At 42.2% G+C, this 71097-nt stretch overlaps 3 protein-coding genes across 5 annotated transcripts; 2 read left to right on the forward strand and 1 right to left on the reverse strand.

Moving 5' to 3' along the window:
* Positions 1–16744: 16744 nt before the first annotated feature.
* Positions 16745–34200, forward strand: LOC116960208 (ras-related protein Rab-4A-like). 2 transcript variants are annotated; one of them, XM_042796139.1, is made up of 8 exons: positions 16745–17055; positions 17336–17416; positions 18607–18721; positions 20259–20321; positions 21439–21593; positions 22529–22624; positions 29582–29734; positions 31033–34200. In XM_042796139.1, exons 1-7 carry the CDS (start codon positions 16872–16874, stop codon positions 29695–29697), a joined length of 810 nt encoding a protein of 269 aa, XP_042652073.1. In that variant the 5' UTR covers positions 16745–16871; the 3' UTR covers positions 29698–29734; positions 31033–34200. The 2 variants fall into 2 exon arrangements, with proteins under 2 accessions (XP_042652073.1, XP_042652074.1); XM_042796140.1 differs by lacking the exon at positions 20259–20321 and having other exon boundaries at positions 16758–17055.
* Positions 34201–34607: 407 nt separating this feature from the next.
* Positions 34608–49860, reverse strand: LOC122153752 (dihydroxyacetone phosphate acyltransferase-like). Its single transcript, XM_042796144.1, has 4 exons — positions 49695–49860; positions 38037–38228; positions 36100–36276; positions 34608–35248 (listed from the first exon to the last, which is right to left on the reverse strand). Exons 2-4 carry the CDS (start codon positions 38214–38216, stop codon positions 35033–35035), a joined length of 573 nt encoding a protein of 190 aa, XP_042652078.1. The 5' UTR covers positions 38217–38228; positions 49695–49860; the 3' UTR covers positions 34608–35032.
* Positions 49861–49944: 84 nt separating this feature from the next.
* LOC122153751 (uncharacterized protein C1orf131 homolog) lies at positions 49945–58499 on the forward strand. 2 transcript variants are annotated; one of them, XM_042796141.1, is made up of 7 exons: positions 49945–50073; positions 50247–50542; positions 53071–53127; positions 54253–54348; positions 55053–55139; positions 56105–56157; positions 56816–58499. In XM_042796141.1, exons 1-7 carry the CDS (start codon positions 50013–50015, stop codon positions 56943–56945), a joined length of 780 nt encoding a protein of 259 aa, XP_042652075.1. In that variant the 5' UTR covers positions 49945–50012; the 3' UTR covers positions 56946–58499. The 2 variants fall into 2 exon arrangements, with proteins under 2 accessions (XP_042652075.1, XP_042652076.1); XM_042796142.1 differs by having other exon boundaries at positions 56108–56157.
* Positions 58500–71097: the final 12598 nt, after the last annotated feature.

Genomic DNA, 71097 nt, shown 5'->3' on the forward strand with positions numbered 1-71097 from the left:
GTAAACATAGACTGTTGCATGACTTAAGGGCCGTAAATGCACAAATGCAGCCAATGGGAGCGTTGCAGCCAGGTCTACCTAATCCATCAATGCTACCTGAACATTGGAAGCTTCTAATAATTGATTTAAAGTTCTGCTTCTTCACTATAAAACTACATCACCAAGATACACAGAGATTTGCTTTCACTTTGCCTGCCATAAACAAAGAGGCACCAGCACAACGCTTTGAATGGGTGGTGCTACCGCAAGGAATGAAAAATAGTCCAACGTTGTGCCAGCTATTTGTAGACAGCGCTCTGCGCCCCTTGCGGACTGCATGGCAACAGGTGTTCATTTATCACTATATGGATGACATTCTCTTGGCACAAGAGCAGGACTTTACTAATCAACAGGTTCAACAACTGCACGATCAGCTACAGAGCGCAGGACTTATTATAGCCACAGAAAAGGTACAACAGCGCAGCCCTTGGTCGTACCTGGGATGGAAGATAACAGATTCCGTGATTCGTCCACAGAAGCCACAGATAACAACTGAAATAAAAACTCTGAATGATGCTCAGAAATTGATGGGGGACATTCAATGGCTCCGACCAGTGACAGGAATAACCAATGAACAGCTTGATGTGCTGCGACCATTACTACGAGGAACAGATCCAGCATTGCCCGTCTATCCTACAGCAGAGCAGCAAGAAATGATTCAGACCATAGCAAACCAGATCACCTCTCGCTACTGTGATCGACGGGATCCTGACCTCCCCATTGATCTTTCTATATTTCTTACAGGAGAACATTTATTAGGAGCATTGACTCAATGTAAAAAGAAAAAGGGGGAGAAGAGGGACCTCAAAATACTAGAGTGGATCTTTCCCAAAATTCAGCCAAAGAAATCAATACAACCCAGAATAGACACGTTAGCAGAATTAATACGAAAAGGTCGAAAAAGGGTTTGGCAGGTCACAGGGCAAGAGCTAAGTCAGATATATGTCCCTATGCAGAAAAACACAATAGATTGGTACCTTATGAATAGTCAAGAACTGTGTGAATGTTTGCTTTCTACAGACGTTAATATCTCTGTACTGCCACACAAGGCACCAATAATACAGTGGATAAGTCACAATGAATGGATCCGGAGGCCTCTGTACAGTGAAGTACCCCTGAAAGAAGCCCAAACAGTTTTCACTGACGCAGGCAAAAAGTCCAAACGAGCTGCGATCACATGGACTGCCAATGACGAATGGCACCACCATTTGCTAGAGGCAGTTCCAGGTGACTCGTTGCAAACGTTGGAATTACCTGCGGTCGTATGGGCTTTCGGTACTTGGAACGAGGAACGGATCAATGTAGTGACTGATTCCCTGTATGTGGCAGGAGTAGTTCAATGCATCGAAGATGCCCAGATTAAAGATACCAGAAATCTTAGGTTAGGACAGCTGTTTAGACAGCTGAGGTCTTTACTGCAGATGAGGCAACACCCTTATGCAATCATTCACATCAGAAGTCATATGTGGAATCATGGTTTGGGAGAAGGAAATCAAAGAGCAGATGAATTGGTAATGATGTCAGCCCCAGGTCAGTGATTTTGTGAAGGCAAGGGAGTCTCACAGTAATTTTCATCAAAATGCTCGAGGGCTAAGAACACAATTTAACCTGACTGCAGAAGAAGCGAAACGGTATAGTGAGGGCATGCCCTCAGTGCAGCCATCATGGGCCAGGACTGGGTGCCGGGGTAAATCCCAGAGGTTTAAGTTCAAATGAAATATGGCAGATGGATGTTACACATGTTCCTGCCCTGGATGACCAAAATGGATACCAGCGAAATGGACACGCGCAGCCCTCGGAGAGTGATTCTGCTTCTTTTCGGACTCGTGTCGACCTGCTGCGCTAATCCTCACCATTTGATGAAAGACACCAACATATGGCTCACCTGGGCAAATCAAACCGGTCACACCGATTTCTGTTTAAGCCTTAGCATCCACTGCAGATCCATTCAAAACTTGCCTTGTTGGGATACCGTTGTCTGTACATGAAACGGTAGATAAGCTTGAAGGGTATTATAATGTTACTCAGTGGAAAAAATGTAACTGTTCTAATGTGTTTGAAGAGAAGAGAAGTAGTGGGGAACTGTATAGCTAACTTGCCATTTGCATTTGAATCTTGCCGGCTTCAATGTCTAATCATTGTTCTAAATGCTTCTGCTATTGCTCCGATTCAAGAGTTAGATCTAATGGCTTCTATGGGACCAGCTAGCATTGCAAACGTCACTCATATAACCAACTGTTCTAACATGTCTTCCGCATATCAAGCAGAGAATGGGACAGGTGCAGTCTCTTTTGGGGATGATGGACTATTACTTTAATATATCAAGCAAAGAAGCCTCTATGGCAGCAGTTCATGAATGTTACAGCAAAAATGAACTGGTGGAATCTGACCGCGACAGGCGGAGGGGTATGGCCAGTAAATGTCACAGGGGAAAAAAGCCTGCCGCCAGGTTTCTTTCTGATTTGCGGGGATCGCGCCTGGCCAGGAATCCCCTGGAGACCAGTGGGAGGGCCATGTTATATAGGTCAGCTAACCATCTTTGCACCAAGTAAAGAGCAGATGATCGGAAAGTTCAACCGAACAAGGCAAAAAAGAAGTATTTTAAATGAAAAATGTGATGATAATGTCCAGCTTCCTTCTAAAACAGAGGCTTTTTTCGCATCACTCCTTATACCTGGAGTCATGGCCGCATGGAATGCAGCCAATCTAAAGAAATTGGCATGCTGGGCAGCTAAGCAGTCTAATTTGACCTCAACCATTCTGTCAGAATTAACAACCGATGTTGATAGTATTCGCCATGCTGTTCTACAAAATCGTGCCGCGATCGATTTCCTGCTTTTAGCGCAGGGACATGGGTGTGATGAATTTGATGGTATGTGTTGCTTTAACCTTTCTGATCACAGCAATAGTGTCCACAAACAGCTTGAGCACTTGCGAGACAACCTTAACAAATTAAAAGTAGATAATGATCCTTTTGCAGAATGGTGGAAGTCCTTGGGATTCCCATCTTGGCTCTTAGGATTTATTAAGCCACTTCTGGTAGGATTTCTTTTTATAATAATATTGCTTGGCATTGTATTATGTTGCTTTTCATGTATTCAGCGCCTTTGTCTAAAAATTTTTGAAACTAGCATCAATAGGAGCATCATGTTGGCCCAAAAAGAAAAAGGGGGAATTGTTGGAGAATGGCTAAGGGAAAAGGGACATGGATCTAGAGATCCTCTTTGCGACGAGAGTCTCTTTTAAGTTAGCATGAGTAGGATGGAGAAATGAGCATTCTTTGTTTCTCTTAAACTAACTTATCTGGGTCTTTCCCAGGGCTTGGGCCAACAAGCCCTGGCACGGCTTGCTTGTATTTTATCCAATCAATGATTGACTAGTAGGCATAATTAAGCAGAAGGATTATAAAAGGCTGTAATGAAAATCAATAAACTGAAGCACGCTTTATCACTCATACTGAGTCGGCTGCGTTCTTCCTCCTTGGCCTGAGTCCTCGGCTCGCCCAGCCCAGCACAAGTCATCACTCAGTCCCCAAAGCGGAAGGCTGTGCCCCCTGGGCTGCTCAGAAACAGGTCCCTCGTACAGCAGAGCGAAAAATAACCCACTAGAAAAACACAGCCTTTTGTTTTACCAATTTACACTTCCCGATTTAGCTGCTCCAAGACAATTGCTGAGTTATTTGTGGGAGTTTTTTTCCCTCCTCCACTGTAGCAGCTGCTGCTGCGGTGCTTTTTCTGAGTCTGCTCTCTGGCTGCCAGTCGGCAGCTGGCCAGCCGGGGGGCAGGGGGACGCTGGAGTAGCAGGTTACACACGCTTTCCCACAGCCTCACTTCTGAGGAATTACTAACATTGACTAAACACAAACACTTCATGAATTTGACAGATATATATACTGTATACACTTTTAGAAAGGCTAGAAAAATTGTGACCCAGGAATTTTACAAATTTCTCTTAATTAGTAAAATTGCATGAAGTAAGAGGTAGATTCAATTTCAAGCTTTATCTCCATTTGCATATGAAGAAGTTATGTATTAGGTACAATCACAAACTGTGTTTACACTTGCTCAGTTTCTATCAACCTTTCAGAAAGCAAGAGCTAGCAGATTTGTGAAGGACATTCTGTTTAAGGCATTCATGTTTAATAAGACATAAATGTACCAGCATTTTTATTCTTAATAAATGTAATGTTATTAAAGGTTTTTCAGTTTAGTAGGATACTAATGAGTTTATTTGAATGTTGATATATTTATGATTTCTGTACTTGACTTGAAAATGAAGTGTTGGTTAGAAGAGATGTATAATTATGTGCATCCACATAGGGAGTTCCATATGTTTTATGCAGAGACGAGGCAAGCCTTGTCTTTAAAAACAGCTTCTGGCCCCAGCCAGGGCATTGTTGGAACCAAAGTTTGGGAGCATTTTTAGGAGCAATTGAGGAACTTTCTTTTAGGGGTGACACTGAGTATTCTTGATTCCAACCATAGTGGAAGCCTGGTTTAAATTAACTGTTTTCTCTCAGCCTTAGTTTTTTGGAAGGATGGATCAAATTAATCATATTATTAAAACAATGGTGAGGAAACCAATGACTGCAAGCACAGGGCATTGGTCCAGGGAGAATTAGATAATTAATTGCAGTTGCTATAGACCAACTTGGGCACACCTGCTAAACTGGGGAAGCCAAAGCAATATTTATTTTGACACATTTTTGTGGGAGAATGCTTGGAAAGCTAAGGATATTGTAACATTACTAGTTTATGTAGTTTTAAGTCTGAATTGTCCACAAATGATTGAATTTCACTGAGCTGTTAATACAGGAGACTTATGTGTATCCAATTAGGGCTATTAAAAGGAAGAATGTTGTGGGTAATGTTTCCAATCTTAATTAATTGAAATAGTATCAGTTGGAGAATGTCTCCCCAGAAGCTGCCTCAACCAGCCCCTACCAGCTATGATTTATAGCCACTTGGCTTGGCAGTGTGGAAATCTTAAAGACTGAATTGCTGTTGCAAGCTTATTCTTTAGCAGTTAAATTAGGCTATAATTCTATACAATTTGTTAGGAATGAAATAAAGAAATATTTTTCTTTTAGTAATTATGTTGTTTTAGAATGTTGGAAGACTTTGCAAGTTGAAGCCCAAAGGATTTCTGCGATGATTACTTGAAGCAAGCAGTGGGTAGCCTCTCTAACTTTAATTTCATAAAATCATAGAATATTTGGGGTTGTAGGGGACCTTTAAGGATCATCTAGTCCAACCCCCTTGTTCAATAGTTACTGTGAAAAAAAAGCCACCAAATGAAAAAAAAAAAAAAATCACAAATCTTGAATGTCCTTTTTTAGAATGAGCTGGGGCAGAGGTGGGGGTTCCTATGTTTTGCCAAATACAGAGAACATGTATTAACAGTCTATAAATTGGGAAATACTTGAAAAAGTGTGAAACAGGAAGAGATGCTCAATATAGGATGGTGTGATGAGGGGCAGGTTTCCTCTTAGCCCTATGAAAGGTTTGAGGCAAAACCCCCAAGACATCTAGTGGGTGTTCTCTGAATAAAATTCCCATTTTAGCTCAGTTTTGAGCTATAGGATTTGCTTATTTTTGAAGATTTTTAGATAGCAGAGCCTGTTGCATACATTTATGGTTAAAAAGAAATTTCCCTGAAAATGCAGATGAAAACTATTAGGCAAAATTTTGTGTGTAAAATGCATCAGTGACAAAAGACAAACATGTAATAGATTCAGTTTAGAATACGTCATCTGGCTAATGAAAGGGGATTAAAATAATTATTCAGCCAAATATAAATGGGTAGGGAAAGAAATAATTTACTTAGTTGATTCTAACTAAGATAACATGCTAAAGTTTTATGACCTAACAATGAAAGATCACTTTCTAATTTTATTCCTTATTTAAATAATTTAAAAATAATTATACTCATACAGTTTTATTACCTGCCATGGTATTGCAGCACATAATTTAAGAACTATTTGCATTTTGGCAACTCTTACACTTTATCCAAACACAGTTCTTGCTGTTGGGACAGGAATACCCTGTCTGTGTCATTCTGGAGTTTTTACCTGTACATGTGTGATTCATGAGATGCTAATATTTATGCACAATCATCCCTTTCTGGTCATTTTGAAACCAGCATCTATAAAACCAAGGATTAATTCAATGCCTCCTTTTTAAGCGTGTAGCAGGAAGATACAAACACTGTTATCCAGCTCCACTTTGTCCATAGGTGTGCTGGGTTTAGACTGACAACTAAAAGAAATGTAAGCAGTGCATGCTAAGAGAAAAACAAAGAAAAATTAATTAGAAAAATTCTGGTCAACTGTGTATGATGTAGCCCCAAAAAAAATGGCAAACACCCAAGTAAAACACCCAAGGAAAGATACAATTAGCACATGGGTATTTACTGGTTAAAATTCAACAAAGCTCAACAGAAAGTTTCAGCAACTACTGTAAGATTTTATTTAAAAATTTAGTAAGCCTTAAGTGTATTGTGGCTGCATAGGTTATGTTATAACTTGCAATATTAACAACTGATTGAATATAAATAATTTTAGTAACAGAACTTAATAGTGACATGCCACTAGCAAATCTGATTACTATTGTAGGACCTAAGATGTTACCCACAAGATTAAACACGAAAGATGGATTAAAATTTCCTTCCAAAGAAAGGCTGCCTATAAGAGTGTAATTGTGTTATCAGGCCAGCCAGGAAGGTCTCTCCCAACCCTGAGGGAATCTAATTTTGCAGAAATACAGGTTGGAAATATTTAGAGGTGAAATGTTCACCCAATGTCAGTGAATTTCATTGTAGGCATGCAAGTATGTTACCCAGAAAGGTTATAGAAAACCTTTTTCCTGGTTAAGAAGGAAAATTTAAATGTGCTGGTTTTACAAATTTACTAGAATTCTTTTGTTTTAGTCATGAAGACAAGATAATATGAATATATAATTATGATGTATATTTTGTGGAAGCCATTTGTAGAGCAACAAGATATTAATTGCCTTGAATAAAAGTTAATTATAAAGGGAGAACATAAAATAGAGAAAGCAAGGCCTAAACAGCATGTTTAGGAGGGTGGCTCTTTTAAACCCTCCTAAGGGTGACACCTCTAGACTGCCCACCACAACAGTGCTGCCTGGCTGTGCTGGGGTAGCTCAGGTGAACAACTGTTTTGCTGATAGCAGTAAAGAAAATTACATCTATATTTCAGTTTTAATTAATCCCTGAGGTTTCTCTAATAGTTTTTAAATTATGGGTCAGAAATTAAGGTGGCAGGGCAAGAGGTGTTAATTGGATGATTTTTAATCTGAGGATTATCCAGTGCTATCTTTGCTAATGTCTCCAACAGAGAAAGTTTCAATCTCCTGCCTCTGAACTTCTGTGTGATTTGGGTCTGGAATTTTTAAAGTATCTACAAATTGTATACTCAGACCCAGGGACTTCTCCCATCAGTATGGACCATAAGCATCATCTGAGTTAACCTATTAGATCACGACTGGAAGCCCAGGCCCAAGACCTGAAATCTTGTTGTAAGTCTTTTACTATAATTTTAGTGTTGACAGGCTGTAGGGAAATCTCCCAAAATCTCTTTTTACAGTATCATATGGAGTGACATTTTTGTTACTACTAACAAAAATATTCTGAGCCATTGTGCAGAGGAAATGTACCCAAACAAGCATAAGGTGCAGAAGCTGAAAAAAGAACACAGTGTAAAGCATCCTGGGCTATGGAGTTTTCTCCCATGAGAAACAAGAGCGGGCTTGCACTGTGCACCCTCAGAACATGATGCAGACTATCTTTTTGAATGCATGAAGCAGAAACCACCTAGAAGATCATCTAAAACAACCTTGCATGAGTCCCCAAAGGACGGAGTAGAATCAGTCCTTTTCAGTCTTAATTAGTGTCAATCTCCTTGACGTACAAGGTGCCTAAACACTACTGTAAAAGATGCATTACACAATACAGAGTTATGTATGCTGGATGAATTGTAGCTTCTGCACAGCCAACTCTCACTAGTGCTTCAGGAAGTAAATACACTGGATTTATACTTTTATAGGATTGCCATTAAGTCCTGCACTGTTTACATTGGCTTTATATTTAAGGACCTTATGCAGACCTAAATCTGATTTCTAGAACTTAGAGAGGGATTGTGTGTCTCAGCTGTAGTAAAATTTAATCCTGAGCCAAAAGTTTGGGCACATGCAATGATCTGCAGAGTATGGGCATCACCCCATCAGTTAAATGATGTCAGAAAAATAACTTCTTCAGTCTACCAGAAGAAGTTGACCTACAGTGTTTCTGTTACATTGAATTGCTTTAATTGACTTTGCCCATCTAGACAACGTTGAAATCAACACACAAGCAGGGCTTTCATGGCTTGGTTGACAGAAGCCTGCAAATACATATTTCTATAACTTTAAAGGATCATGAGTTGTTCCTGTAGAGAATCGAATTTATCTGATATTTTCAGCTGTGACTAGGATTTTACTCCATTCCATTTCTTTTTCACTTTACTTTCCAGCACAGAAAACCTCCTCCGTTCTTTTGTTTGTACAGAAGAGCATCCTATATTCTCAGGCAACACTTCATCCACTCAGCAAGCGAAGTGATCAATTTATGCTTTTAGCTCAGCAGGATTTTGTCTTTGTTTTTTTAGACTCATTTTTTTCCTATTTCCACAGACTGACATTGGCATAACCTTCCATGAAACAGTCCAAGAACTTTGCTGGCATACGTTCCCCACCCCTTAAAAGGAGAAGCGGTGTGAGAGCTTCCATGCTGCCTACTGCAAGACAACCCACATATCTGGCAAACGGCCCCTGAGCCCTCATTCCTCCTTTGTTGAAGGGGAGGTCAACAAGTATGGTCAATAGTGAAAAAACATTGCTCAGATACATATGTGCTAGCTGTCTGAGGAGGCCACCATGCCATTAGGAGGTCACCTGCCAGGTTATGGAGGTCAGGTACCAAACACCATGTCTGGCACAGCACCAGTGGCTATGAAGAGGACCCAACTGGCTTGGGCCCCGTGCCATCCTGACAGATGGGCACGCATGTGAGCGTCCAAGTATATGTAAGGCAGGGTACCTGTTTTGGGATGCCTTAACGGGCATCTGCTCTGAATTTCTGTGCCCATGACTGGAGGGAGGCACTGCCCTCAATCCCAGTCAGCACGCAGCAGCAGAAAAGCTACAGGCTGAATTCTGGACTCTGAGTCCCTCATCTGTACCTGCTTCAAGGGCATTTACATTGCCAGAGTGATCCAAAAGGACTTTAATATGTGAGAATCAGGCTTAAACATGTGCTTTTAACCAGAAGGAATTGCTGCTGAGTGTACCTGCCCTCACAGCTGTGAAAGGGAATTTGCCTTTCTGGGGCACTTAAAACAGGCAGCAAGGTGCGTTGTGAAGAGCTGGTGTCTCTGATGTACCCAGTTGTAGGCATTGCTGTGGGTAAAATGTGCCTGAAAGACTAAAAGGAACAAAAACATTCAGCTGGCTTTGAAAGAGAAACATAGTGAGGGTCGAGTCTTCTGAAAAGACTTAAAAATTCGGTAACATCTGCTGAAAAACCTATCTGCCTCATTTGTCTTCAACTTCTCTTCTAACTAGTGATAACAGATCTGTGTGGGTTTTGTGTGACAGCAACAGCTAGGAAGCCAGATAAGATCATCAAATACATTTTATATAAGCCATCAATAACAATATTCAGTCACTAGCACCATAGTCTGGGTGGAAATCCATGCCCATTAATTTCAATCAACATGTCAGTTTGATAATGTAATTTAAAAAAAAAAAATAGGAAGAAAGGAAGGAAGCTTCTTCATAGACCACAAGTATTTTCAAATTTTTTTATTTTCCAAAAAATACTTTGGAAAGTAATAGCTACCAGGCAAAACTACTACAAGGTTATCTACAAGTGAAGGTGAACCAAGGAGGAACACAGCCAAGAAAAATGATGTGCGTGGCCAGAGACAGAATTGCATTTTGGGAACTAAGACTCACTTGCTGCACAGATATTGTTATATTTAGGCACATATTCTTCCTTCAGACATGCTTGAACATGTCTAGTATTACACTCTGTAGCACCATGGAGCCTGCACACCTCATCCACATGGGGCAGCTCAGACATCTCTATCCCAGCAAATGCAAGGTGAATTCCTTGGCTTTTATAACAAAAATATTGTGTATAAAAAAGTGAATATAGACCTTAGATGTTCTGAATGTTATGTGTGTCTAAAAAAAAAATAATCTGAACTCTGATCCATTAATAGGTGATTGGTTACTAAGAGATTTTCTTTTGTGGAATGCCTCACGAGTATATGATAGCAAGTTGAAAAATGTTAATCTTGCAGCTTTTAAGACAGAAATATTCTGTGGCTTCAGAGAAATTCAGCACATATTTAGCAGTGAAATGCTTAACACTGCACTACAGACCCGCCTTCTCAAGCCATCTCGGCACAGATCACACCTCCAGGCTCATGCAAAGCCACAGCAAGATTTTAGCCCTAGAGACATCCCCTCATGCATGGCTGCCTTCTCTTCTCCCAGGCCTCTTCCAGCTGCTGAGCCCTCCTTGCAGCCATGACAGATGTGTAATGAGCCCTTCTTTGGCCTCTTTGCATTAAAGCAGGCCTGTCATAGCTTTCACGGCTGCATAATATCCCACGTTCAGGAGGAAGAGTAATATTGGGAAAGAGTTCCATATGGTTGCAGCTTATTTTAACAACACTGCAGCTGAAAACCACAGCATCATGACCAGAGGACTCTGTTGCCAGCCAGGGAGCTCTCTCAACTAAGCACAGTTTAGCACTGCCAGCCTGTGTCACACCAGGTTTCCCTCTACTCACATCTGTTCGCACAACAAAACAAATATATTTCAGGAGCTCCACAGTCTGTTTAGATTATTTAACAGAAGCAGCTTTTGGAGGCAAGGATGTCACTATAGACTGATGTTTAAAGGTGTGTAACAGTTCAGAGAGGAAGATAAGCATATTAAAATCTGGCTTTACTCACCAAACCTGAACAAAAGGTTGGCCATTATAATTCAAATGGCATGATGAAGTGCCAGTAGCAGGCCTAGAAGCTGCAAAATAATACACCATCAGCTGACTGCACGCACCTCCTGGCTGCTTCCAAAAGCAGCTGCCAGCAGAGCCTGCTGTGAGTATGCTGGCAGCAACGGGTCACCGGGGAGGCAGAAAGGCAGGGAGGGGACAGCTGATGGGCGCAGGCCCAGGCAATTCAGTGGTTTTCCCCACCAGCCTGGTGCCTCGTCACTGGCCCTCCTCCATCTGCACAAGCAAGGTCTGGAGAAAGGAAGATGAAGACAGACCCTGTGGGGCAGGGTTTGACAGTTCCTACTTTTAAGTATCTGTAAATTAGTTTTTCGAGGCCTACATCAGACTCCCTGTATAACAGAGCCAGTGGAGAGAAGGTGATCCGTTCTGTACTCAGACAGATGAAGACAATCCCTGGGCTCCTCCAGAGGTGTCTCTCATTCTGCACTGACACAGACGGTGCCCAGACAATCAGTGTGTGTTTAGGCTACACCTGAACAAGGGAGTACTTCCATGGGCCAGGGCCCAGCTGCAGCGCTACTTGCAGCTCCCACCACAGCAAGGCACATTTTGGGCAGGTCCCTGATTCAGCTGGCTGAGAGACGAGGTCCCTGAGAGCATGAGATCACGCATCCACCACCCGGTTATCCATAACAGGGGACATGACAAGACAAATTCCTCCTTGAGCATGCAGCTCCCACGCTGACCCAGACAGAGGCACTACTTGCTGAACCATCCAGGTGAACCATGCAAGCTCACACCCGTGTCCAAAGCCAGCCTCAATTGCTTCCTGGTGCTGCATTCAGAGCAACTGGAGAGGCAGAATTGAATTAAGACTGCTATATTGCATCTTCGAGGATATTTACTTGTGAAACAGGACTCAAACTGAACAACCTTTTCATTTTATGTGAGTTCTCCTGAGCAGTGAAAACCGCTTTGAGCTTGAAAGGAGGAACACTCACGTGGCCTTGAGCATCACTCGGTAATCTATCAACAGATCTTCTAGTTCAATTATGTGTTATTAAAAATATAACCCCCCTCAGCCATTCCCTATTGTTAAAAAAGAACAAATGCAGCCAATTACATCCCATTATCGCCATTTCACCAACAGAGCAGTTAATCGGTGACACCATGAGTCTAACTTCATAAAACACAGGTGTCACAAACCTGTCTGTGTCCTAGGCACTATGAGTCATTACTTTTATAACATGTCCCAGATTTTTGTTGTCTTCATTTTCCTGTGTCCCTCTTGACACTCTGAAATAAGTCCTTAGTCCCCTTCACTCTATTTACATGATTCTTGCAAAATTAAACCACTGTTTTTGAAAGATATGGCCTGTAGTCTGATTTCCTTTAAAATATTTTTTCTCTATTCTGTGCATTTTTTTTTTTTTTTAATATAGGGCTTCTATATACCCTTATTCTAGTAAAAGTACATTAGTATGTTTCCCTGGACAAAACACCTGAAAATATTATATAAGGTTCTTCAATACAAAAAGAGATGGTACTCAATCCCATATCAGGGCAAATTTGTACTTCTGCATTATAGCATAAAGCTATCCTAAAATGAGCTTATCCCAATTTTGGGTGATTCTTCATGCATACCAGGTTGCATAGTGTCTGCCTTCTTCCTACTACTGGTGAAGAGGGCATGATAAAAATAAAAGCAGTTAGCTAGCACAGAGCACTCCAGACTCTAGCCATCACCGGCTGCCCAGTACAGTAGCATAGCCTGGAGGCTTCATATTTATTCTTGGAAGACTTCACCTTGGTGTAACCCACACAAATGTTTCCTCATCAAATACAAGGACACATAGGCCATACAAATGTTTCTCATCAAATACAAGGATAGATAGAATGCTATTCTGTTCGTTAAACCATTAACAATGATTAGTAAGGAACTTATAAAAAGGAGCTACTGTCCTTGAAGAAGAGAAACATCCTGAAACATAGAAGTTCGTTAAAATTGTTTACCATAAATCAGATTAATTAGATATTAGAGTGTCCTTTGTAGGAACTATTCTAATAGTAAAAATCACACCCACCGCTTCAAAGATCCCTGCCTGAGTAAAGACCCTCACCCTTTGAGCTTGTGCAGAAAAATTAAAACCCACTATAACTTTAAATGAAGACGAGGCACGTTACTAACCAATGAGGCATAGAAGTGATAAGCAACTAATAGTCATTATAGTAAACATGTAATCCTGTAGTCTGAAGTGTATAAATACCTTGAAGTTCTTTTGTGTGGTGTGCTAGCTTTGTGGCATAACCCCCTAGCACTCATCTTTGCACAAATATAGAATAAACTGATATCTCGGATCTGTGTGCAAGACTGGCTTCTGCACACCAGGTAACAAACCCTGTTTGAGGCACAACAATGGGGCAAGGTAAAGGAGTTCAATTACAGCACCAGCATACCTTTGCAGTCACCTTCTTCACCAGCTCCCATCACTCTGGGCTAACAGATGAGGGATAAGCCCATGATTTTATAATTATCTGACCCATAAATTTACATGTATAACTGCAACTATATTAATGGACAACCATGTTCATGTGTTGAGGGCAGCTTCTGTGGAAGCTGAAGATGACAGTGTTCAAATGATGTCATCTGTTTTCAAATGAAGTCAGCTGGCCAATGTCACTGCATACAAGGATGTAATGGAAATCTCAGAGGTTTCTCAGAGCATCAACCACCTATCTTCATATTTCATTTGGGCTGCTGGAGCCAAATTCATTGCTGGGTTACCTTGGGTTGCCTTCCATATTCAGCACACAAGGAATGGGAAAGTGTGGCAGAATACATTATTCCCGATTCTACCTGAGTCTCAGACTGGACTGTGTGCCACACAGCCATAACTAATAGAGAAAACACACAGTGTCAGGCTGCTGTAGAGCCTTTCACACACGGCCTTGTATTGCCACCTTCAGACCAAACCAAGACATGCCCTGTCACTCTCTCTAGTATTAAGCAGCCCATCGCACCTTTAGCGGCACTCCAGCCCCAGCCAGAAGCACTCAGCCCCACAGTGAAGGTGAATCCCAACCACAGCTCAACTTCAGACCCAGACTGAACTTTGCTTCCCTACAGTAACGGCAAAGGAAAGCAGAAGGCCACTTGCGATGCTAGGTCATTAAAAGACGTGTCCAAATTTGCAAAGTCCTAAATCAGGTTATTTTATTTTGGAAGGAAGAGCTGTCATGGAATACCCCATCCTGAGTCTGGCTCTGTGGAGATCTTGTGAGTCCTCTTCCACTCCTAAGGTGTCAGGCACTAATATTATGGTACACTGGTTAGTGCAAACTAGTGAAAAATGAGATTAGCATTTTTAGAGGAACCTTAACATGACCTTTTGAGCAGCAATTTTACAACCACAATTATAGACATAATAATTGTGGTGAAACTAATTTGAAGAACAAATGATAGCATTTAAATGCATGATCTACAGATACAATTTGACATAATATACGTTTTTATATGAGCCAGAAGTTTCTAGCAGATGTAAACAACAGAAACCATAAATTAGAGGACAAATTAAACACCTTTTGGTTTTTATCACCCTCATACTCAAGATGAACACTGATGAGGTCAATTCTAGCTATTTATATTTTTGATAAAAAAATAATTATTTTATTAGCATATAGGACCCTATATTCTCGAATTATTGAGGTATCAGCTATATATTTTCTAACCTAGTGCAATCTTTATTAATTATTTCTGAATTTTACTCTGTTCTAAATTCCTCTTCAAAGCAGAAATACTGAAACACCAAATCCTATTAATCTCTCATGCTCTACTGTCTTTGCTCTACCATTTATTCAACCTCCAGCCTCCAATTCAGTATTACTAACATCTTTTATAGAAAGCTTTATAGTTTTAATGTATTTGATTGGCATATGCATGTAAACTAACTGGGATTGGTTGGAGGCAGAGGACCATGGCATTAGCACAATGACGTATTTATCAAATATAACCTCCATATAGTCAAGCTCATCTCGCAAGATACACGTAACAAAAAATAAGATCTGACAAGACTAATTTGACTCTTAGCATAAAGTACTGTTTATACAGTGCAAGACGGCTAAACGTCCATGCTCTCTTATTGCTATAACATGATATATTTTTAGTAATCCAGTAAAATCTGTCTACTTCTGTGTTAACCAGTCTCTGGGGATTTTTTGTTAACACTTTTGGTTTGGTTTGTTGGGGGTCTTTAGAGCAAAAATAACCAACAGCCTATCACGGGTTCAGTGACGTTAGACCAGATTTCTTTAAGGCCCAACCTAAGCCTCAAAACGTACTGTTTTGGTGGACAGCTTTCAGCCACAAAGCTCTCGTTTGCGACATACTGTGATCCGTGCAGCTCATGGGAAGACCCCTCAGCTTCCTCCAGTGTTCTGGAGAGCCGATCCTCCAGAGAAATGATCATGTGTGACATTTTAGACCTCAATATCCTCTGTGCATCAGGGTTACGGTAACTTTGGGAACCTGTGTACATAACCTCTAACTACTGCTACTAGTATGAACTTATTAAGTAGTTGGTTCTTTGAAAACTGTAGCAAGTTCCTGTGTCTATATGTATCCACAGCGTCAAGAATAATCAGCAGATTCTCTGAGGGGTTCTTAGTGCTGTCTCAACACGTATTTTTTCACTGATTAGAGACAGGAATTTAAAAGCTGACCTTTGACCAGCAAAAGACTCAGTAAGGAGGTGGCTGGGACGCGCAGTGTCTCCTAGAGCTTGGGACGTGATGGAGAAGTGGAAAGAATGGGAAGTTGTGAGCAACAAGATTAAAAAGCCAGAAATAACAGAAGAGGAATTTTTAAAGGGACTGGCAGAAAGGAGAACATGGAGGACACTCAGGAAGCCCTGTCTGGGGAGGGAAAAGGTGGACAGGCTGTTGTGGTGGAGTCTTAGTGCCCTCCAACTTTCCTTGGCGTTTATCCTGGAGGTATGAAAAGCAATGGTGAAGTGTAGAGCACTGGAAAAAAAAAAAAAAAAAATCCCTGTTAGCTTATATATACCATATCCCTCAGAGAGATTTGCAGCAAAAAGGCTCAAATGCTTTGGCTGAAATGCTGGCTGTTGTGGGGCAAGGCAACGGATGGTATTTCAAAAAATCTGGGGTAGATATTTTAGGACTACAGCTGGACAGCAGGATACAGTTTTCAGGGGGAACTGTCACAGGGGGGTTCTGCACCAGAGAAAAAAATGCTTGAAATCGCTGAGAAATTTGAAAAACAGTATGAAAAAGCTGGAATCGGCTCAGATTTGCGACAAATAGAATGTACCAGAAGGGACTCAGGGACTATTCCTCCCTAGGGGCAGCCAGACAGGAGCGCTCCGCTCCCCGCCGCAGCCTGCCCAGCTGCTACATTTTCCAGGAGGAGCGGAGGGGAACTTCTAAATCATACGAACACCATCCGCTTCCAAACGCAGGCACCGCAACAGCACTGAGCGCGCCCCGAAGAGGGAGATGTTTTTTGTGAACACGGACGCGACCCGTAGGGCCGCCCCTGCCCCTCACGGGGAAGTGGGGGGGGTGTCAGGCAGGCGGCGCTCGCGGCCCCCCCCCCCCCCCCCCCCCACATACATACACTCTCTCTCTTCCTGCCGCCGCCGCCGCCGCCGCCGGGCGAGGCGGGCTGGGCGCGCGTGCGCAGCCGCGGCAGTTGCTGGCGGCAGTGGCAGTTGCTGGCGGCAGTGGCAGTTGCTGGCGGCAGTTGCTGGCGGCGCTGAGGCGGGCCGGGGCGCTGGAGGCTCCGATGGATTCTCCGCTTCCCTCCCAGCCTGCCCGCCCGGCTTCGCCGGGTAGCACCGACCCCGGGCAGGAGAGGCGGCAGGAGAGGCGGGGGCGGCGGCGGTGGCGGCGGCGGCGGCGACATAATGTTTTGCGTGTGTGCTTCCCCGCTCCCGAAATACCGCAGACTGCCATGTCCGAGACCTACGGTAGGAACTGGGGGCGGGCGGGGTGGGGGGACCCTCCTCTTCCTCCTCCCCTCCTGGGGAGCGGGCCCGGGGCCGAGCAGTCGCCTCTTGAGGAGCGGGGCGGCGGGCGGTCCGCTGTGGAGGAAGGCGGCGGCGGCGTGAGGAAGATTTTGTCATCTAGTCCCTTCTTTTTGATGTAACAGCTACTAGAGAATAGCGGCTTGTGTACTTGGTCTTGTGACAAAAATGTGAGTGCATACTAAAATCTAGCTTTTTTTTTTTTCCGTCTTGCAATATTCAGATTTCCTGTTTAAGTTTTTGGTCATAGGAAACGCGGGAACTGGAAAAACCTGTTTGCTACACCAATTTATTGAAAAGGAATGTAAGTATATGAGCACAGTGAGATTTCTTCATTGCTTTGTGCTACAGATGAAGGCTCTGCCTACATGAACATCTATTCTTTGTATGGAAGTTCCTGTAATTCTCCTACTTGTCTATATGAGGATTTTGACTGAGAATTATGTTCAGAACCATGCTATAAGTCTTTATTGCTCACTGTGTTTGCCTCTAAGCACAAGCATGATATTGAGCAGTATTCTCCATTGCTCTCAAATATAGCAGGATATTGATGAAAATAGACTATTTTTTTGTGAGAATTACATCTTGCAGCTACAAGCTTCCCTAGACATACAGTAGAGACTCAGATCTTTTAGAAAAAAATACTGAGCAGATGAAAGAAACGTTGAATTGTTTGAGTAGATTTAGAAACCCTGTAGTCTTTCAACATAGACAATCCATGTTCTTTGTTAAGGACTGTGTTCTATAATAAACACTGGTAGAGACTCCATTGTAGATATTATTTGGAGATTAATAGATGATATAAAAGAAGATTTCCTATTGGGTGGTGCATTTAGCATCATGATTAAACAAAAATAATATGCATTTAGAAACCTTTGTAAAACTAAGATAACTACTATTTTTCTCAACCAAATGGTAATTTGCGTTATCTCCTAAGGATAATAGTGTGTAATCACTGAGGAACATGGCATGATCCTGTGATTGAACTTGAACTGTGGCCTTGCTTCCCATATGGGCAGTTGTATATTGCTGAGAATCTGTGATATCAACAGTGTACATAGAGCAAATATCTTAACTTCAACCTTTAAAGAAGAAGTAGCTCTTGCTTATTTATGGGCAGGACTGTGTCTTTTTGTGTTCTGCTTTTCTGTGAATTTTAATTTTAAATTGCATCAAAGTATTAGAAAACACAGTTGGGAAAAAAAGTGTACAAAAGTTATCTCGCCATTTATTAATGTGAACAGGGAATGATTAGATTAAGGCAGGCCTTTCTAGCAGTAATTTTGAATTGAATAACCTGTTCAAAAATTGTAAGAATGTTTATTTCTGCACAGTGGCAATAGACTTCTGAGTGTCACTGAATTTGATGGTTCAGGAAGTAGTTTGTAATTTGAACACTGATGTGTTTTGATTATACCTAAATTGGTTTATGTAAAAAATAATTATTCACTCTATTTTCTAAATAAGTCTGGGTTTTTTTTCTTTTTTTTGTAGTCAAAGACGTCTCAAATGTTACTATAGGAGTGGAATTTGGTTCAAAGATCATAAATGTTGGTGGTAAATATGTAAAATTGCAGATATGGGATACAGCAGGACAAGAAAGATTCAGGTACTGTTTTCAGTCATTTTACTGTTTGTTATTAAATTGTTGGTGTGGGTGTTGGGTATTATTTCTCTCTGCTTGTAAATTTCTTGGTCAGCAGAAGTGTTTGTCTGCCTTCATGTTATTAACTGGGCCAGATCTTCCGACTTGGACATAACAACATAGATCCATTGATTCCAGTAAAGCAGTGCTGCCTTGCAGGACCTGAGGTTCTGCCCTTTCATTAGGTATTTTCTGTGATAGTTAATGTACACGAGTAGAATATGTATGTGGTTAAAATTTTGTTCACTAGGCAAACTCAGAATAGTTTTTTAACTAACCACGTGTGCTTAACTTTGTCTTTAGAAGATCTTCTGTTGATTGGAATAAATTGTAAATTGCTCAATCTGCATGAGAACAATTTCATAGTATTTTATTAGAGGGAAAGAAATCAGTTGTCAGGTTCACTTGGCTAAATACGCTTCCAGAAAGACTGAAATCTCTTAAGTTTCTTAAGGAAAAAGCAATGCACTTGTCAGATTAAAACCACTTTTAATGTTGTCTTTTAATTGTGTCATATCAGAGGCATAGGTGAAACTCAGTAAAGATCTCATGTATTCCTGAGTACATTCACCATCACACGGGACATCAGTTTTTCATATCTTTGGGAGGTGGAGTTTGTGTGGGAAGTTTCTCTGGTTTTAGAGGCAGGGACAGTGGTTAACAAAGGTGAGTGTGGTGGTAGAACCTGAGTAATAGGCAGCAATCCAAGTAATCTGTAGATTTGCCTAGTCACAGATGTATCCAAAGGACTTGTCTAATAGAAGAGTAGGCAAAGCTGGGCAGTGCTGTGTAGTCTCTATTAATGAGATCTCTTCAGTGTGTTGGCCAGATATCCTGGGATTCTGAGGAGTTTGGAAATTGTACTTTCAGAGACTTGTGCAAATTCTGCTCTTTCAAGTTCAGAGTATTCACAGATTTGCAGGTTGTTCTTGTTCTTGTTTTTGTTTTTGTTTTTTTTTCTTCATATTGATTTTTATAATCTATCCAATTCTTTTGTTCTTAAGGCTTGTCACACCTCTGTGTGCTGATCAGGTTTCTTCTTCTCCCTCTACCTTTTGAAGGATGCTTTGCTTTGCTTTCATTGCCTCCTTCTCTTCAACTTAAGGAGTGTTAAATTGTTCAATTAAAACAACTTTGCTCAATCTTTCCTCAATGCTGAGAGTTCAAACATAAGTTAATTATGCTTTTTTTGTGCCAGAGATACCACCATCAGCTTCTAGTTCTATATCAGGCCATACAGTATGATGCTGTGTAGCTTCAGCAGCACACAGGTCATAATGGACTTTGAGAATCCTTGGACAGCTATATTTAGTGAAAGTGCTTTGTCAAAAGTCTAGTTGTAAATAGTCTGCTGCTGCACAGCTGATAATGTCTAAAATATAAATTTTATTTTAAATACGTAAAGTAGAATTCTGTCTCATAACAGAGATTGCATTATATTAGCCATTATATTGAAACAATGAAGATGATATAGAAATGTGCATCTGTAATTTTATTTCAGTTCTGTAACAAAAAATTACTGTAGAGGAGCTGCAGGTGCTTTGCTTGTCTATGATATAACCAGGTAAGAAAGCTAGCAACTCTTTTCCTTATAGACAGTTGGGGTTTTTTGCTTATAGACAATCAGATACAATTAATGCATAATGATTCCTCCCCAAGTACCTAATCCTCTAATGGAGAATGGGCAGGAAGAAAGGAAAATAAGTGTAAAAAGTACTTCTGGTTTTGTGCATATTTAAGTTTTAGAACTTGCTTACATGAGATACTGTGAGTGTCATAAATGTAAACAGTCTCAAAAGGGTTAGACACAAGGGAATTGGCCTACCAGTAGCTGTTTTGATCGTGGTGGGCTACATGCAACCACTGGCCCAGGAAGCCGTGCAATAGCAACTAAAAGCAGACTTAGCCACTTTTAATCAAGGTGGTTCACCCCTATTTGTGGAAACTATGTATTAGTATGCTGATATAACAGGTCATCTTCTGGAGAAGCTAGCTCTACCTACACATTCCATAACTGTAGCCCAAAATTCTGTTCATCTCTGCATCTTTTAACATTTGAGTATTATAGGCAGCCAAGAGAATACCTTACCGTACACATTTCCACACTTTTCCTGGCCGCCACTGACTGATAATTGTCAGATAAGTTTTATGTTGGTTAATGATGTTTGCTAGATTTGTTGCCTTTTTTTTTTTGTCCTGAGTGGACTGTTCTCCTCTGAGCAGTCTTGAAAGTCTTTTTTGGTCTTGGCACAAGTGTAGAATTGAGTGCCTGAACTTTCACAGAAGTAGTAAGTTCTTAAAATCTTACCTGAACTCAAGTATCAGTTGAATTCCATGTTAAACAATAACTCATTGTGTCATTTCAAAATTTCATGTATAAAAGGCTGAAACTAGTGCTTAGAATTTTAGCTTTTCACATTAACAAGGTATTTTATAATTGTGTGTATTTGTATATTGTGGTTGATTTAATTTTGCTTTTTAAAAACTTTTCAATAGTTTCATGAAAGAACTCGATACTCTTCCCAGTTCATAGCTGGTATATTGAGATGTATAGGTGACTTGCCTGGCTAGCAGGAATTTGTTGTGTGTTACAAATACAGATTTGCCTTCTGGGTTTTAGTTCAATGATCTGTTCACAAGAAATCAGTATAGTCTAATGAAGGATGTCATTTTCTACATAGCCGGGAAACCTACAATGCGCTTACGAATTGGTTGACGGATGCTAGAATGTTAGCAAGTCAAAATATTGTGATAATACTGTGTGGAAACAAAAAGGATCTTGATGCAGATCGTGAAGTTACTTTTTTAGAAGCGTCCCAGTTTGCACAAGAAAATGGTAAGTAGTACAAAATCTTCATGTAGCATTCAAGGATGCTTAATACTTAAAACAATTTTTTTTTTGTGCAGTTAGGGAGTACTTTGCCCAGTGTACCTTAAAATATCTACAGAAGAGAGAGTTCTGTCAGTACATGGGCCATAGAGAGAGGACAGTGCCTGCAGTGAAAACTGCATGTACTATTTAAGTCGTCTTACCAGTGATTCTTCCAGTCACAGCTGCTACTCAAAGAATAGCTGCTATGAGGAGATATGTTCCCAAAGGAATGTAATACAACTTCAGGTCTTGCCTTACCTCCAAAGGGCTGAGAAGGAAATGGAGAGCATGATTTCCTGTTTTTTAGCATCTTACAGATTCTATAGATCATAGACAAGGTTGGATGGGGTGCGCCGCAGATGGAAGCAATGAGTTTTACTCATAGGAAACAGAGTTTAGTGTGTGGCATGGATCCCAGAGGACCTTTACCTGGTCTGTAGTGTTCAGAATTTCCAGTGTGAGGACACATTTCTGTGGCAGCTAAAGCCAGTCTCAGTCTGAGCTTCTGTGCTGCAGTCCTGCCATCAGTAAAATCTGGGTTTTTTTTTATAAATCAATTGCTAGTAGTGTTTTATACCAACTGTGGCTACTGGCTGTCCTTTTGCATATAACTTTCTACTAATGTGAAACCATATCAAGTTCTTTGGTTTCATGTGCTATTTCGTATGCACAGCCCAGGTTATTATCTTTGGATTCCAACTTCTTAGAATTAATATATAAATTTCAGAGGAAGTTTTTTGTGATTTTTCCTGTCAAAAGCTACTTTTCTAGACCATACTATTTGACAATAGTTCTCCTTAAGAAAATTTAAATCTATTGTTCCCAGCTGTCATGCTTTGAATTACTATATCAGATATTCCTGACTTGTTTTGAGATTTTTTTTCTGGTCTCAAATGCAGAGCTGATGTTCTTGGAAACAAGTGCACTAACGGGGGAAAATGTTGAAGAGGCCTTTGTACAGTGTGCAAGAGAAATACTCTATAAAATTGAATTAGGTAAACTGAGATTTATATTCTTTTAATGTGTTTTTTTCCCCTGAAAATTAAGAGTACGTGTGTAACTATCATCATTCAAAGTTCCGTAATAAAATTACCCCAGAGAATCAGAATTTCATCGTGCTAAAATAACCCATTTAGTTTATAGCTGCTTCCCATATGTTTTAATAGGAAAGGACATCCAAGTCAGATCTGTGTATCTAAAAGGGGTGGTGGTGTGAATTATGGATGTTTTTACATGGTGTTTACCTTAAGTATCAGCTCTGAGTGTAGGCTGTGCATTCTGTGGGTTGCTATGTCCCTACAAACATCAAGCCTGACATCAGTTTTAGCAATGCAGACTAAAAACCTAGTATTCAGGGCAGACGTAACTTTTCTGCTTCTCATGCAGCAGGAAATACAGTCAAGAGAATTTAAACAGTAATACTGAAAATTTCAGGGATGTTTCCTAGCAACTGTGTTTCTCAGAAATGACCTTCCTGCCTCTTGGTTGAAACCATTTTTACTTTTGCAGATTTAGAAATATACCAGAAGCTTCTCAGTACAAGTGGGCAGATTTCTATCAGAGACAGGCTCCTAAGTGTTAGGTGGCATTACAGCTAATTTGCATTCCAGTTTTCCTCTCTTACATTCTAGCTGTTCGATCTCTTCAAAGTTTTAAGTATTGGCCAGATCGAAAAGTCTGTTCCAGACACTTATTTTTCAGTGCCAAACACAAATTTTTAGATGAAAAAATGTTTTCTCATGTTTTCTTTGTGCCGACACACATGCATTGAATCATGGAAAAGTTGAGACTGGAAAGAGCCTATGGAGGTCTCTAGTCCAGCCTCCTGTTTAAAGCATGTTCAGGTTCAAAAGGAGAGCAAGTTGCCCAGGGCTTGTCGAGGCACATCCTGAGGTGTTCCAGGAGCGGAGATTCCACAGCCCCTCTGGACACTGTGTCCCAGTGCTAACCCATAGCTGCTATCTACCTAGTTGCTCCCCAGCTTGCACCAGTGCTTGGGCTTGTTCCATTGCTGGTGCAGAGCTCTGCATGTGTAGTTGAGGAATTTCATGAGGTTCCTGCTGGCCTGTTCCTCTAGCTTGGCCAGTGATGCTTTTCTGAAAGGAAGCCCTACCCTTGAGCTATCAACTGGACCCCTCAAGTGGTGTCAACTGCAATGAATCTGAAGAAGTGAACTAAATTATTCAGAGGGATTCTTTGGTTTGTTTCTGTTCTTTCTTTTTTTTTTTTTTTAGACTAAATGTTTCTAATCTTAGACAGTCCACGATACAGCCATAAGAACGTTTTTCTGAAGGCACAGAATATGGAGTAGGCAGAAACTGATACCAAAAGTAGGGAAGCTTGAGATAATTTCCTCTGGGGGCAGTGCTTTATGGAACCCTACTGTCAGATTGATCTATTTTTGTTTGGCTTGGTGTCTACAGTACTACTTTCTTTGTATGCCAGTCTCTGAAAGCAGCAGTTTTTAACAGTGTTTGCAGAAAACATTTTGGATGTTTCATTTGTTAGAAGTAGTTAGTGCCAATACATTTCTTGTTGCAGCCTAACTTAGAGACAAACCGCTTTGTCATTATCATAGAATGCCAGGTTGGTAGGGACCTCACGGACCACTTGGTCCAATCTTTCTTGGCAAAACATGCTCTAGACAAGATGCCCCAGCACCGTGTACAGCTGAATCTTAAAGGTGTCCTGATACAGGGCCAAGATAGGAACAGGGGATGTAAGGGTTAACATGAGAATAGCAAGAAGGGGATAATAGCAAGAAGGGGATAACAAAAGAAAATAGTTCAAGGGAAATAGTTTAGATAACGGTTAACAGTTCTGCTTAGTGAACAGACAGTTTGTAAAACACGGTGAGCTCTCTAGGCTTTATCAGTATTGAGCCGGTTGGAACTAGACCCGCGGTTTGGACAACAGCCAGTAAGAGACTGAGTCTGCGCAAAACCTGGGGTCACAGAGCGGACAGGAGGAAGAGGAGCTTGACTTCATCCCCAAAGACCCCCACGACCACCACCAGAAGACACTGCGCAGACTCAACTAGGAGGAGATTATGGAAATGCTAATTATAATACGAAGCGGGGATAGGTGTTGCATATGTATAGGCGTATTGCGAAATATTATGAATATGTAATCATTTGCTCTATAAATCTTAGGTAACAGCACCATACGTGGGGTACACAATAGGAGGAGTTATCCCCTGTGTACCTCAGCGCTGAATAAACATACCTACTTTACAATCTATCATATTGTGGAGTCTATTTCTGCACGTCAGTTTTGGCGAGCCAGGCAGGAGACTCTCTGCTCGACTACGGGATCGACTGCGGGGCGGACTCTCCCAGGCGCGCCCCGAGCACTTTCCTCGGAGGAGCCTCCGCTACCAGCCGCTCACCGTGGGGGGCAGACAAGGACTTCCTGAAGCCGCGGACCAAACGGTATGTTTAAGGATAGGAGCCTGTAAGTCGTACGCGTGGCTGGGGCAGCTGGTAAATCGCACAGAGACGTCTGGCGTGCAGCTAAGCCGGGTAGGTGCACCGAAAAGGCGCGAATTCGTGCGGGTTAGGGGAGTCTAGGGGGCAATTATACCTTGCCACAGACCGATAGAGCGGTCGCTGGCTCCAATCGGGGACCTGTTGGCCGAGAGGGCGGCCACAGGCAAGAGTGATTGAAAAGGCCTTTGTTCTGTTGTGTTTTTTGTTTTTGTTTTTTTTTTTTTTTACTCCTGATGAAAGTGTTGTAAGTGTGTGGACGTCCGTGAGATTGTGAGATCGTGAGTGAATGCTGTGTGGTGATTGTGTTAAGTGTGAGCGTTTGGAGTGAGTGTTTTACAAAAACAAGATGGGTAATACTCAGGGAGGGATATTAAAAAAAGAGCCCTCTCGGCTGTATACTCGCCCATTGGCGGGATATTGCAGGGAGCGGAGGTACGGAAAGCAGAAAGACTCTTGTAAAATATTGCAATCAGTGGTGGCCGCTGTATAAGCTGGAGGATGGTGCTAAATGGCCGCTTAATGGAACACTGGACTATAACACTTTGTTACAACTTATGTTGTTTTTTAAGGAGAGAAGGAAAATGGGATGAGGTATCATATGCAGATATGTTTTTCACTTTGCGAAACCACCCAGAGTGGCAAAGGGACTGTGGGTTAGTACCCCCACAGGACCCTATGGTGCTCGCACTTGAACGAGAAAGTAAGGAAAGTAGGGGTAAGCTAAAGAGGTGTTGCTCATCATGTAGTATTGGACAGAGATGTACAAAGGTGGATAAGGTGGAAAACTTCAGAAGCTGCGCCCTACGGAAAGTGGGAAGGCTTCAATGAATGTAAAAATAGCAAATGTAACAGAGGACTGACGGGGACCTGGGGGATCTACCCTGGTGGATCCACTGGTTAAACTTAAGCTGGGGAGAGAACAAGAAGAAGTAGAACTTTTGGTAGACACAGGAGCAACGTACTCTGTTTTGAATCAAGCTTTAATACCACTGGGGGACGACTCTGTTATGGTAAAGGGAGCGACCGGCCAATCTGAAAAGGCGTATTTTTGTAAACCTTTAGAGTATAAATTGGGAAAGCAATGGGGAATTCATAAATTCCTTTATATGCCTAACTCCCCAAAAGCTCTCCTGGGGAGGGACTTGCTGGAACAACTGGAAGCAAAAACTGTCTTTGAAAAAAGGGGAAGTCACCTTGGAGGTAAAAGATCAGCAGTACATTCAAGTGCTGAGTCTCACTCTAACTAGTTCTTCGTCAGGAGGAGAAATTAGTGAGGAAATTTTAGACCAAGTATATCCGGGAGTTTGGGCTACCAATGTACCTGGAAGGGCGAAAAACGCTCTACCGATTGAGATCAAGATTAAGGAAGGTCAATGACCGGTGAGAATTAAACAGTATCCTTTAAAAAGGGAGGATAGGGAAGGAATCCGACCGGTAATAGAAAAATTTTTGCAATTAGGGTTACTAGAAGAGTGTGAGTCTGAGTTCAATACCCCTATACTGCCCGTTCGGAAACCTGATGGGTCGTATAGGGTGGTTCAGGACTTACGGGCTGTGAATAAAATAGTTGAAGATCTCCACCCAGTGGTAGCAAACCCATATACCCTGTTAACTGTATTAACACCAGAGTTGATTTGGTTTACTGTCTTAGATTTGAAGGACGCCTTCTTTTGCCTTCCTCTCCATAAAGCCAGCCAAAAGTTGTTTGCATTTGAGTGGGAAAATCCTAAAACTGGTCGAAAGACCCAACTCACCTGGACGGTGTTGCCACAAGGGTTCAAGAATAGCCCTACTCTTTTTGGCAACCAGCTTGCAAAGGACTTGGAATCCTGGGAAGCCCCATCCGAGAAAGGAAAATTATTGCAGTACGTGGACGACATTTTGATCGCTACTGAGACAGAAGAGGACTGTGCAACGTGGACGGTGAGCTTGTTAAATTTTTTGGGACTACGGGGGTATCGAGTCTCTAAGAAGAAAGCCCAGGTGATACAACGTAAAGTAAACTACCTGGGCTATGAGATCACTGCAGGGCAAAGAACTTTGGGACAGTCCCGTAAGGAGGCCATATGTCAAACCCCAAAACCTCAGACAGTAAAAGAATTAAGAACCTTCTTGGGAATGACGGGGTGGTGCAGGCTATGGATCTATAATTATGGACTGCTTGTTAAGCCCCTGTATGCGCTAACAAACACCGAACAGACGCACCTCGAATGGGATGAGGAGGCTGAGCGAGCCTTCGATTCACTGAAGAAGGTTTTGATGTCGGCCCCAGCTCTAGGACTTCCAGATGTGAGTAAACCGTTTTTTCTCATGAGAAGCAGGGCATTGCCCTGGGAATACTGGCACAAGACCTAGGTCCATATCGACGAGCTGTCGCCTACCTCTCTAAACAACTAGATGCGACTGCAAAAGGGTGGCCTGGGTGTCTGCGAGCGGTGGCTGCCCTGATACTGAACATACAGGAAGCTCGGAAGTTCACTCTGGGCCAGAAAATGAGTGTCTATGTGTCCCATACAGTGTCGGCAGTCCTGGAAGCAAAGGGAGGGCATTGGCTCTCCCCACAAAGATTTCTGAGATACCAAGCTGCACTAGTAGAACAAGATGATGTACAGATAATAGTCACTAATATTATCAACCCAGCTTCTTTCCTCAGTGGTAACATGGGAGAACCAGTGCACCATGACTGCTTGGAAACAATTGAGGCGACATACTCAAGTCGCCCTGACCTAAAAGAAAGCCCCATGAAGGATGAAGAGAGCTGGTTCACGGATGGAAGCAGTTACGTCCTGAACGGTAATCGACATGCGGGGTATGCCGTTACCACCAGTCAAAAGGTAATAGAATCAGGACCTCTGCCTGCAAATACGTCTGCGCAAAAGGCAGAAATAATTGCTTTAACCCGAGCCCTGGAACTAGCTAAGGGTAAGATCATAAACATATACACGGACTCCCAAGTATGCTTTTGGAGTTGTGCATGCACATGGAGCAATCTGGAAAGAAAGGGGACTATTGAACTCCCAAGGGAAAAACATTAAACATGCGGAAGAAATTTTGAAGCTATTGGAAGCTGTTCAATTTCCTGAGAAGGTGGCAATTATGCATATTAAAGCACACCAAAAGGTGAGCTCTGAATTGGAAAAAGGAAACGAGCTGGCGGATAGGGAGGCAAAACGGGCTGCCAAAATAGAGATAAAGACTGAAGGAGCACTTATTCCCGATAGGCAAATTTCCTTAGAAAGTAAACCAGAATATACCAGGGAGGATCAGAAACTTATTGCAGATCTGGAAGGTACATATAACAAGGAAGGGTGGGCTTATACCCCACAGGGGAAGTTAATTATCCCCTCTCATTTACTATGGCATTTTACACGAGAGGAGCATAGAAAGAGACACTGGGGAGCAGAAGCTTTGTATAGTCATTTGATAAAAGAGATTGTAGCCAGGAATTTGTATACCACGGTAAGGCAGGTGACTCGACAATGCGACATCTGCCTCCGGACTAATCCCAAAAACGCCCCCAAACTAGAAATGGGTCAGATTGGGAAGGGCTGAGCCCCTTTGAAATTTTATATGGACAACCATACGGGGTACAAAAAGGAATATCCACACAAATTGGAGATGAAATCATGAGCTCCTACATGGTGGCGTTAGGGAAGCAACTCAATAAGATCAGAAAACATGTAATTGGTATTCGAGGTAGAGGGTTGGATGGACCCGTACATGATATACAACCTGGGGACTATGTATATGTTAAGTCTCTTACAGAAAAAACCTTGGAGCCACGGTGGGAAGGGCCATTCCAGGTGCTGCTCACGACGTTCACAGCCATCAAGATTAAGGAATACTCGGCCTGGATACATCATACCCGAGTGAAGAAAGCCCCTAAATCTCCATGGAAAGTTACCCAAGTTCAACCAGGAAGATTACGCTTCTCACGATAAGTCTGATAATCATTTTTCCTTTAATGTATAGTCAAAGGTTCAGTGAATGGCCATGGTCCCAGGCCCACATTGGGTATACTGGAAGTATGGGGATAGGCAGCACACACACAACTCTAAATTTGGCTACTACAGTTATACAGGGGATAAATGTGAGCTCAAAAGAAGAATGGAATCACACCTATCAAGGAGTACAACAATTGCAGGGAACATTGGGACAAGAAATTAAAATAGGATGCAGAGCAATTAATGAGTCTACTCACTGGGCAGCAAAACAGTCCCATGTTTGGGAATCCACCTCTTCCCCAGGGAGATTATTCCAATTATGATTAGGGGCACATGGTTGAAATTAGAGAAGAAAATGTTACAGGTTTGCAATTGCCTAAAAGTAAACAGAACTGCAATAGATCTCTCTGTAACTAGAGCAGAATATCGTTATGCATTTTTTATCTAGTGTTGTCAGTTAGATTGGAATGTATAATTTGCATGTGATCTATCTTCTTGTGACCATTTTGTTTCTCATCAGGAGAACTGGATCCAGAAGGAATGGGTTCAGGTATTCAGTATGGAGATGTTGCTTTGAGACAGCTGAGATCACTACATAGAGCACAAGCACAAAGTGCTCAACAATGTGGGTGTTAAACAAAACACAAAATCCCAAATACTTTAGACACAGAAGGTAAGGTTACAAAAATCTCAGGTTGTTGGGTAAATTACCATATTTCATAAATGTGCTGTGTCAAGTGCTTGGCTTTTTCACAGTTAGCCTGTAAAGTAACATAGAATCTAGTGAAATAATGCACAGTAGAATGGATTATTGTTTTATACTTTGATTTTTCTTCTGCCACCTGCCCACTAAAGCAAGACTAGTGCTCTTACTGAACTATTTCTAGATCTTTGCTTACTCAGAGTAACGCTGTGGAAAACACTTTAGAATTCTGTATTCCTGGAATGCATTATAGCCCTAATAGTTATCTAATGCACTATAGAGAAGGTGAATTACTTCTGTTGTATTGTGGACAAATATTACTAGAATTGAGAATTCACAAAATATATGGTGCAATATCTTGTCCAAAGCTATTATATAGTCTTTTCTGAAAATACCAAGTTTAAAGACTGAGACTTGAAATTAAAGGTAATACTGGATTTCAAACTTCAACTGTTTACTTTTTTTCCTACATAAAAGCAGCTTAACGTTGTTCTGATTCCTGTCTGCTATGAGCAGAAATGTAAACAAGAGAATAGTAGTATTTGTTGTTTAAGCAGACCTAAAGTAGCTCTTCTAGGGCTGTTGCAGCCCATCGAACGATGCAGTCTCCTAAAAGTCTTCCAAAGACACTCTTCAGAGCAAGTGAGGAACAGATCTTTCCCTCTAGTAAAGTGGTAAGGGAAGAGACATAAGTCACGTGACCTAATCTGAAGAACAGCTTGGTGGTTAGTCTTTCTCAAACAGTTGTCCTTAAGACACCTCTCCATGGATTTTACTTAACTCTTTGTAGTATGTAAGTGGTTCATGGGGACAGCCCTTTCCCCCTGTGTAGTTAATTATTTTGTTATAATTAATCCTTATTTCTCTATTATGAGGACGGTGATATCAAATTAAACAAGTACTGCAGGCATAGTTACTGCATCACTTTTACTGTATTCATTTTTTTATCAATTTGAGCAGAAGCTTTACAGGATGTTAAATAAGGCAGCATACAAGTCTGCATTCTCATATATTGTTCTGTATCTGTATAGCTCCCAGTTAAAGCTCAGAATTTTAAATAATGGATAGGAATCCTCGAACTGCTTTCCTCCCTTACTTTCATCCTATAAAATATCATCCTTCAATAAGAGACTGCTGGAAAGGGCATTAATTTAGTTCGGCTTTGGTACAGCGTTACAGGAGTGAATATTTACTGATCTGATTTCAGGAATTGAGTTTTCACATTGATCAGATGTAGATAATTGATGGAGTTCTTGTGTATTTTACAGCTGTCCTTACAAATGGTGTTTGAAGAAATGGAAAAGCTTGAAGGCTATGCAGTTTTTAAAAATGTCTTTCCACTATCTACAAACAGAGCAAACCACTGCTGTCAGAAAGGTGGCCCGTGTGGTGTGGGGCAGGAGTGTCCACATGACACACAAGCCTGCAAAGTGAACTTGATGATTTGGTGGACAATGTTAAGACTCATACCTGTATGTAAACATTTTCCATTACCTGTTTTTGTTCTTTCGCCTCTAGTTTAAAGCATTGCTATATACTGTAAATAATGTAACAGTAAATTTACAAAGCATGGTATACTTACGTATGCTGATAGAATGTTGCACTACAAGCAGTTTAATATTTTATTTTTTTATCATATAAACAAATTTAACGGAGGTAGGCTTTGTCATGTTTGTTTGCTGCACAATAGTTTATGACCTGAATTATAAAACCACTGGCACTGTCAGTGAAGGGTGGTTGGTTTATTTTTTTCCTACTTAGTTTGCCACATTCTAACAAGCTGTTGACATGACTGATTCTCAACATATGGTTAGGACCCATACTTACGTTTATTAATATGTCAAGCTGAAAAGGTAATTTTTATTGATGTTCACATATCCTGTTTTATCACAGTTCTTAAATAGCTTTTGAAGTTCTTTTATTAAACTTTATTAAGTCTGTCAAATGGCTGTTGACTTTTTTTTTTTTCCCCTTGGTCCTGATGTTTTGTGTAGCACTGGCATCATGAAGGTAGATTGTATATGTGAACAGAACTGTGCATTTTTGCGTATGTTGTAATTCTAGGGCAGGGGCACGGGCTTATGGAGAATTACCACAGTAGGAGCTCTCCTAACCTCCTACCACACCGAGCAATCAGCTGTGGAAATATTATCTCTGTTGAAGCCTACATAGTGAGGTACAAACTGAACCCAAAGGGTGATTCTAAAGTATCCTGAATGTATGAAATTTAAAATACTCATTTCTTTCTCTTAAAACTTTCATGAAGTACAATTAAGAACTTGAATTTTAAAATTAGACTTTAAAATTAGGAACTTAATAGGCTGTCTTGCTGGAGCTCTACCCTTGAATTTCATGGAAGTGCCCTATGTGTAATGCTGGCCACAGTGCTCCCAGGAGACTGATGTCATGGAAGGGAAAAAACAAGTGTACTACTTCAGTAGTTTGTTCTTCCTGTGAAACTCATCAAGGGAAGTTTTGGCCTTGGTACTGAGTTTTTTTTTTTTTCCCTGTGTTAAAACACACAATTCAGACTTTCTTTCCTGACCTCTTTTTTTATTGTGGGGAGGAGGCATGGGGCAAGAGATTAGGAAACCTGTTCTCATTCCTCAGCTGGAGACAGAAGAGGAGAAGACTTGCAGAGGGTCCAAGAGGGAGGACAGAACCGCAAGTATTGTGTATCATTTTTAGTGTGACATGACAACTGATCAGGTAAGAGACCCGTGGCTTTTCCTTTGTCAGGTAAGGAGCTGCAGCACTAAGCTCGTGTTTCTGGAAGTAGCTGAATTCAACCAGTTCAGGGGGGGCAATTTCATGTGCACTGATAGAAATCAGTAGTGACATTTTTACTTAGTTACTTGTATAACTAGAAATGGGATGTGTCCTTGAAAGTGCAAAATAATTAATTTGATCAGAATTCAGTATTGAAATTCCAAGGTTAAACATGCTTTATTATTTTCTGTATATGAGTCTTTTCTATTTAGGTGTTTCTTGTCAAATGAATGTTTAAAAACTAAACCAGAAAACTTAACTGATACTGTAATTTAGAGGGCAATTAAAGCACAAGAGTGAAGCAAGAATGCTACACAGAGGTATGCCACCTTTCATGGAGTTAGAATTGTGTTTAAAACTATTCCCTTTGTCCTGACATTTTTGGCTCAAATGGATGCTTACCTGAAAACTATATGCCTTAGATCATCTCTGAATTGAAAGGAATTAAGTTTGCTTTATACTTGAAAAGCCTAGGTTTAGTTCTAGAAAGGCTGTTGGGTCCAAAGACCTTTATGTTATGAGTCTCTCAAGTATCCTGTTATATTTAGGGTTGGATTTGTTACATAACTGATAACAATTACGCCCAAGGAGTATTCACTTGTATGGTAAGAGCGTAAGTATTTTTGAAGCAGCTTAACTGTGCATTTACAATAATGTCAAAGAACTCCAAAGAAACTTACCTGTCTTAATCCTTACTCAACTTGCTTTGGCTTCTAGTACTCAGAACATTACCAAAAGCAAGTACTCTGCAGTAGATGGTGGATGTAGTTGTTCTCCACCAGTCCAAAGGGCATATTATTAACTGGGATGTGTTGTGTTTCTGCCAGGGTTGGGGAGGCTTTTGGTTCTGAAACCCCAGATTGTGGAATGCTGTGAAAAGATGAGGTAGTGGGTAGGCTGTCCCTGCCCTTACCACAGTCATTAGACTGTGTTTCTTGGTACACAGACAAAAGTGAAAGCTGAGGATGTACTTACCAGCTGGGACATAGCACAAGTAAAGCTAAAGGTGTCCCCTGTCACTTAAAATGGTTGAAATGGTGTTGGCTGTTGGATCAAAACTTCTTTCCATAAGTATAGTGACAGTTGAAAGGAGCTGGGGGACTGTTACTTAACTCGGTTGCTTTTAAATAAAAATTTTAGGGGATTGGTAGGGATTCATGTACTTCTTCCTGTCCTTTTCCCTTTATGTACAAGACTGGCCTCTTTTGTATACTCTGTTCTTATGTTCATTTTGGTCAACTGTCTGTGGTTAAGAAGCTGTAAGCACAGTTTTATTCTTTCTGTAACCATATTAAGCTATCCCCTTCCTACCTGGAACGAAAGAATAGCGTTGCTGTAATGTGTTTGGACATGTTTTTACCTTTTTTTTTTTTTTTATTGTATACTCTTACTGTATACACATTAACCAGGTTAATGTGCTTGTTTTGTAGAATCACAACCTTTTATGCTGCATATCTTACATTTAAAAACAAAAAACTTTCTAAAATGGCAACTCCTGAGGAGAATATTGTTGGAAGCAATAGCTCTCACCAGTGCAAACTATATTGTTTACTTTCTTCTCTGAGGGTTTTTTATTTCTAAAAATACCATGCCAATAGCAGCCCTGGAGTAGATTTTAAGCTTTAGCATTAGAGTTCACACAGCAAACCAAATCTAGCTCACCTAAACAGTAAATAAGTGATAAATAGGTTAAATTATGTATGTTTTCAGTGTAAAGTTCTTACTTTACCAAAGCAAGATGGCTTAGAGTTTTACATGAAATAATACCAGGTACCTATATCCTAGTGTAAGAAACTATGAACTAGGGTATTGTTTATTGAAATGTATGTTAAGCTCAATGTAAAGGTTAGGCGGCAAAAGACAGAAAACCGCTTATGCAAACAGCTGCCAGACACCTCTTGTGTGAGACAAGATAACCGCAATTGCTTACACAAACCAGATAGATACCGCTTGTGCAAGCAGAAGGGGTACTGATCAAAGACAACCACGGATGTAAAAATGTATAAAAAGGAACTGTTTGAACTGATCAGTGCGGCAGTTGGCGGAGCGCAGACTCCCCTGCCGTCCAGCGCTGTCTTTGCTCATATTCTACTTGCTATAATTAATAAAATTATAATTGGATTATGATCCATTGTGGTCTCAATTTATAACACAATCATCCAAGGGAATCAGTTGCATCAGCAACAAGCACGAGGTGGCTGGCACTTTGTATCTGGCTACGACTGCACTTAAAACAGTATGAAGTATCACAAAAGGTTCCGCATACACAGTAGCTTCTGGGCACATTTTTGCCTGTTCCCAGGCCAAAAACAGCAATATAGAAATCTTCTTCACAACAGCTATCTTTGCCCCAGCCTTGGGTCTACAGATGGGGTACTTGTGGGCAAACTTGCTATGAAAAAATTCACCTTTGATTGGACTCAGCACCGATGAGAAGCTTTCAGATGCTGTAAGCATCTCACCCCGGGAGGTATTAACAGGACATATTTGGAACAGAAGTTAAACACAACTGCTTATAGTAGCAGCTCCTTGACTCCTTGCTGATTCTCTGAATCCTGGAAACATTGTTAAAAGAACATACTTGCCTATTCCTGCAGCAATGACAGGCAACACCAAGTCATACGTATATAGCAAATAAGACAGCATCAAAAAGTCTACATAGCTTCGGTGACTGGGCAGTAGAACAACTGGATGCTCCTGAATGGCGTGTTGCAACTGAAAAAACAAAAAACAAACAGCAAGAACAATATTGTTCCAATATTTACAGACTGACTGTTGAAATTTGCAAATACAGAACTTCACAGGGCTTAAGGCAAACAGAAGCTGATTTGTTCAGGGGTGGTTTCTCTGACCACATACTCCATACCTTTTTCAAAATGGAACCATAGGAAATTTGCAGCAGTTGTTTCCAGACTAGCAACTTGTGGTTCACAAGCATCACAGGACTCAAAAGCCAGGGCCACCCCATTACATGATAGTCTAACTCAAATCCCTTTTGATGGGGATGGGAAACCCAATAAAGGCTCTCAGGGCTGACTTTGCTGTCTTCCAGGGAATGTGCTGCACCCGTCAGAACAGCTGCATTCTACAGTGAAACAGGGAGACAACAGCTCCCTAGCAAACTGAGGCAAACTTAAAGCATCTCCTGCCTCAGAGGTGCACAATGTTTCACCACTCTTAGCTGTATGAATGTTTTGCAGAACAACCAACCCAGTCAGTCACATAACATTAGGTTTTCACCTCCAATTCAGCTAAATGCATTATTAAATGTATAGTGTCAGATAGAAAAACTCTCAGTGGCTGATCTAACAGAATTGCTGACACACGGTATTCCTCACCATAGGAAGCATTTGGAAAATGTACAAAGTCCTGCTGACTGTTTGCCTCTAAAATACTTATGTATAATTTTTTCTCCTACACTTATTAAGAAATGCAATAATAAACAGAAGTGCAGTCTTTTTTTTCAAAAGATATTTTTCATATTTGTTACCTGGAGTGAAGATTAGAGTCATTGGCCAAGTGACTGGTATGAAAATATAACTTTTTTTTTCCCCACCAGTACTCACTCTCTGCATTCCTTCTTCATTCACACAAACTCTCTGGAAAAGCTGTTTAAATATTTTGCTCAACGTAAACGCAAAAAATCTGACAGCTCCTAATTGCATACTGTGGCCCATCTCATCCAAGATTTCCATGGCTTCTTCTTGAATAATATCGGGTGATTCTCCCATCTCTCTTGCTAACTATAGAGAAACAAAACAAAATAGCAGTCAGATGGTTTTCCCTTCTCTTCACCCATGCACACCATTCTATGTGCCATAACAATTAAGGCAGAGCTATTGCAATAGTCAGCAAGATTTTACTTTATGTGATAGGTATGTATCTAATCATAGAGAATCTCTTCAGTTTCAGACAACAAGAGAAAGACAAGCTAGAGCTGTTCAAAATCAAGAATGAGCTTAGGTGCCAATGGCAGGGGAGAGAGTGTGCAACAATCCGCACACACCCCCCCCCCCCCCGCCCGAAAACACTATCTGAATGTTTTCCCTTGTAACATCTTCAGAGGAGATTTAAGTTCAAATAACATTTCCTGTATCATTGATCTGAAGAAGGCCGTCTGCAATTTTGACTAGTAAAATGAAACTTACGTTTGCAGAGATATTCACAATAAATCTCTGAAGTGCACTTGCATTAGATTTTAAGATTTGGCTGAAGAACCTTAGCCCTATCATGCTTCAATTTCTTTGTAATGTATTACTTTGGCAATGGCTAGCTGAAACGCATGCAAAGCACTGTTTCTACCAACTTTGCATCTCAATGATCTTTTTCCTGTTGCTATGCGCATTCGCTTTAGATGTTTCTTAAAAAACAGATTTAAACAATGGTCATCATTCCTATTTGATCCATTGAAGCTAGAAATACTTAATTGAAAAGTTAACTGTTACAAAATGACTAACATGCCTTGTACTGAACACAGAAGAGGAAAGAGGAGGAATGGCAGAAGAAAAAAAAAAAAGCAGCAGTTCAGAAAAAAAACATCACACCAATTTCTTTCTGTCAAATCCTATGTAAAATACTTATTTTCAGTAAATGTTTTAGTGTTTCTGAAGTTGAAAGATTCATTTTTTTAAATTTCATATTACTTTGCAATTCATGATGGCAACAGCACTACTTGGTAGGACATGGTTTAATTTGTCACATCGTAACAGGTTTTGATATATCATGGGTAACATTGACCATTAAAAAAAAAAAAAGAGAAAAATGTTATGGTAGCCACTCACTCAGGACTAATCAAGACATCTTATATAGTTCTACTGACCTGGAATTATTTTTCATGAATACTGAAAATAGTTACTCTGATAACTAACACACACTCTTATTTCAACACAATGTAAAATATGAGCCAGTTTGACTATAAAGTATTTTATTCATTACAAAGTAGTAGCTGCCCTTCATTTTAAAGCAAAAATACGGTTACATCTTAGACAATGTTTCTAACTCAAAGAATTCTCTGTGAAATTTAATGCTCATTTTAGAGAAAGTAGCATTTATAACTGATTCATAAATACATCATTAGCCTATAAAATTCCTACAAGACATCTTCAAAGCACAAAAAGTCTACTAAGAAGGAGAGTGCTTCCATCTTTCACAATCCTGATCTGTAGTGAGGACTATGGAGGAGAGGGAAAAAAAAAAACAGTCAAACACATATGCACATTAAGTAAGTTAGATGGTGAAGTGTCATATATGCAAAATCAAAACATGATTTAATGAATGAGCTATCTAACAGCTTTAGTGGTAACTCCATGGTAAATCAGTATCTGTTTATCTGTTTTTGCTGCCAAAAGAGTATGGCTCTCGACTTACTGATTTATTGGACCATCTTTCTAAACTTCAGCTATCATGTTTGACAAGGTCAGCAATAATCTTTTTTTCCCTGCTGTCACACAAAGCTTGGCTGTGTTCAAAGTACCTCATCTTACAGCTCAATGTCCAGACTCACCTGCTTGATAACATATTGAACTTGCTCTGACTGGAGAACAGCATTTTTAATAGCATTTGGCTTGCAAGGTGAAAGTCCCTTGTAGATCACAGGAGTGTAACATTTCATTGTGTATCTCAAGTTGCTGGACAATCGCCTTTCCTCCAAGATATCTTCAAACTCATCTCTTTTCTTTGACATGAGCTCCTTCTGCTGGGAACACACAAATAAAGAATGAGACACTGTCTCGAGCCATTCAGTGGTCTGCTTGGCTACAGTACCAAAATAACGGCATGCAATAGTTTTGCAATGTTTGGGGTTTTTTTTTAGCTTTCTATAGTGTCTGCATTCCACACCCTGAATGCATGAACAAAATATTACCTGTGTAGAACAATGCTACAGAAAGAAACTAAAAAGAAAAGGAAAAAAACAAAACAAAACAAAACAAAACAACAAAAAACCCCAACCCTTTTGAAATCACAAAGATCCCCAAATCACCCTATGCCACGTTACTTAATTCTGCCCAAGAGGAAGAAGTTGAGAGAACACCTGGGCTTTGAAAGCTAAAGTGCCTTGCCTCAAGCCTCTCTATGATTAATAGGTATTAACTAAACCACCTTTGATTCCAACTCTCATAGCTGCATGAAGACAACGCCATAATGACATTATAAAAACACAATCATCAACACAAAAAAATAATCCCTGTTACTTCCAGTTGCATCCGGCACTGTAGTGATTTGTGCTGGCTTTCACCAGGCTTGGACATAAGGTACATAAACCACAGTCAGACAGGAACAAAAAACAAAAACAAAACAATTATCAGCCATGTGAAGATAAAAATGTTATATGCTGCACACGTAGGTAAAAAGAGAGCACAGCCTCTGAGTAACCAACACCACTGCTAGGCAGGAAAACAAACAGGTACATCAAGAACTAATTGGGGATTGTAAGAAACTATGAACTAAGAGTATTGTTTATTGAAATTTATGTTAAGCTCAATGTAAAGGTTAGGCGGCAAAAGACAAAAAAAACTGCTTATGCAAATAGCTGCCAGACACCTCTTGTGTGAGACAAGATAACCTGTGAGACAAGATGACCGCGTGAGATAAGATAACAGCAATTGCTTACACAAACCAGATACTTGTGCAAGCAGAAGGGGTACTGATCAAAGACAACCACGGATGTAAAAATGTATAAAAAGGAACTGTTTGAACTGATCAGTGCGGCAGTTGGCGGAGCGCAGACTCCCCTGCCGTCCAGCGCTGTCTTTGCTCATATTCTACTTGCTATAATTAATAAAATTATAATTGGATTATGATCCATTGTGGTCTCAATTTATAACAATTTTGGTGCCGTGACTCGGATAAGGAACGGTGGGCTTCTGTCCTCCGGGGAGGCGCCCCGCGGCAATCCGCGGCCCCGCGACTGATAGCCCACCCCATCCTTACCGACGAACCTAAATTCTAGAATAATGAGCAAAGGAGAAACCGGTAAAATCCCATAAAAATTCTGTGCACGGGAGTCCGGACGAAGACGCAGGACGCGTAAGTATATTGCGGATTTGTTCGCGGGTTTACCGTTCGGGCGGGATTGGGTTTCCTGGCATTATAGCGAATGAGAGGTTCGATATACTGAACCAAGCGAGTGCGGACCCTTAAGTACTGCGTTTCCCATCTCCCGCGAGGGACTGGGCCAGGAACAAGGGGAGCGAGTGAGTGTGTGTTTGTGGATAATCCAGAAGATGGGGGCGAAGGGCAGCAAGCCTTCGACTCCCATGGGAAGGGTACCCACTGTACCTAAGAATACCCCTCTGGCATATGTCTTAGACAATTGGAGATATTTCCCTGGAACACTAGGGAAAGATAAGCAGAAGATGATAGAATATTGTACTAAGATATGGGGAGGGAAGAAGATTTCTAAAAATGTCTTTTGGCCAGTCTGCGGGTCAGAAGAAGATTGGATAAAGGCAACAATTAAATCTCTGGGTTAATAATAAAAAACCCCTTAACCCAGAAGAAAGTCAGTATGCGGAAGTGTGGCTAAAAAGACCGGGAGCTAGACTTTACCCGCTGAATGAAATAAAAACTAAACAAAAGAAAAAGAAGGAAGAGTTAGACGAAACCCTTCTAACCCCCCCTCCTTACATTTCCCCTCCTGCTCCCACAGCCCCTCCAGAGGTCCCCAGAGCGCCCACTCCCCCACCGGAGTCGGAACAAGAGTCTCCCCCTCCTCCTAGACGTGTAACTAGAAGCCAAAAAGGGGCAGCTCAGATGTACCCCCTAAGGGAAATACCCATGGGGGGACCTCAACCAGTGATCGGATATATTTCCGTACCCCTAAACTCGGCTGACCTACGAGATTTTAAAAGAACCGAGATGGGAAACTTAATTGAGGACCCACTCGGAGTGGCAGAAAGATTAAATCAATTTTTGGGACCAAACCTTTATACTTGGGATGAGATGCAATCTATCCTTGGTCAATTATTTACTACCGAGGAAAGAGATATGATTAGACGAGCAGGAATGAGACTGTGGGATGCTCAACATGCCCAGGGACCTCAAGCGGATATTAAATGGCCACTCCAAAGACCTAATTGGGATAATCAGGATCCGGTGCATAGAACTCATATGCAGGACCTGAGAACTATAGTAATTCAGGGAATTAGAGAAGCAGTACCCTGTGGCCAGAATATTAATAAAGCATTTAATGAAATGCAAAAGAAAGATGAGAGCCCTACTGAGTGGCTGAAACGACTGAGGAAAGCCCTTCAGCTGTATTCTGGGATAAATCCAGACGACCCTTTAGGGCAAGCACTCCTCAAAACTCAGTTTGTGGCAAAATCATGGGAAGATATCAGAAAGAAGATTGAAAAGTTAGAAGACTGGCAGAATAGAGGGTTGGATGAATTATTGAGAGAAGCTCAGAAAGTCTATGTAAGGCGAGAGGAAGAGAAGCAGCAAGCGACAAGTAAAAATGATGGTAGCAGCGGTCAGAGAGGATCGTAAAGGACGAACTGGTGAACACAGATCTGCTGGAACGAAACAAGGGAACGTAGTAGTAAAGAAGGAACAGAGATGTTGTTTTTACTGTGGAAAGAAGGGACATATAAAGAAGAATTGCAGAGAAAGGATCAGGGATGAGGAAATATTGAAAACGGAATAGGAGAGCCAGGGGCTCTATATCTTAGGGGACCGGAGTCATCATGAGCCCTTGATAAAATTAAAAATAGGTCCCCATAAACAAGAGTTCACCTTTTTAGTAGACACTGGGGCTGAAAAATCGACTATTAAACAAATACCTGAGGGATGTAAAATTTCCCCGGAAAAAGTACAAGTAATTGGGGCAAAAGGAGAACCATTTAAAGTAAACAAAATCAAAAATGTGGTATTCGAAACTGAAAATAAATTTGGAATGGGTGAACTCTTGCTCGTCCCTGAAGCAGAATTTAATCTGCTAGGACGAGATTTAATTGTTGAATTACAATTAGAAATTAAAGTGAAAAATCAAGAGCTAACAGTGTCTACTTATCCTTTGACCGTGGATGAGCAAAAACAAATTAACCCCGATGTCTGGTACTCTCCGGACACAATTAGTAGACTGGAAATCCCACCGATTAAAATCCAAGTTTCTGAACCCCACATACCTGTGAGGGTAAAGCAATATCCCATTTCCCTAGACGGACGGAGAGGATTAAAACCAGAAATTGATCGATTATTAGCACAAGGAATCTTAGAGCCTTGTATGTCACCCTTTAACACCCCCATTCTGCCTGTAAAGAAACCAAATGGGAAATATCGGCTCGTACATGATTTAAGGGAAATCGTTTAAGGGAGCACGGGGTGGCTAGGGTTAATCCCTTGCGGGGAAGTCCCAGCGGCAGGAATTCAAGGGGGGATGGGATTTGTGGATGTGCCGCTCACTAATGTAGAAGTGAGGGCGTATAAGAATGAATTTAGGAGGTTATTAGAGGACCCTGTGGGGCTGTCAGAGAAGACTGATCAATTTTTGGGACCCAGTATATATATACATGGGAGGAGATGCAGTCGATTACGGGAATTTTTTTCTCTCCTGAAGAAAGACAGATGATCAGAACGGTTGGAATGTGGATATGGGAGAGAGAAAATCAGCAGGGGATACCCGGGGAAAGGAAACTCCCTGTAACCCCTCTGCAGTGGAATCAGAATGAACAAGAGCGGAGGAGAGATATGAGTGACTCTAGGTCATTATAATAAGAGTCTGGAGGAACTCCTGAGAGAAGCACAGAAAGTAGATATTAGGAAGGATGAAGAAGAGGCTAAAACTAAAGCTAAAACTATGATAACTGCACAAGAAGCTGTTAGAAACAAACACAAGGAATCTCAGACAGGAAATCAGAAATTTGAAACAGGCAAGGGAATGAAAGGGAAGGCGGAACCAAGAGGCACCACTGGCTAGGGAAATCACAAGGGAATGTTTTCATTGTGGGAAGGGGGGGCATTATAAACAAGAATGCCCCCAGAGAATACGGGACCTGTTGGTGTTTGAAGTAACCCAACAGGATGAGGGTGGTAATCACTAGGGGTGTCAGGGACTCTACCTCCTGGGGGATATACCAACAGAAGAGCCCTTGATAAATTTGAAATTAAGACCCCAGGAGGAAGATTATGTAAAAGATACAACTTGGGCTGTAGGGGCTAAAGGTGAAGGGGTTTTCGGTCCCAGTTATAAAGAATGTGTTAATACAAGGGGAAGATCAATATGCTGTTAATGATTTGTTGTTAATGCCAGGGGTAGGATGTAATTTGCTAGGTAGAGATTTACAAGTGCAATTAGGAATAGGTGTGGTGCTGGGTGAAGGAAAACTAGTGGTTAAATTACTAGAATTATGGGAGGAGAATCGGGGAGGATATTTAGGAACCAGAGCATAACTGTTTGGATTTTATAAATTATCAAACGAAAATAAGAGAAGATCTGTTAAATAAACCTTTGCCCTATAGAGAAAAACTATTTATTGATGGGTCCTCTCGATGCCTAGAAGGAAAAATATTGGGTTATGTAATTATCGAGAGGCAGAAGATGGAAGTGTTTGAAAAGGGGAAATTACCTGCTGGGTGGTCAGCACAAGTCTGTGAACTCTATGCCCTAAAACAGACATTGGTATATTTGAGAGATAAGGAAGGGACAGTGTACACAGACTCAAAGTATGCATTTGGAGTGGTCCACACATTTGGAAAAATATGGGAAGAAAGAGGGCTTATAAATACAAAAGGGAAGGAGCTAGTACACGAGCGGCTGATCAGAGAAGTTTTAGAAGCCCTGAAGCTCCCCACAGAAACTGCAATTGTGCATGTGAAAGGACATCAGAGGGGAGCATCAATGGAAATAAGGGGGAATAATTTAGCAGATTAAGTAGCCAGAGAAGCAGCTACAGAATCATCATTGGTAGTTTTATTGGTAATAATACCAGGGGATTATGAGAATTTAGCCCCAAATTTCACAGAACAAGAAAAGGATATACTTAAAAATAAGGGGGGAAAAGATTCAGAAGGAAAATGGACTTTAGCAGATGGAAGGCAGATGTTAAACAAAACAAGATCATGAGAAATTCTGTCATTAATACATTAGAAAATACATTGAGGAACGCAATCACTTTGTGATCATTTCCTTAGACAATATGGGTGTATAGGAATATATACTGGTAGCTAAACAACTAGTTGATCGATGTTTGATTTGTTAAAAAGTGAACAAAAAGGTAATGAGATAAAAAAAAAAAAAAAAAAAGGGTGGCTGGGGAACAGGAGCTAGCCATACAAAGCCTCCAGGTAGACTTAACAGAGCTACCTTAAATACAAAGGTGGAAGTATTTGTTGGTATTAGTGGCTCACTTAACTCATTGGGTGGAAGCAATCCCCCACACCAAGGGCAATGGCAAGCATGGTATCAAGGTGTTACTGGAAAACATTATCCCCAGATATGGATTAATAGAAAGAATAGACTTGGGCGGAGGAACACATTTAATTTTAAAAAATTATACAACAGCTATCTGAAGCCTTAGGGATCGAATAGGCATGGCACACCCCATGGCATCCTCGGAGTTCTGGAAGAGGAGAAAGAATGAATCAAACTTCAAAACAAACCTTGACTAAGTTAATGATTGAGACTCAGATGTCTTGGATTAAATGCCTGCCGTTGGCCTTATTAAGGATCAATACTCAGCCACGAACAGACCTGGGAATTTCTCCCTATGAAATGATGTTTGGATTACTATGTATGAGTAATGACAGGGATATTGTCATCCCTGAAGTAGGAGATCAGTATGTAAGAAAGTATGTAATAAGAATTGGTAACACTTTAATGAAACTGAGAAAGAAAGGACTTCTGCCTCAAATATCACCATTGGCTTTTAATATCCACAATGTAAAACCAGGTGATTGGGTATTGATAAAAGTGTGGAAAGATTAATCATTAACTCCCGAGTGGGAAGGTCCATTTCAGGTGCTGCTGACCACCGAGACAGCGATCCGAACAAAAGAAAAGGGGTGGACTCTTGCCTCCTGAGGAAAAGGACCGGTGGAAAAGCCTCAGGAGTGGACTGTGGTACCATCAACTGACCAACTACAAGTCACCCTCAAAGGACTAAGTAAATTCATCAGGAGGGGATTGAATGACTCTTAACCAGTGGTTTGACTGGGTTTTTAACTGGGTTCAGAGGTAACACTGTGAAAATTTACTTATTCATTTGCTTACTTGCTGTATAAGGAAACAAAAACAAAAAAACAGACAAAACCAAACAAAAAAAACTGTCAGGGAAAAGCTGGCGTTTACCGAGCATTAACTGACAGACATGTGAGATTATGAGCATTTTGGAGTCAATTAGGCATTGCTAGAAAATCAACCTAATTGGGTAATACCTTGTCTCGAGTGTATGTATGGATGTCATGAAGCGTGGGTTTTGTGTGAATGTGAAATGTGTTACCGGATGTGGTATTTCTTGCAGATGGAGAAAATTGTCTTATAACTGTATAGGGAAGGGGCATGAACTGTAACCTTGATTTACGGGGAAAAAGAGGTTAGTCCCCAGAATTTGTGATGTCCCTGAGAGTTGATGGGAGGACACTATCGGAAAGTGCCAAAAGTTTGCTTTGCTTAGAAACAAAGGAAGTGGCTACAAAGGAGCTGCACTTGAATTGACTAACTCTTAACACACGGATTTGTTAAACAGTAGAGGGCAAGACCGGGTTAACCTCTGTGCTCGCCACCAAGAAGACCTTTTATCTCAGCTGTGGGCTGCAACCCCATAGGCATGAGAGGTGGGAGTATATGTTATACCGGACCTCTGCTAATCATCCTGGTATGGTTTGCTTTAATAGTGGCAAATTTGTGCAGCAAGTGCTTTACTGTTATGTCCAACATCAGAGTGGCTTTGCTTTCCCAAAGACAGAAGGGTGGATGGAGATATTTTAGTGGGAAGAAGAGAATCCAAGTAAAAGATGTGACAGAAGTAAAACAGCCAGTACCAAAACCGCCGAAAAGACCTATAACAGAATTTTCAACATGGTTAACCAAAGGAGATGGTGGTTTACATAAGCAGATACAACTACATGGGTACTTGAAAGAGGAACATTTACAAGGGCAAAAGATATGTAGTAAAAAGGCAAACAAAGTGAGGGCTACCAACATCGAGGCTGCACAATAAATTGCTGCCCATGCATAAGCACGCTCCATTGTTTTCGCAGTATCGGAGGTACAAGAGTGAGAGCGCGAGTGGCGAACCTGCCTGGTCTGTAGGGATCAGGAGTCAGGGTCCACATACGCAGCAGGAAAATGGATTTCCACGCCCCCAGTCCAAAGCGCATGTGTTGCTGGAGGGTCTCGAAAGTTCGGCTATACCCGGATGGCAAAAACACCTGCCAGGCCCGCCCAGATCTAGGCAGCACAGGCATTCTGGGTGGAAGAGAAACTTCCGCTCATTGCGCACTTGGACCTTCCTCGGTCAAGCCGCTAGCCTGGGGCTGGACTATCCCACTAATCTTACTGATCCCGCTGGATTGCAATCTTGGGAAGATGGGAGTAGGGGACGATCCCGTGTGCGCCGGCCTGCTGTTGGGATTTTTCATTATATTGGTGGTGACTGTCGTTGCCATCGCGGTATGCGAGGGAATGTCTCGTGGCTGGTGTCGGAGATCACCTCCTCCCCCCAATCCTCCAAGATCACGAAGACAACTAAGACGCCCTCGAAACCTTGATGAGGTGATGGAAACAGACTTATAGTTCAAAGAAGAAAATGTTGTTGATCAGAGGAGTTACCGCGCGGCGTGTGACTGGACTGTTGTTCTTGGACTCTTTCTATCTTTCTATCGCTATCGCCCCGTGAGTAAGGGTAACAAGACATCGAAGGACAACATCCAAAGGACAGTGCTGATATCTTTGGTTCTTACTTTTTCTCTTTCTGATTGTGTCGCGTGGGACTTTGCTGGATTGTTATACAGTTAATTATTTCAGGTTCTTGTTTGCTAATAAATTGTTGATTATTGTTTACAGAGTGTCTGATAGTACGGTTGACTGTGCAGTTCGGCACACAGCTCGAATTTGCTTAACACCAACAGGTGAAACAGTAGTAGCAAATTGCATGTTGGTCACAACTTGTTGGATTAACTGAACAAAGCAAGGAATAAATAACACACGGCAAAAACATTAAGGCGACAACTGCACATAGCAGATAGAATAAGAGCTGTTTTACCTATGGTGCTCTGAAAACACCCTCAATGTTAGACTCAGAATGGTGGGATGATCTATTAGGAGCTTCCTGGTGGAAAAGATTGTTGTGAATGCGTTATGCCACGTGAAAACTATGATTGTAATTGTAAGGTATTATCTTGAGAGTGTTATGATAAATGTTGGAATTGTGGAAAAAGGTTTGTTTGCAGTGACGAAAATGAAAGTAGCATCTAATAAACAATAATAGGATAAAAGAAAAAGGGGGGATTGTAAGAAACTATGAACTAAGGGTATTGTTTATTGAAATTTATGTTAAGCTCAATGTAAAGGTTAGGCGGCAAAAGACAGAAAAACTGCTTATGCAAATAGCTGCCAGACACCGCTTGTGTGAGACAAGATAACCTGTGAGACAAGATAACCGCAATTGCTTACACAAACCAGATAGATACCGCTTGTGCAAGCAGAAGGGGTACTGATCAAAGACAACCACGGATGTAAAAATGTATAAAAAGGAACTGTTTGAACTGATCAGTGCGGCAGTTGGCGGAGCGCAGACTCCCCTGCCGTCCAGCGCTGTCTTTGCTCATATTCTACTTGCTATAATTAATAAAATTATAATTGGATTATGATCCATTGTGGTCTGAATTTATAACAGGGATCCATCCTGCTGCAGAAATCTCAGTGACAAAATGCTTCCCCTTGAGTCAGGAGGCATCCCCTGAGCTGGAGAGAGTCTCCTATTATCTCCTATAACACCACAGTTTATACGAATGACCCCTCAGTCTTTCCAAACTGAAATCGTATTTCTCTCAACTTCAAAACAGCAATAGCCACCAGACAAGCAAGGCAACTGGAGCAAGCCTCCGTGAAACACAAATATGAAAGTATTGGTTATGATCAAGCTTATTTATTAGAAGAAGATGCTAAAAATAAAAACACTTATGACTTCCTCTACAGCACCACTTGAAGGGTAACGCAGGCATCCCTTTCCTTCATTCTGCCTCCTCTCCCTATAAACAACCTGTGCAGAACCAGTCTGATAATGAAGGATAAAACATGTTGTTTCATGGTCTCTTACAGTGACCTTTTCTGGTATTGAGAGGAAAGTTTGGCCAGCAAATGCACAGAACACCAGGAACAGATAAGCAAAACACCCAGCAGTAGCAGCTGGGTTTTCAACCTTGCGAGCGGGAGTCAGGTTTCACTGCCAGTGGACCACAGCCACTCCAGCAACACTATCAAAGCAGCTGACATTTAAAATAAGAGCAAACATTTAGTTCCTGTCCATTCATCGAGACAAGAATTTGGCAAAACAAAACAAAAACATAAAATCAGGAATATCTCCACTTAAGAACCACAAAAAATCCTTCCAAGCCTCAACTGTATCAAAAGCCAGTTTCGTTTTATCAGAGAACACAAATCCAACTGTAATGTTTGACCTTCTCACATTCTTTTTCCCACACATAAGAGTCAAATTTGGATACCATCCTTCTACAACAGTAACATTTGGTAGATAGTCTAACTTTTCTTTTCACTACTGTAGTTTAGAGAATTGTCCCACAATAACTGCAGTACAAACTCTCCAGGGACTGTTAAAACTAATCCTATACAATGTATTAAACTCAAGCCCATATTAATTTTGAACTTTATGTGTTTTTTTCCTGTATAGTCTAGCATTAGTTTTCAAACTTTCTTCTTCCAGCTTTCAGCTAGTTGGTGTTTTGCAAGAGCCAAGTAAGCTAAGAACTGTTAAGAAGAATGGAAATAGTTTGTATTAGCCATCTGTTGCCACTGACACCTTATATCAATCCACTTGATTAAAAATAAAACAGGAAAAAAAAAATCCCTTAGGGTCTGTAATAGCAAAAAAGATAGATCAGAATAGCATCGGAAGATATTAGTTGGCTCTAAGTATACACCTACTTAGATCAGTACTGGACAAATCATTGCTCAGAAAATATAAGCAACATTTATGTCAATTACCAAAGTTTAAATCCTGCAATGTGCAACTGCACAAAACCCAGACAAAGAAACCCAGCACTCAGCTCCGGTATCATCAGCCACATCAGCAGTCACCACGCTGCTACAGCTGTTCCCCAGCGTGGCTCTGGTGACAGGAGTTTTGCAAAGGCCACGGCCAATTTAAGTCACCTCTCTGCCACAGCTCCCCATTTGATGCTTCCAGATTTGAAGTGCAACCGATTCCTCTCCATGGCAATAGTTATTTTCATGCCCTCTTGAAGCAGCGCAGAGGAAGCCAAAACACACACTTTACCAACCACTTAAGAAGAATAACACTGCTTTTGCACCCTATGGCCAAGCTGTTCTTCTAGCTTTGGTTGCCAACTGGTAGAGAGTACATTTATAAAATATGCCGTTGGAAACCTTGACATCAGAAAATTCAGTTACGTGCACTGTTACTGTGACACTGGTGAAGTACAAAAGCAAAACAGCAGGATCCTGGAACTCCTCTGCTTCCCTATAACCTTTGAAAGCAACAAAATGAGGATGCTCATGATGCGCTTGGGATACCAGCATACAGCCAGGGAGACACAGAAGAGGGCTGTGGGAATCTCTGCCAAAACCAGGAGCTGTTTCCCTCTCTCCCCAGTCACCTCCTCCAAATGTAACTGGGGGGTGCGGGGAGGGAGGGGGTTACCACCCCACACCCAAATGTCCTTATCTGAGGCTGGCATAGGAGCCACAGGGAAAAAATAAGGTCAATGAAGTAATTTCCACCACGTAACACAGGAAAACCTGCTTCGGCCACTCCATCGCTGTGACATTTTCTAGGGCTGAATTTGTCGTCGCTGGCAAGTTTCTGTCGCCGCCGAGGGCTCCCCGCGAAGCCCCTCAGACGCCCACCGCCCCCGCCAGCCTTGCCGCCAGGCCCGGTCCCTGGGCTGCTGGACAAAACCTCTCTGGAGAAGAGTCCCAGACGCCTCCGACCCTTCTTAAGCCGGCTGGCGTTTGACAGCCTACCTGAGGGGAGAAGCGGCGCTCGGGATCGGGAGCTCCGACTGTCGCGACTTGACGCGACAGGCACCGTGGCGGAGCGGCGGGCTCGGGGCCCGCAGCGCCTGGGGAAGGTGAGCGTGTGAGGGGAAACGTCCGGCTCCCGCTTGGCCGAGACTTGCCGCCGCCGGGACCCAGGGACAGGCCTCGTCCCCTCCCGAGCCCGGCGGGGGCCCGGCCCGGCTGCCCAGCGCGCGGCGGAGGGCGGGGGGAACGCGCGATGGGCGGCGCCATCTTGGGGGCGACGGGAGCCGCTCGGGACCAAACGTCCTTCCGCCCGCCGCCATGGGGTCGCGGGAGCCCTGCCGCCGGCTGGAAGCGGTGCTCGGCGCCCTCTACGACCTGGGTGGGTGAGCGGGGCCGCGCCGTGGGCTGCCGGTCGTGGGGAATGGGGCCGGGCCGGGCGCTGCGCCGTGGCCGGCAGCACCGCGGCCTTCCCTGGGGGTCGGGCGTGTTCACTCTGAAGCGGAGCGACGGCGGCCGCACACGGCTGACTCGGGGCATGCGTTCGGCACGCAGGTGAGGAGCGCGGTGCTCGGGGCGCGGCGAAGGACAGCGAGGCGAGCGTAGGGGCGGCGGCGGCGGCGAAGAAGAAGAAGAAGAAGGAGAAGGAGGAGGAGGAGAACCGAGGACCGCAGCCGGCGGCGGGCGGGCGGCGGGGAGCCCGCGACTTTTTTGGGGAGCTGCGGGCTGAGCTGGCCGCCGCCGGCCCGCCGCCCCCCGCCACGCCGCCGGCCGTGGAGGTCGTGGTGTTTCGCGGGAGGAAGAGGAAGGGGCGGCCCAGCCCCTCGGTAGCACCCACCGGAGGTGCCCAGGTAGGACCGGGGAGCGGGTGGGCCCCCCTGCCCCAGGCACGCCCACGCCTGCAGGCGTGGGTGCTGCTGTCCCCGAGTAGGAGCGGCCTTCTAACGGGGTGCGCACCCTGGGCACGGTGCCCGTACCGGTGAATATCTTGCTGCTTCTTTAAAGCACAGATAGATGGGTTTTTGTGAAGCCGCACCAGAGAGTTGCTGCTGAGCAGGTACTGGACTGGGATGCCCTTTCCTGGTGACAGTTAAAACCAAATAAAATCCTCTGCGTGTCTGTTGGTTTTGCTTTTTCCTGTCTCCTTAGTCTGCCACCATAAATTGTGAGATGTCTTCCATAATGCCCCCTCCAGTGTCTAGTTTCTTCCCTCTTGCTAATACAGCTGCCTGGAAATCTGGGATCCTTTGGTGATCTGTGTGCTCAGCTTGATGGCATCCAGTCCTGCTGATTTCCAACAGGGCTGCTGGTAGGGGTGGGAGCAGGACTCGAAGACTTTTTTTCCCAATTTCCAGAGATCTCTGGATAACTATCCTATATTTGAACTAGATGTATCCCAACAAAATAAATTGATCTGCAGATAGGACTGCTGATACAGCAAGAAGTGAATGAAATGGGAAGCAAAGCCTCTTTACTTCTGTGCCTAAGTGTTGTGTGTGCTGCTCCGTTCTCGTTAACAGGAGTGGATGTGAGGTGCGAAAGCTTTCTTCTCTGGCATCACAGCAGCACTTGGCTGTTCACCAGCAATGGGGGAAGGCATGACAGCATTAGATCTCAGTCCTCTGATATGGTTTGTTGGTACTGAATTTATTCGTGCTACCAAAAACTGTAGCTGAGTTGCTACAACAGAGAGGCCTGGATAGGCTTGACTGGAAGCTGAGCTGCGTCCCATGCCAAGCAGAGGGTCCATTGCTAATTGATTGGTCTCCAGATTTTATAGCTTCTCTGGTTGTTTTCTTTGAGCCATGTTTATGGCCATAACATCAGAAGCCCAATTCTAAAATAAGGTCTGATGGACAAGCACATGACTGTCTCAAATTCAGGAAGATTTACTGGTATCTGGGGTTTGACTGCTTGGAATTAGGAAGTTCAAGAGACTGACCAAGCAGTTGGTTGAATCCATAAACTTTTGTGCTTTTTCTGGAATGTTTTCCTCTAAAAATTGCCCTAGATAATTATTTTCTTATGCTTTATTATAACTTAAATTTTTCTTCCTGAAAAGACTGGTGTTAAGCATGTTAGTAAAATGGTCTGAAAATAACCATGTTTATTTGTCATTGAAATGGACAGTTTTATATAGAAGCTTTTTGCAGAGTTGGGAGAAGTTTGGGTTTGGCTCCGCTGAATGCAGAGGGAAGCCCTGACGTAACCCTGGAACCTGAACCTGTGACTAAGTATGACTTAAAGTCCTGGAGAGTGAAACCGAAATGCGTTAAAAGCATTCAGGTTCAGTTGTAATATATATGTAGTACTCCTGCTTCCTTGGAGGGGATAGTGCTCTTGAGAGCAAACAGGGAAAGACAAGCAAGCGGATACTCTTGAACAGACTGCAGTTTCCCTGCCCATGCTGCCTGCACCAGAGGCAGAGCATCCACTCAGAGAGGTTGTTCAGCACGTCCTCTCCAAAATCAGGAGTCAGACACAATCTAAAACAAACCTGGGAGATTTGTTACTGTCCCATGTGGGACACTAGCAGGTGTGGAGCTCTCCCTGGGGATTTTGCACTTCTTTTTCTTCCTAGGATACAATCTGTGCCCCCTTGGAGAGTTCCCCTCCAAACTGAGAACTGCTGTTGAAAGGTCTCCACGTAAATCACGGAATAGAGAAGATGGAGTTTTCACTGATCTCATTTTGAGCAAGTAGTTTCTTTAAACAGCTTAAGTGGGGTCCGCCATCTCCTGACAGTGTCATCCTTTGGAGCCGTTTCTCTTGCATTAGTTAAGCTGGATATGTGCTCTAATATATGTCCACACAGTTGCAAATTAAGCCTCTGCGTGTTGCCACCGGCTGTCAGTATATGTGCTATTACCACTGCACTGCTCTGTCTCAAACAAAATGACTTAAGGTTTGTGTCCTATCCTGCATCAGCAGTTTGGTATGGATTTGGAAATGGAATTATGCGTGACGTATAGCTCACATGTGGCAGTTTTTATTTTATAAAATGTAATTTATTCTTGAAAGGATAAAAATTAATTGCAGCTATTAATATCTTTCTGAATTATGAAACCCTTTGTAAGTGTTAGGAGATGATCCAGGCAAGAAAATGAAGGACAAAGCTGTATGCACTGTGCTATAATGGTACCCTATAAATTGTGCAAGGTCATTCCAGTAAGATCCTGTAATATCTGAATATTAAAAATGTCACTGAGGCTGTCTCTTTTCATAAATCCGGGTAACAAAGCTGGAAAAAATAGTGCTGGAAAGCTGTATACTCTTCCCAACAACTCTTTCTACATTTCACTGCTTTCCAAAAAACTATCACAATGGACATTTAAACCGGTGTTACTTGTTATATTAATTCCAAATGTTTTGTTTGTAGACCAAAAGAGTGGATGAAGATAAAAATGTGAACGAACAAGAATTTAACTTTGAAAAAGTAAGTCAGCAGGGCCTATCTAACCTCACTATTTTAGTGTGCAGGTATGTGTATCTATATCCTTGTGAAAGCTACGGTGGGACCAATGGGAAGCACTTCCAGAAAAGGTTATCTTGGTGAGGATTTCCCAATAGGTAATTTTGGCCGTATGCCGTGTCAAAGGAGAAGGCATGCTGGCTCTTGTCAACTGCTTTGTGTGAAGAGAGGCATGTTGCAACTCTGTGGCCTTTCTTTCAAATCTGTCAGAGAGAATTTGAGGAGGATCACTGTATGTTACCTTTGTAAAGCTATGTGAGTACCCATAATGTTTAACATAGCTCTTTCAGGCCCATATTGTTAATCTTGGATTTCTGATCTCAGGTGGGATGGGAAAAAAAGTGTATTGGCATCTACTTTTGAAACAGCAGATTACTTCTTTCCATTTGTCTTCTTATTCTCACTTGTTCTTATATGTAGCATAACTAGCATTGACCTTCTTAGGTACTGATTTGTTTACAGATCTGTGCAAGTGGTTTTATATGCCTGATCTCTGCTCAGGGATGTGCTGTGATCCAGTGAAATATTTCACTGGAAATTCTGCATGGAGCTTTGTACTGCTGAGCACAATGGGGATTTAACCACTGACTTTAAAAATAGTATGAATTCACCACAGGTTTTGCCAGGGTATTCTTGTATAGTGTCAGCTATGCATGTGTGTGTAGTCAAACCAACTTCATCAATGCCCGGCTGTGTTTCTCACTGGTTAAGTGCGCTGCAGCCAAGAAATGAGAACAGTCTGTAAATGTTGGGTGCTGTGGGTAGCACATTTCATTGTTCTTCTTTGTGCAGCACAACATGATTCCTTTTTATATGGAGGAGATCCATTCCATTGTGTTGTTTTATGTGAAATGAGGAGATTCAAAAATTGTCCCCCTGACAGTCTTCACCATCCAGAGATTAGATGGACAGTGGTTAACTGTTCTGCAGTATGGCTCCAAACTCAGTTAGTTTTATTTTATAGTATGTTGATTTCAGGTATTATCCAGGGTTTCTTTGGGAGTATGACTTTGTTGTAGTCTGTCAAGAGCTATTTTACAAGAGGCTGGGCAAATTATGAAATGCTTGCAATTTTCTGTAATGTTCTAGGCTCGTCTGGAAGTACACAAGTTTGGAATCACTGGCTACAAGAAGCAGGAACAACGTATATGGGAACAGGAGCGTGCTATCATGCTGGGAGCCAAGGTAATTGTCACTTGGTTTGTGCTGAGCAGTCACCCAGCTGTTACAGTGCAGGAAAGCAGTAAAAAACTCTGGGGGGTTTTGGCACTACCTTTTTAAAACACAAGATCCCCTACCCTGACCCACTTCATCCTTACTTTTACATATTCTATTCTGTCTTGTCTATTTTCTGTTGATGTTTGTAAAATTAGTCTGGTTGTGTTATCAGAGATGTTGTACAGATGAAATACAGCTGATTGGGGTGGAAGACAACACTTACCAATTTTTAATCAGGCCATTCAAAACTAAAATGTTGAAGGGAAGGGCTTGCTTTTTAAAGCTTCGCTGTCCCGGTGAGTTAAAGATGGCGAAAACTTTTCAGTTTGATTCATCATCAGTAATACAAAAGAGAAAAAGAATTTTGTAGGTCTTTTTTGGTGGGTGTGGAGGAGTGTGGGTTTTCTTTCTAGCTCAGTGTATATGTGGAAATCCTGTAGGTTTGATGTAGAGCATAAACATCCCTCCTTACTGTCTCCGGCATGAAAGATGTGGTTTCGATGTGTCTACCTTACATCCCTTCAGTCCCTTCCTCTCACCCAAGAGGAAATAAACAATTTCTGATGTTCCCCTACCACCATCTGAAAAATATTGTCCATGCAAGTGTGTGAATATTTTTTAACCTACTTGAAATTTTCAATCAGTGGTATCCCTCCCAATCTTTATTTCAGCCCCCCAAAAAAGAACATGTGAACTACAGGACTTACCAGGAGAAAATGAAAGAGAAGAAAATGGCAAAGGAGTATGATAAGGGAAAGGTTTGTGTAAAATTTTCTGTATAAAAAGGCAACATGTAAGAGCTAGCCCACAAACCTGACAGATAACGCCTCAGGCGCAGGAGGAGTGCCTGAGCTTGACACCTGCTGCTCCCCATGGAGTGGGTTCCTGATGAGTAGGACTCATCATGTTGTAGTGGGTTTCACTGCCTCATCCTTTATGGCTGATAGATTGATGACACAAAATCAGCAGTTGGTTTTGTTCTTTTTTTTTTTTTTTTTTTTCCGTGCCTCCTAAGAGAAAAAAAATGGCCTTCAATTAAAGTTTGTTGCATGTTGTCTAACCACAGAGAGCCAGATCTTCAGCTGGTTTTATATCAGCACAGTTCCATCTAGGATCTTGCTCATTGTTTAAAGCAAGGGTGAGGTTTCTCTTGCATCCATCCTGTAGCACAGCCCATCTGGCTCCAAGCCTACTCCCTGCCTCCCCATGGAGTCTTCTCATGTAGGTGGGAGCAAGGCGGGTAATTGCTCTGTCAGCAAGTTTCCTGCCACCCTCTTTCCCAGGGGACCTATTTCTCTGTCACATGGCTCAAAGCACATCCAGGGCATGGCCAGAAGTGGTTGAACCCTGTTATTTGACAGGTATGCTCAGTCAGGCAACTAGGCACACCTGCCTGGGAGCAAGTCTTTTGACCCAAGGATCTGTCACATGCCCAAGAAGCAAGCCTGTCCTCCTGCGGTGGGGTTTGTGCCTCCCCACGTGGCAGGGGCAGCCTGTTGGTCATGAGAGGGCTGTAATTCCCGTAAGGTGACAGGAAGGGCTCTGGGCACTCCTAGCAGTGCCTCCATAACGCATTGCATCACTTGGCCTGTCAGAAGGTCTCCCAACCTGCTTTAAATGCCTGCTGCTCCGTGAAGCAAAGGGTACCACGTGTTTTGAGTGCAGACGGTTGTTTAGCCAAGATGCTCAGATCTCTTTTCATTCAAATATGTATCTTTAAAAGCAGGAACATAAAGGTGATTCTCTCAAGAAGAAGAAGAAAGAACAGAAGGAGAGGTGAGCTGTTTTGAACATGGTTAAAATGAACTTGCTTTGTATAGCCTCTCCAGCATATTTCCCCCCGTGTAACTATGCACAGTCTTATACCAGAAGGCGTGCAGTCACTGTGGAAGGAACTTCTCCAGCTGCAGAAGAACTTGGTCACAAAATGATGATGTTGCTCTGTGTCTAGCAGTTTCAGAGGCTTTAGTTACGCAGCTTAACTGAAAATATGTCAGTTCTGCCCCGACATGTCTAAGAACGCAGCTGGAGGTGAGATGGATGTGCGGACCCAGGATGTGCCACGTACTCGGAGCACTTGCCCTGAGATGTAATTAATGCAAAACACGAGATACAGTATACAGAGGCTTGAAAGATGAAGTGGCATTCTTAGTCACAGTATAGCAGGTTCACTGAAATGTGCTCTATATCTTCTTCTTCTAGCCAAGTGTCTTTATGTTTCTAAACTTTCTGAAATGTAAATCATTCTGTAATGTGCTGCAAATTTTGAATGGCTATGCAGTTAATAAATATTCTGGGGTCATTACCTGCTATGATTTAATATTCCATAATACCAAACACCTATTTCATAAATAGGTGACATTTTTTACCATATTAAGCTTTTTCATGAGTTTCTGTTGTTTCTCTTAATTATTTTTTTCTCTTCCTATTTCAGGAAGGCCAAAAGGAAGAAATCAGTGCCTAGCATTTGGCCTGCAGGACAAGTTGGAAAATTCAGGGATGGGACCTTGATTCTGCAAAGCCATGACATAAAGAAAATTAAATCATCTAAAGTTATCAAATGAACCTATGATACAGAGCAAAATGGACAATATACATAAGATAGAATTCACATTGCTACCAACACAGATTTACAGAGCCTGTCGCCTTTCTGCCATGTCCTAATTTTTTTACCTTATTTGTTGTTGCAGGATTTTCTACATTCCATTCTGACTTGGGAAGAATATGAAAATTTACTGTTTTATAAATAAAAATAAGACTTTATATTAAGAACTTTACACAGGCTATTTTTATTAGTCAATACACGCTAAAGAAAGCATGTAACTTTCTGGAGTCAGCTTCTTGGCCAAAAGTAAAATGTCCACTTAATCCAGTAATTAATGGATTAAAATATATAGCTCTTCACTTGCATCTGGAAGGAATATGGAAAAAACAATACCTTACTTGCTCTGAAGCTGAAGTTGTTATTCTCAAACATTTATTGGGCATACATCTGTTTCTGTGACTTTATGAATTGTTAGTGGATTGTGGAACTGCACAACAGTTTTCCTGTTCGGCAAAACCTCTCACAGTTTCAAAATTATCTGCTTTGGAATAAAAACAAGATTTTCTGAATTTTTGTCCCAAATTGAGTTACGGACTCAATTTATATAACTCTGCAAAGATTTCCAAATAAGCACTGTTTCAGATGGTGGCTTGGTGGCTTGTTTTTAAAAATAAACCCATGTAAGACTGAGCCAAATGAGGCATAGACACTCGATAGCTACTGGTTGTTCATGGTTAACTCATGTTTATTTTAATCAGTGTTCCCATGCCTCATAAGGCTTTTCTGTGAATTCTTTGTCAAAACTGAAGTTTTAGTGCTATTTGGATTTCAGTAATTTGGTGTTTCTGAAAGAATAGTTTTGTCCTCTGCATCTGAATATTTTTGTTTTTAAGGTTGTGTTAGTAACCTTTCAAAGTGCCCTCTCCATTCTACATCAAGCTTAAGAAATGAATATTTTAGGGGGAGGCAAAAGTAAGGTTAGCTGCTAAATGACGTACAAAAAAAGTTCACGCTGTGTTGTTTCCAGATAAGGTTATCTGGAGCTTGTTTGAACAGCTCTGGCAGTGAAGCAGGTGTGTATAAGATGGAACACAGCCCTTACTGGAGAAAGTTCTTTTAGGTGTGTTGGTGAGATTCAGCGTTCCCCTGTGGGCTGGGGAAGCTGTTAGAGAATGGCTAAGGGAAAAGGGACATGGATCTAGAGATCCTCTTTGCGACGAGAGTCTCTTTTAAGTTAGCATGAGTAGGCCTCAGTCAGCAAGAGTGAACAACAGCAAGAGTGAGTCCCGTGGGAAAGTACTGACTAAGGTTCTGAGATGAAACATTCTCTATCTCGTCAAGGTTGGGAAGCATTCCTTGTTCTTCTTTAATCAGGGGAGGATGGAGAAATGAGCATTCTTTGTTTCTCCTAAACTAACTTATCTGGGTCTTTCCCAGGGCTTGGGCCAACAAGCCCTGGCACGGCTTGCTTGTATTTTATCCAATCAATGATTGACTAGTAGGCATAATTAAGCAGAAGGATTGTGAAAGGCTGTAATGGAAATCAATAAATTGAAGCATGCTTTATCACTCATACTGAGTCGGCTGCGTTCTTCCTCCTTGGCCTGAGTCCTCGGCTCGCCCAGCCCGGCAATTGGCGCCCGAACAGGGACCCTCAAGAAAAAGGGTCAACAGGGAACAAAGGGTCTCTCGAGTAAAAGGGACCCTCGTTGAGGTGAGAACAAAGGGATCCTCTAGATGAAAGGACCCTCGTGAAAAAAGGACCTGGCTGAAGGAAAGGAGCAGTGCGCTGGGAGCAGCGACCGGCAGGCAAAAAGAGCCACCAGAACATCGCGTCCTGTGGTGTGTCGTCTCTGGCCTGAACCGATTGAAGTTCACCACTGCAGGGGCTACAAGCTGAGCGCTGCAAGGATATTATAACAGGTATTAAGGTACATGGAATTTGAAGTAGCCCTAGATTTATTACAGAGCTTTTTAGAAAAGCGTGGGACAGATAGTAGTTGCATTAAACAGCTAGCTGGTCTAGTAGCAATGGGGAAAACAAAGGGGTGTTTTAAGAACTCTGATCTGTTGTTTGATGAAGAGGAGTGGAGGAGGTACGGAGATATACTGTGGGATATGGTGATAGATAATGATAAACTTGCTAAGAAATTAATGAAACCTTGGAGGGAGGTAATCAATAACATTAAGCGCCATAAGGTTGAAAAGAACATGGCTGCTGTGGCTTCTCAGAAATTAGGACACTCAGAGCCATCTGCCCCACCGCTAAACGTGGGAGTATCTAGTTTTTTAGCGAACCTGCCGCGCCAAAACCGGAGAATGATTTGTTGTTTAGTACAAGCAGGGTACCAGCGCCACCTTGCTGGCAGTCTGTACGTGTTACTGAGAATTTCGCGGAAGAAGTGAGAGGGACCGGTGAACAGATAGAAGCAGAAACTGTTAAGGAGCAAGTGATGTCGGAGGATGTCGGAGGGGAGCATAGCAAGAGTGTTGGTGGTAGACGAGTTACGAGAGTGAATTGGAGAAAGGTTATGGAAGATCCCGTTGATGCGGGGGATTTTTCTCCCTCTGCATTTCCAGTCATGTTTAACAGAGATGAACATGGTGATCTGCAGGGGCAGTATAATCCTATTAGTTGGAAATTGTTGTCGCAGTTAAGACAGATGGTATCGGAATCAGGCTTGCATGGAGAACCTGCAAAGCAGTTTTTGAATTACATTTGGGGTAGTACGGTTCTATGTCCTGAGGATATTAAGGTCATTATGCGAATGATTATGACTCAGTCGCAGTTATTGTTGTGGCAAGCACATTGGCAACGGTTTTGTGAAGCATCAGTTCAACAGCCAAGGAATCCGAATGACCCCTTACAGGGAGTCACGGTAGAGCAATTGATGGGATCAGGACCTTTTGTGGAAGTACAAGCACAGTTGCAATTAGGTCCTGAACGGTGCATAGAGGCAATGCGAACTGCTAGGGAAGCCTTAGAACATGTAAAAATGTCACAGCCGTCCCATCTTATATGAGTATAAAACAAGGAAGGGAGGAGTCGTTTGCAAATTTTGTGGATCGCATTACGGCGGCCATAGAACAGTCAGATGTACAGCCTTGGATGAGGGCTGCTTTGTTAAGACAATGTGTAATTCAGAATTCCAATAGAGTTACTCGGGGAATTTTAATAACATTACCTGCAGATGCCACGATTGAATTGATGTTGGACAGAATGAGTCGAGTCCCTGTAGGACCTCAGGCTATGTTGGTAGAAGCAATGAATAAGTTAGGGAGTGATATCCTTCAGGCTCAGCAAGCAAGCCTTTGCAGTGCAACAACGTGCACAACAGCAAGTTTTTGCCGCTTTGGCGCCTCTTCGAGCTGGCGTTGTAGAATCAGACGGACGAGCGAGGGCCAGTGACGGCAGAAGGAGCATCAAGTGTTACCGATGTGGCCGAGAGGGGCACTTGCGCCGCGACTGTTGTGTGAAACGAGTCTGGTGTGAGACCTTCAATTCCAGCAGCCATAACACTGAGGTTTGCCAAAAATCAGGAAACGGGAGAATGAGCGCGTCCAGCCGCCGCGCTCTGACAAAAGTAGCAGCCCCAGCCGTCGAGGAGCACCTGTGTCCAGTGACAACGGCCTCCAACCTGCAACCGTCGGCAGCCTCGGATTGGATGTGGCAACAGCAATAAGTATTACCTTACTCGACCAAAAGCCACAAAAGGTCCCTACCAGGATAAGAGGGCCACTGATTATAAATGGACAATCACATGGAGCATTATTAATAGGAAGAGCCTCCAGCAGTATAAAAGGACTGAACATTATACCAGGACTTATTGATGCTGATTTCACAGGAATTGTCCAACTTATCCTGCAAACATTGTTTCCACCTTTGCATATTCCAGAAGGAAGTAAGGTTGCTCAGCTGGTACCGTTGAATCAACTGACCTGTGGTATAACTCCGGCTACGTCCAGAACCAGAGACGACCGAGGTTTTGGTTCCACAGGACCAGCTGTAATGTTGACAATGTCAGTGAATCGCAGGCCAATGGCAACTGTACGGCTTGAAGCAAGAGGACATTTTCTAACATTAGTCATGTTATTAGATACAGGAGCCGATCTGACACTTATGGATGAAGCAGTATGGCCTACTGCCTGGCCGGTCAAACCAATGGCTAAAGGAGTCGAAGGAGTGGGAGGTCATTCTGCAGTGCAGTGCAGTATCGATCGTATTTGGCTGACCATAGATGGAAAAAGAGTATCTATTCATGTTACCGTTATGCGTCTGCCTTCAGGAGTGAATGGCCTTCTTGGTCGTGATGTGCTGGATCAGCTTGGGGTTGTACTTACAACGGACAAACCTTTTTAGGAACGGTCACTGCAGGATGGGCTTTCCCGATTCCACTTCGATGGACATCTAATGATCCGGTGTGGATCGAGCAGTGGCCATTGAAACTGGAGAGCCTTACAGTCGCCCATCAGTTAGTACAGGAACAGCTCGACCAAGGACACCTGAAATTGTCCACGAGTCCGTGGAATACTCCTGTTTTTGTAATAAAAAAGAAGTCTGGTAAACATAGACTGTTGCATGACTTAAGGGCCGTAAATGCACAAATGCAGCCAATGGGAGCGTTGCAGCCAGGTCTACCTAATCCATCAATGCTACCTGAACATTGGAAGCTTCTAATAATTGATTTAAAGGACTGCTTCTTCACTATAAAATTACATCACCAAGATACACAGAGATTTGCTTTCACTTTGCCTGCCATAAACAAAGAGGCACCAGCACAACGCTTTGAATGGGTGGTGCTACCACAAGGAATGAAAAATAGCCCAACGCTGTGCCAACTGTTTGTAGATAGCGCTCTGCGCCCCTTGCAGACTGCATGGCAACAGGTGTTCATTTATCACTATATGGATGACATTCTCTTGGCACAAGAGCAGGACTTTACTAATCAACAGGTTCAACAACTGCACGATCAGCTACAGAGCGCAGGACTTATTATAGCCACAGAAAAGGTACAACAGCGCAGCCCTTGGTCGTACCTGGGATGGAAGATAACAGATTCCGCGATTCGTCCACAAAAGCCACAGATAACAACTGAAATAAAAACTCTGAATGATGCTCAGAAATTGATGGGGGACATTCAATGGCTCCGACCAGTGACGGGAATAACCAACGAACAGCTTGATGTGCTGCGACCATTACTACGAGGAACAGATCCAGCATTGCCCGTCTATCCTACAGCAGAGCAACAAGAAATGATTCAGACCATAGCAGACCAGATCACCTCCCGCTACTGTGATCGACGGGATCCTGACCTCCCCATTGATCTTTCTATATTTCTTACAGGAGAACATTTGTTAGGAGCATTGACTCAATGTAAAAAGAAAAAGGGGGAGAAGAGGGACCTCAAAATACTAGAGTGGATATTTCCCAAAATTCAGCCAAAGAGATCAATACAATCCAGAATAGATACGTTAGCAGAATTAATACGAAAAGGTCGAAAAAGGGTTTGGCAGGTCACAGGGCAAGAGCTAAGTCAGATATATATGTCCCTATGCAGAAAAACACAATAGACTGGTACCTTATGAATAGTCAAGAACTGTGTGAGTGTTTGCTTTCTACAGATATTAATATCTCTGTACTGCCACACAAGGCACCAATAATACAGTGGATAAGTCACAATGAATGGATCCGGAGGCCTCTGTACAGTGAAGTACCCCTGAAAGAAGCCCAAACAGTTTTCACTGACGCAGGCAAGAAGTCCAAACGAGCTGCGATCACATGGACTGCCAATGACGAATGGCACCACCATTTGCTAGAGGCAGTTCCAGGTGACTCGTTGCAAACGTTGGAATTACCTGCGGTCGTATGGGCTTTCGGTACTTGGAACGAGGAACGGATCAATGTAGTGACTGATTCCCTGTATGTGGCAGGAGTAGTTCAACGCATCGAAGATGCTCAGATTAAAGATACCAGAAATCTTAGGTTAGGACAGCTGTTTAGACAGCTAAGGTCCTTACTGCAGATGAGGCAACACCCTTATGCAATCATTCACATCAGAAGTCATATGTGGAATCATGGTTTGGGAGAAGGAAATCAAAGAGCAGATGAATTGGTAATGATGTCAGCCCTGGTCAGTGATTTTGTAAAGGCAAGGGAGTCTCACAGTAATTTTCATCAAAACGCTCGAGGGCTAAGAACGCAATTTAACCTGACTGCAGAAGAAGCGAAAGGTATAGTGAGGGCATGCCCTCAGTGCAGCCATCATGGGCCAGGACTGGGTGCCGGGGTAAATCCCAGAGGTTTAAGTTCAAATGAAATATGGCAGATGGATGTTACACATGTTCCTGCCCTGGGTAGGCTGAAATATCTGCATGTTACGGTAGATACCCATAGTCATTTTGTTTGGGCCACTCCACAAACGGGGGAAAAGGCAGGTCATGTAACCCGTCATTTGACAAGCTGTTTTGCAGTAATGGGGGTGCCGCAACAAATTAAAAGTGACAATGGGCCAGCCTACCACAGTGAAAAGATGCGGAAGTTCTGCCAATTGTGGGGAATTCAGCATGTTACCGGTGTCCCGCATTCCCCAACAGGACAAGCGATAGTAGAAAGAATGAATCAGACTGTAAAGGACTATCTCAAGAAGTTTGAGGACATTACAGATGCAGTAGAGAGGGTAGCAAAAACACTGTTTGTATTAAATTACCTGTGTCTGTTTGGGTCCAGTGAGGAACCTCCTGCAAGAATACATGCAGGTATAGGAGCAAAGAAGCCAATACAAATGAGGGTCATGTATCGAGATCCAGAATCAGGGCAATGGTTGGGGCCCGCAGAGGTACAGTACATCGGTAAAGGGTATATGTGTGTACTTACCCCTGCAGGACCAAAATGGATACCAGCGAAATGGACACGCGCAGCCCTCGGAGAGTGATTCTGCTTCTTTTCAGACTCGTGTCGACCTGCTGCGCTAATCCTCACCATTTGATGAAAGACACCAACATATGGCTCACCTGGGCAAATCAAACCGGTCACACCGATTTCTGTTTAAGCCTAGCATCCACTGCAGATCCATTCAAAACTTGCCTTGTTGGGATACCGTTATCTGTAAATGAAACTGTAGACAAGTTTGATGGGTATTATAATGTTACTCAGTGGAAAAAATGTAACTGTTCTTATGTGTTTAAAGAGAAGAGAAATAGTGGGGAATGTATAGCTAACTTGCCATTTGCATTTGAATCTTGCCGGCTTCAATGTTTAATCATTGCTCTAAATGCTTCCGCTATTGCTCCAATTCAAGAGTTAGATCTAATGGCTTCTATGGGACCAGCTAACATTGCAAACGTCACTCATATAACCAACTGTTCTAACATGTCTTCCGCATATCAAGCAGAGAATGGGACAGGTGCAGTCTTTTTTGGGGTGATGGATATTACTTTATTATATCAAGCAAAGAGCCTCTATGGCAGCAGTTCATGAATGTTACAGCAAAAATGAACTGGTGGAATCTGACCGCGACAGGAGGAGGGGTATGGCCAGTAAATGTCACAGGGGAAAAAAGCCTGCCGCCAGGTTTCTTTTTGGTTTGCAGGGATCACGCCTGGCCAGGAATCCCCTGGAGACCAGTGGGAGGGCCATGTTATATAGGTCAGTTAACCATTTTTGCACCAAGTAAAGCGCAGATGATCGGGAAGTTCAATCGAACAAGACAAAAAAGAAGTATTTTAAATGAAAAATGTGATGATAATGTCAAGCTTCCTTCTAGAACAGAGGCATTTTTCTCATCATTCCTCACACCTGGAGTCATGGCCGCATGGAATGCAGCCAATCTAAAGAAATTGGCATGTTGGACAGCTAAGCAGTCTAATTTGACCTCAACCATTCTGTCAGAGTTAACAACCGATGTTGATAGTATTCACCATGCTGTTCTACAAAATCGTGCCGCGATCGATTTCCTGCTTTTAGCGCAAGGACATGGGTGTGATGAATTTGATGGTATGTGTTGCTTTAACCTTTCTGATCACAGCAATAGTATCCACAAACAGCTTGAGCACTTGCGAGACAACCTTAACAAATTAAAAGTAGATAATGATCCTTTTGCAGAATGGTGGAAGTCCTTGGGATTCCCATCTTGGCTCTTAGGATTTATTAAGCCAATTTTGGTAGGATTTCTTTTTATAATAGTACTACTTGGCATTGTATTATGTTGCTTTTCCTGTATTCAACGCCTCTGCCTGAAAATTTTTGAAACCAGCATCAATAAGAGCATCATGTTGGCCCAAAAAGAAAAAGGGGGAATTGTTGGAGAATGGCTAAGGGAAAAGGGACATGGATCTAGAGATCCTCTTTGCGACGAGAGTCTCTTTTAAGTTAGCATGAGTAGGCCTCAGTCAGCAAGAGTGAACAACAGCAAGAGTGAGTCCCGTGGGAAAGTACTGACTAAGGTTCTGAGATGAAACATTCTCTATCTCGTCAAGGTTGGGAAGCATTCCTTGTTCTTCTTTAATCAGGGGAGGATGGAGAAATGAGCATTTTTTGTTTCTCCTAAACTAACTTATCTGGGTCTTTCCCAGGGCTTGGGCCAACAAGCCCTGGCACGGCTTGCTTGTATTTTATCCAATCAATGATTGACTAGTAGGCATAATTAAGCAGAAGGATTGTGAAAGGCTGTAATGGAAATCAATAAATTGAAGCATGCTTTATCACTCATACTGAGTCGGCTGCGTTCTTCCTCCTTGGCCTGAGTCCTCGGCTCGCCCAGCCCGGCAGGAAGCGGAGCACGCTTCCTGTCCGCCGCCTGGGAGCCTGCGTAAGGGGAATCTGTAACCCTGAGCCAGCAGCGAGCTCTGTGTCCGCTTGAAGCTAGCAAGGAGAAGACCAGCACAGGCCTCTCCCCAAACAGCAGCACCAGAGGCTGCCCCATTCACAGGATAAATGTCTTCTGGGGTAGGGAGAGCCACACCACAGAAATGGGTGCTTTCTGGTGTGCTCCTTCCCCCACACCTTCCACCTTACTTTCAGGTCCTGGAGAAGTGCCCTGCCACCACACAGAGGAATAAGGGGAGGGCGGGGGCCTGGAGGGAATGAGAGGTGGGTAAAAAGCAGAAGGGGGTGTTTCTGAAGCCATCTGGGAAGAGGGGTGTGCAGAGTTGTGTTGCTAAATACTGTTACTACATTTCATAACTGCATAATTCAATTTCTTCTTATTCAGTATTGGTTGCAGATTCACACTGGAACTGACAATCCTATCTGGTTACAGACTTAGAGAAATGTCAAATTACAATTGCATGTGATGGTGTAATCACTAAGCAGAATTGAGTACAGAGCATCAAGACTTGTTGAGGCAACAGATGGACTTTGGATGTTGTGGGATAACCTGTATCTTGTAATTCCTGATTAATCCTTGAGCTTGGTTTTTCACTGCTTACTTCTACATAAAGTTTTGTTCAGCTGTCTTTGGATATAATGTGTTGTAGGAGTTTGTCTTCAATCAGCTTTGGTAATTTAGAGGGTTCACCTTCCACCTCCACAGCTCCCAAAAGCTATTTAGGAGTGAAACACAGTCAGAATGGAGTGTCTAATTTTTGCATTCCTGGTTTCATGCTTGTAAGTTCTGTTACAGAAGAGTTGAAAAGAATTCAGTTCTTAAAAAGTTGAAAACTGAAATGCCGAGCTGACAGTGGAATATGAAAGGCTGGGGGGAAAAATAAATAAATAAATGTTTACTCAAATTTTTGCACCTTTGCACTCATTTAATATCGGTGTGTATGCATTATGAAAGGTTTCTGTTATATGGTGATAGGTTGTTTTTTTATATCAAATCCCCAAGGTGATTTGAGCTGGCCATGCTACATCCTTGTAGGATGCTGTTCCCAGGTAAACATGGCACCTTCAGTCCTATGGTGTTACTAGTTGCATTAACAAAAACGGTAACACCTGACATTTGGCAAACAAAAAGGCTGAGAACCTGTTATGCACCTAGTGTTTCTCTCGACTGGTGTGTGTTGTTGACAGTCATTAACAGGGTATGTGGGTGTATGTTCAGGCAGCAAGCTGTGTTGCTTTTGGAGCGTGTACTGATACACAAAAGCCAGTGTTGACTGAGTAACAGTTTGATTATTGGCAAGGGAGAGCAGGGACCATCTTTGCTCTGTGCCTGCAGCTGAATAGAAGAGTGAGGGATAAAGGAAGAATGCAAGGATTTCTCTGTATCTGCTCTCTTTTGCATGCCTTTTCATGCAACAGTTAGCTTTAGTCCTCTTTCCCCATATGCTAAAACAGTTGTGAATATCTTTCCTCCCAGTCAAACCCTTTGCCATGAAGGAGTTGATGCCAAGTTGTTGCCTCTTGCAGTTGAAAAAAAGAAAAGGCCATGATGGATGGTGTCTCCGTACTCTTGTCTGTACGTACTCCCGATCGTTTCCTGATTGGCCACCTTTCTCTTTCTTACCCTGGCGCTACTGTTACTGTGTCGGCATGCTTTATTCTGCTTTATTAACAGGCATTTATGAAGGTCGCATAGCTTTGAGTGCCTTTTTGCCGAGGCCGCGTGTGCTGCCTCTGTAGCACTGCTCAGTCCCTCGCAAGGCACCCTCTTTATAGAGGTGTGTGGCTCCAATATGATATTTTAAATATAATTTAAATGTAAATTTAAATTTAAAACACAAAGTTTTGTCTTTCCTGCCCTGACACTCTTTCTGCCCACTCTGACTTTTACACTTACCCAAAGGCCTTTCCAATCAGATCCTACTGGTGTCACGATTACTTCCAGGCTCTGCTTACTTAACTGTCAGAATCTTCCGGAGCCTGGGAAATCGCCCAAGGTGTCCAAGATGTGTTGGAGCTAAATGGCACAGCCCCAGCTACTCTATAACCGACCTGAGCCAGAGCAAATGGAGTGGTGCGGAGAGAGAGGTGTTTCATGCCACTGAAGCCAGGGTATGTCTGGGGTTGAGGCACAGATGGTTGCTTCGAGGGAGGACTCTTGGCTGGCTCCAGCTGCTGGATTATTCTTGACTGGGGTAGCAAAGCAGGTATCAACAGATAGGCATGCATCCTGCACGAGTGCCTCATCTACATTATGACATAATATTTTTTTGTAATAAGTAGGGTACTGATGCTGAATGTGTTGGCAATGTTTTAAGAATTTATTTAGAAACTGTAGAACAGCATAAACTCATATGTTGGGTTTTCCAAAAGGGTAATAATAATACACAAAGTTTTAGTCAGACCAAAAGACAAAAAGCAGTTTGTTTCCAATTCAAAAAAATACAAACATTTGCTACAGGTACAAAATTATAAAAAGTTTGTATTTTCCTCTTGATCTGGTGACAGACACATACAGCAGAGATGTATATTTCACCAGCTCCAAATTCATATAAGCTATGGTAAATGGTAATAGAGAAAAAAATGTCGTGGTTAAGAAGAAAAAAACAAATGTCTCGTCTTTCTATTTAACCAGAAGTGAACACCGTTATCTTATTCCTTTCCACATTTTTGATTGCCAACATTTAAATTAGTGTTACTCATGCTTCGTATAATAATCAGAAACGATAGCAGGTTTACCTCATGCATTTATTTTTAATATTCATCACATAATGTCTTCTCACCATGCTACCTAGAAAGGTTAGTGTTTTTACTGACAACATTTAAGGGAAATGGAGAATGAAGGAATGCAGTTGGGATCCAGGAATATTCTATGCACTGTTTCACAATAAAATGTTAGAAATCCTCCAGTTAGCATAAAAAGTAATTTTGTAATTAATTCTGCTTGGATGTGTCTGCAATAACAAATGTAACCAAAAGATCACTTAACAGAAGGGGAAGATGCTGCTGAGTGCCTCTGTCAGTAAAACACACGTCTGTCTCCTGTATTGTGCAAAGATGCAGGAGCCCTGCACATCTCGTCTGTGTGGCTTGCATGTGGGCTTCTGCACGTAAGAAGACCGAGTGCGTCTTATTTTTGATGGATTTGTGCTTCAGGCTGCCACTCCAGGCGGTTGTGTTTGTGCAGCATTCAGTAGTGCTGGGCAGAGGAATCGCCAGAAATGTTGTCAGTAAAAACCAGAAGCAGCTCAGGGGTTTTATTAAAAATAGTAATAAATAAAAAAAAAAAGAGACTCTCCACCTTTGTTTGGTAATTGATATTTTTTAGTGACAAGTGCCCTTTGTGTTTCCAATGTGGTTGATTTGTTACCATAACCTGCTGAAGGACCTGAAACTGTAATCTCCCTTCCAAAGTCGATCTAGCCAAGATGCTTGGGACTTTCATATTAGCTTGCCTGGTTTAAAGTTGAATTCTCGACTTTGTCATTTAAGCAGAATGCTGCAAAGGTGGTAAGGCCTGAGGTGACATCTAACAACTCTTTTCCTCATCCTTCTGTTTGTGAGCAAAGGATGCACTAGATGGCACCAGAAAGCTGCTGTTACTAGGTTGTACTTTGCATCCCTTCTCACAGGAATGGGTAACTGAATGGTGGTCCAAAAATGCACCACCTCTTGTTGGCAGTCACAAACAGGGTGCTTTTCATACAGTGGTAGTGGTGGCTTAGCCTTGATCTCATCTCTCTCTTATGTCTTTTAAGAAATGTTATTATGTAAGAAAGAAGGAAAGGAAAGCTGCATCTTACATTTCTTCTTGCTCTAGAACAACTCGGAAACCAGAGTATCAGGTGCTCTCTGCCATCTTTAGTAACTACACTTTGGGGGGAAAACCAAAATAAAATAAAATAAAAGCTTACACAGCGCTATGACAGAACTCTATCACCAGCCAAGAACAAACTACAGCAGTACACTATCATGGCATTATTTACAACACAGTGGAACATTATGCATATAATAAATTACATTTTAATACTTTTCCTCTTAAACTCTGATATATGTAAGCTCATGCTTTTTAAATTTTATTTTTGTTCAGTCCAATATATTTTCCTCTATGTATATTAACTGAATAGGCAAGTATAGGAGGTGACAGTGCTGTTTGCCTATCTTTTTTATGTTTTTAGAAGCCAAATTGCTTTCCAAATTAATGATAACTCACTGTATGCAACTGCCCTTACTGACACTTATAGCACGTACATTTCCACAGCAGAAGTAGTAAGGGATTGTCAACTAGGCCTGTGCTCATATTGACATTAAGTCTTAGAGATTTTCTTGTGAGGTCTTGAGTTGATGTGGGAAAAAAAAAGGGAATGGAAATTGTGTAGTATTGCACACCTTGGGAAGTGTGATCATGCTCCTGATGGCACGCTGCTTCTGTTTGGCCCTACTAAACTTAACAGGGAAATCTGCAGAGGAAAGAACTAGGAGGAAGGTTTACAAAGGCTAAGGTTGGGGTTTACAGGAGTAGATGAAAACCAAGAGTCCCTTCTTGCTCTGCAGGACAGAATATTTGCCTGCTGTATTTATTTAGCAGCTGTGCAGAGGTTCCAAATTGGTATATGCAGAAGTCAAGCTTTGTCATGTTTATTAGAGAAGGGCTTGTTTGTTTGTTTGTTTGGGGGGTGTGTGTGTTTTGTTGGTTTTGCCTTTTTTTTTTTTTTTTTTTTAAACATTAAATCAATTTACAGCTATCTTGTGTGGGCTCTGTACCATAGTGGATGGGATTCATCCCAGTGCAAAAGGCTCTGCTCTCCTGCCTATAAGGAGCAGCCCGGCCTCCAGGAGCAGAAGAGTCCTGTGAAAGGCAGCGCTGTGTGGGTCCAGGTGCCGGCACAGCTTCAGGTCCCACAGAGCTGCACAAATGCCCCAAGGAATCAATCAAAAGCATCCAAAGTGGTCCCCTTGGGTATCTATGCTACTCTCCAGCCCCCTGGGTTCTCCCTGGACAGTCAGCAAGACGGTTTCTGCAAGGACCGTAGTACTAAAGGCTGACTCCCTCCTAAAGAAGGGATTTGGAGGAAACAAAAACTGGCATCAGAGGTGCTGTAGATGAAGAACATGCAAACTGCTGGGTTTATAATGAGACAGACCACGTGGGAATTACCTGCAGAGAAGGAAACTACCTCCAGCCCGAGAGTGGTAGAAGTGCCCTACTTCTCCCCCACCTGATGCTGTTCTGCAAAGGGAAAATTCTGCTCTGCCTATGTTCAGATGGCCACTGCCACCTGGATGCTCTGCATAAATATTCACGTCGAGTAATTAGTTTCCTAGTGTAATTCTGACTACTTAAGCA

The sequence above is a fragment of the Tyto alba genome, unplaced genomic scaffold (genome assembly GCF_018691265.1).
Source record: "Tyto alba isolate M040663 unplaced genomic scaffold, T.alba_DEE_v4.0 Super-Scaffold_22, whole genome shotgun sequence".
NCBI classification, from domain to species: Eukaryota; Metazoa; Chordata; class Aves; order Strigiformes; family Tytonidae; genus Tyto; species Tyto alba.

What these genes read in the sequence shown, in the direction of transcription:
- LOC116960208 (XM_042796139.1), top strand. Translation starts at nt 16,872, where the DNA reads ATGGATTCTCCGCTTCCCTCCCAGCCTGCCCGCCCGGCTTCGCCGGGT. An exon ending in GCAGGACAAGAAAGATTCAG is followed by an intron (nt 18,722 to 20,258) that starts GTACTGTTTTCA and finishes ATTTTATTTCAG; the next exon opens with TTCTGTAACAAAAAATTACT. An exon ending in ACTCTATAAAATTGAATTAG is followed by an intron (nt 22,625 to 29,581) that starts GTAAACTGAGAT and finishes GTTTCTCATCAG; the next exon opens with GAGAACTGGATCCAGAAGGA.
- LOC122153751 (XM_042796141.1), top strand. Translation starts at nt 50,013, where the DNA reads ATGGGGTCGCGGGAGCCCTGCCGCCGGCTGGAAGCGGTGCTCGGCGCC. An exon ending in CGGCGCCCTCTACGACCTGG is followed by an intron (nt 50,074 to 50,246) that starts GTGGGTGAGCGG and finishes TTCGGCACGCAG; the next exon opens with GTGAGGAGCGCGGTGCTCGG. An exon ending in AGGAGTATGATAAGGGAAAG is followed by an intron (nt 55,140 to 56,104) that starts GTTTGTGTAAAA and finishes TATCTTTAAAAG; the next exon opens with CAGGAACATAAAGGTGATTC.
- LOC122153752 (XM_042796144.1), bottom strand. Translation starts at nt 38,216, where the DNA reads ATGTCAAAGAAAAGAGATGAGTTTGAAGATATCTTGGAGGAAAGGCGA. An exon ending in TTCAATATGTTATCAAGCAG is followed by an intron (nt 36,277 to 38,036) that starts GTGAGTCTGGAC and finishes GTTTCTCTATAG; the next exon opens with TTAGCAAGAGAGATGGGAGA. An exon ending in ATGAAGAAGGAATGCAGAGA is followed by an intron (nt 35,249 to 36,099) that starts GTGAGTACTGGT and finishes TTGTTTTTTCAG; the next exon opens with TTGCAACACGCCATTCAGGA.